Source organism: Gordionus sp. m RMFG-2023, chromosome 4 (genome assembly GCF_954871325.1).
Source record: "Gordionus sp. m RMFG-2023 chromosome 4, tfGorSpeb1-WG-v2, whole genome shotgun sequence".
Classification (NCBI taxonomy): domain Eukaryota; kingdom Metazoa; phylum Nematomorpha; class Gordioida; order Chordodea; family Parachordodidae; genus Gordionus; species Gordionus sp. m RMFG-2023.
Genome location: NC_088778.1, coordinates 12,148,830 through 12,211,046, shown reverse-complemented (window position 1 = coordinate 12,211,046; position 62,217 = coordinate 12,148,830). Strand labels below are relative to the sequence as shown.

Here is a 62,217-nt window from a genome sequence, read left to right as displayed (position 1 = left end):
GAAGAGTTGGGTCGATTCTTCAGGAAAAAATTTTATGCGTGAGCTCAACAAAGAGTTTAGAAGATTTTTGGATGGACTATACGGCAATTTCGAGACATATATAGAAGATATAGATGGAGATTTTGAAATTTTCACGACCACCGTAGAAACCAAGCAAAGGGAAAAGGACGAAGCCTTCGTGGAAGAGTTAAGATTGTTCTGGAACAAAGAGAAAAAGAAACTGAACGAGGAATGGGAAGAGCAAAATGCAATGTCCTTGAAAAATCTAGAAGAAGAAAGTGATAGAATGGAAGACGTTGTTGTAGCCAAAAGAATTGAAGCCCTACGACACGCGTTCGAAAAAAGATGGAAAAAAAGCGTTGAGAATGTTTTAAATAACTGGATAGAAGAGAAAGCCGATTTTGAAAATAAAGGTAAACAGATTGGTCGAATATTTGAATTCCAATTTCAGGCTTTTAAATGGTTATATAGGCTATTCAAAAAATTTAATTTAAGGATTGTTTAAAACGTGAGGTATTCATAAAATTTTATATTTTAAAAAATTTTCACCATTAAAGTTAAAGAAAATTTGAAAATGGACGTTTTAAAGAAAGCCGGAAACTTGGGAAAAGGCAAAAATGCTTTACTCAAAGAATGGCAAAAGGATGTGATGAATTTCAACAAAGAGTTCCAACAAAAAATAGATAATTTAAAGATCATGATAAATAATGATTTCACACACATGAAGGCTGGCATGGAAAAAGATATTGATAAAAAAATCCAGGCTCCTGATAAGGGAATTAAATTGGGTAGAACATTGATGAAACGTTTAGATAAAAGATTGGATCCATCGCTAGAGAATAGAATATCTAATATTATTAGTGATGCGGCCATAGGAAGTTGGGAAAATAAAACCTGGTTATTCGATGAAATTACCATTAAAAACCGCGAATTTATCCGTAAAAAAGAACGAAGCAAAAAAGAAGAAAAAGATTCGCTAATCGATCCTCAGTCCAGAGAGAATTTCAAGGTATACGTCGAAGACGCTCGAAGGATGATATCAAACGAACGAGAAAAACTAGACAAAGAGATTGAGTCCAACATAGAAGGCGCATATAAAAGTCTCATTTCTGAATCTTATAATTACCCGAAAAAAGAGAAAAATAGAAGTTACCAAACACCTGTATATACTAAGGACGCATATGAGATGGACCCATTCGAAATGTTGACTACCTTGTCTTCAGTAAATAATAGCGAGTGTGTATTATCCCATAAAAAAATTAAGGGGAAGCCGTCGTTAAATCCTTCGTCCCCTGATTGGTCAAATGAGAAAGAAATAAATTTAAAAGAACAAGAGAGAAAAGATTCTAAGGATCTAATTATTCCCTTGACTAAAAGCGTTTCTTTTATCATAGGCGACATAGCGGAGTCAGAAACAGAAACTTTAAATAAGAAAGATGATAGCATCGATCAAGCTAACCCTACCATCATTATAAGCGGTACACCAGAACCAAGTTTATCAGCTTATAAAATTCCTATACCTGATAGTTCGCAACGTATTCTATAAAAAAAATCTTCTAAGTGACCTAAAGAGAAAATGTGATTGTTCAACTTCCAATATAACTGTTAAAAAACTAAAATTAAAAATAAATGATTTGCATTATTTATTTTAAAATATAAATGATTTCTAATTATACATTATGGTTTATTATTTATATATTTCTGTTTCAAAAATAAAAGTTGATTTTTGGATTCATTCAAAAACACAATTTTTAGAAAATTAAAGAAAATATACATACATTTAAAATAATTTTTATAATTCACAAACATAAAAGATATAATATAATTATTCATTTACAATATATTTATCATTAACACAGACATATTTTATATATAATAATTACTACAATAGTTGTCAATATTTACAAAAAGACTTTTTATTACTATAATAATTTGATCTAGCTATGACTTAATAAAATGGAAAGAAAAATAAAGTTTATTATTCAATTTGATGAAGGAGGAAAAAACGAAATCCAAATTCTCAAATTAGAAGCATGTAAAAAAAATAATAAGAAAATTAACGACAAAAATATCAAGCATTCTTGTACAAAACTTGTGCGCTCAAATGTTTAATGATAAAATCAAAAATGGCACCATTGAATCAAGTAGAATCCATAAAATTCCCGGTAATATCAATTATATTTCCTGCTCGAATCTCAATTTCGTTCCCAATCGGCTCTTGTTCGATGTTTTTAGCCCCAAGTCGTGTATTATAGAATTTTTTGACATATAATTTTTTCTCAACAATATTAAGTTTGTTCGAGGTATCACCCGCTTCTTCTTCTATGTCAGTATCGTCAATACTACCTTCATTTTCATCATCTAAACAACTGGTTTCGTTTTTAATACCTAATTTGTTGTCATCGTCGGTAGGATCATTAAGCTCCATATTGGTTAGAGTTTGGAAGTTCTTTTGATTAGATGAACGAGTGTTATAATTAGTACCATTACCATTATTATTATACGAGTCAGAGCCGGAATTATTGCTACATTCCAAGTTATTATGAAGGTTGTACGTGAAAGGGGAAACGAAACTAGAATATGTAGATGATGAGATAGAGGAAGGGGAGAAAAAAATATTTTCGGTTCCTTCTCTTTGGTAAAAAAGTACGTAGGCAGCCTTGCTCTTTTTTTTGTACATGATAATAATAAATAATATATTTTATTAAAATTCATTGAACTAAATCGAGTGGTGCTGATCACTAAAGATGCCAACGCCACTGATTTTAATAATGACTAAATTAGAAAAGATTTTTGTGTTTAGTTGGCAATCATCATAACGTCAATTAAAAATGTCATTTTTATTTTAACTTACCATAACAACGCTCTCTTTGACTTTTGAAACACTACTGTCGTCAAAATTATACCATTCCTTGTCAAAATAATTTTTTGCGTAGGCGGTGTCTTTATTAACAAAAAAATTAGAATTTTATGAACTAAATTATAATAAAGGATGGCTTTTTGTTAAAAAAGGTCAACCTTTGACACAAATTTTGCAGTTAAAAAAATATTCTTAATTTGTTTATCATAATCAGGCTTATTCTATTAAGTAATGAATTAAAAAAATATATTACAATGTCCATAGCCAAGTTCGCCATAGTGATTCGATACGCCTATAAGGTTGTATATAGAATGCTTACGATGTTCCGGATCTTTAACGTATGAGGACAAATCTAAATTGCTATATACAAAAAGTTTTTAGTTGCCCATAATTTTTAAAAAATTATTTTAATTTAAGTGTTTTTATTAAAATCTGATCATACACTATCCATTCCATTCGTAAAGGAAAAGTGATACTGATTCACCCTTATAAAAAATAGCTTGTAATACAAGAGTTGATAGAGAATAAGCCTTATAAAAGGATCGATTATTCGCTTCGTTTAGAATAAATAATCATTCAAATAATTTGTTTTATTAAAAAAATTTAACCATTTGTCATTTCTATTGATAAATTATCAATTTAATAGGTAATAAGAATAATAAAGTATACATAAACTGTTAGCGAAAGACTTTTTTCAGTTGAAATTAATTTGCAGTTAAAAAATCATGTCATAAAGAAAAAACATTAAGAAAAACTCTTTGTCTTAAAAATTGCTGTGGCATTATAAAATATGAATTTTAAGTTCTAATTAATCGCATCTTCATTATATATTATATTTTTTCTGATTAAAATTACAGGTACAATAAAAAATATTCTCTCAATATATTTTATACGAGTTATTTTATAATATTTGTAAAAAACGAATTATTCGAATAATATAAATCGAATACATATGGTAAATTAATCGATTCACTAATCAATCGAATATGAAGAATTTATTATTTGATTGGTATGTGAATAGGCCTAATAGAGTGTATATAAGTATGAAATAAATGGGGGAGTGGGGGGGGGGGGTGTTACTTGATAGGAAAATCGATGGCTATATTGATTTTTTCCCTGAAAAAGCGGTTGTAATAAAAGCGCTTAAGGTGGATAAGTAAAATAGGAGGTAGCTTCCAGAGATCAAATTTTTTTGTAGCCTGTTGGTGTTTTTTGCAATGAGGACAGTACCTATTTTAATTTAAAGTGTGTAAATAATATTATATGGTATAAGTATTAATAATCGGTTGATTTGTTTATCTTTATTATCGATTATCATCAAGACAAAATTAACAATGCTTCCAACCAACCTCTGCATATAATTAATCCAATTAACAACTAAATGAGACTCATTTTTACAAATATTACTAAAATGGGTTTTCACATTATTACCAGCTATCCTGCTCGGAAAGTCGTTCAACAGAAACGAAAGAGTCTAAACACTCGCTCAGTTCCCAGGATTTTTTAGTATGAGGATCTGGATAGGGGTAACAGGTTTTTATGGAATAGGGGGTGTTAAATAAGTTGTCTAGAATTACGACGTCCATGGCAGTTTCAATGTCAACAAATTTAGCTTTTGCCTAGCATTCATACAAAAAATTATAAGTTGTTTTATAAATAAATCTAATAAGCTTCTAAAAAAGGACAGTGTCTATATTTTTGTATTATCTGATAAAAGGAAGGGGCGAAATTAGTAAATATTAATATTGTGCCTTATTAAATTAGTTAATTTAAAAAAATGATATAATAGAATATAATTATAAATTTGTCTTACCAGAGGGTGCCAATCGAGTATTATAAACGAACTTGGTTCTACCTTAGTCCCCAATTTGATATTAACCTGAGTATCCATTTTGGCCAAGTCTGAACTTTCGACTAAAGTAAAATCAACGTTGCCATATATGTCACCAACCTTAATGGTAAACATGTTGGGAGGCATATGGAGGTCAGAAATGGGAACTATATTTTTCCAACAAAAAAATTAATATTTGTATACACAATTTTTAAGAATATAATGAGCTATTAATTCTTTAATCCATTATTATTAAAAAGAAAAACCTTTAAACCAACAAGATCAACAAACCAATTGAAGGGAGAGGGGGATTTTCAACAACAAATAATCCACATAAATTAGAAGAGAATATAATAAAGAATTAAGACAAAATATCTAAGTTGTTATTTTGGTAATCAATTGAGGAACCCTGTAACAAGTAATCAACGGCAGATAATTTAGAGCATTCCAGATTCTAACTAATCGATAGTAATTTTTTTTTGGTATGTTGGTAAAATTAAGGGACACGCGATTTCCATTATCAAAATGGCGACTTTTATATTAATTAATTCAAACCAAAAATAGTAACTTTTACAAATAACTAAGAACATAAAATTTCATTGGTAATTATTAATAATAAACTATTGTTTAAGGGGTCTTGCTTCCACCATTCGTAATCTCGTCTAGGTTTTGAAACATATCTCCTATAATTTTATATGTTAAAAAAAATAAATTTGCATAAGCTATAAAAAAAATTATAAATACTTTTTTAACAATTACTTACCAAATCAAAAAAATAATTATTTATTTTAATCATTAAACTTTAAATTATTTGATAAATTAAAGATCGGCTCAACCTATTAAGATCTTGAAACCGGATATCTGGGTATAAAGTAAAAAAAAATAATTATTTTTTAGTAATGCACCAATGTCAAGGATATCGAGACACCGATATTGGTATTTTGACCAAAATATGAGATTGGCCAATATTTTCATATAATTAATCCAATTTTTAAATATATTTACATTAAAACTGCTGATTCCAATGTAAAATTTTTTTTATAAAATAAACAACGAGGTTACCTTAATTGCACGTGTAATATTGCACACTCAAAAATTATATTATTAATTAATTAAAAATAGCAAATTTATACAATATCTCAATTGATATTAGTACTGTAAACTAATGATCTGCATCGTACCTAATTTTTCAAGCCCTACCGGGCCAGCCCGAATATTTTTAATGTATAAATTAATTTTTATAATTACTCAAAATAAATGATATATGTTATATGGCGTCTAGTTTCTATAACTAAAATCGAATATTTTTATTTTACATAAAAAATTCAACATAAAATTAATAAATTTAGATATATTTAAAAAAATTTCTAAGGCCCAACACGACCCGAATTATTTTAAAAATATTAAACCCGACCCAGCTCGAACCAGATTTTTTTTTTAAATAGATCCGACCAGAACGCAAATCTCTACTGTAAACGTTACTTCAAAAAAGAAAAGTGTTATTCGTTAAGTTTGAAAAACGTAACAAGTTACTTACGATTTAAAAAAGTAACGCGTTACTTACAAAATATTTATAAATTTATTATTTTATTTCCTAATAAAAAAAATTATACAGAAATAATATACTATAAGAACTTCTTGTAATCATTTTTATTTATTTTTAACAGCATTTGATTTTCAAAATTTTCATCAGATAAACAAAAATATTTAATGCTCAACACAGCTCTGTACTACAAGCTCAACTACAGCAGGAGGGTTGTATTGTATTTGAGAATTATCTTGAAAAAAACTTATTAGATCTGTTGCCAGATATAGACGTTGATAAATAAATTATATTCGATAAAAAATGGAATATCATATTATTTATTATAATATATTATATTGATTTTTTTGGAGAATATGAAATAATAAAATAAAACTTTATGATGATTACGGATTTGTTATAGGGCCATTGTTATTAGAATATTAAGACCATCTTTACAAGAATCTTCATTCAGATCCTCGTCAAATTTTTTGTATCCTTATCAGATTTTAATCTGAAATCATATTTTTATGTTCATCAAAACTTGAAAAAAAAGTTAATCAAATTTTAATTAATTGTAAAAATTTTAATCTTGTATAGAAAATATTACTTATTATTTCCCTTAAAGTTTTTAATAATATAATGATTAAATAATATTTAATAATTTTTTTTATGATATTTATATAATAAATGTTTATATTTTTTAAGGTAAAATGTCTTTATTTTATTTTTATTTATAAAAATATTGATTATGACATTTAAATCAAGTTTTTTTAACTTCTTTTTTATTAATTTTAAATTGTGATTAGACGTTGCTGTTTCATCAAACTTAAATAAGTGTTAAGACGTGTTAGTCATGAAAACATCGTTCTGCAGAACAAGCAGTTATGGGAATTGTTAATAGCATTTTAATCAATATTATATGCTTTGAACCAGGGTTGTGCAATTGACCGGTCAAATACGTTTCGGTCAATTAACCGATATTTGACCGGTCAAATTCGAATATATGTTTTTTTAAGTTAATATTAACTTTATTTTGAATAATATTAATTTTTTAAATTTATTGTCATTCAATAACTAACGTGTAGCTATCTGTAGCAGAGTCTTGTTCTGATTCATATTCAATATTATCATTTTTTAAATATTTTTTAATCAATTTTCCTGATGTCTTAGATCTTCAATTAATTTCTATTTTCATAAGAATATTAACCCAAATCGATCTATTTCTTTCTAAAGAAGTAGAACTAGGAATTGTTAGTCTCTTAATGGACAGGGTGGGCAAAGTTTAATCTATTAACTTGAGGTCGGAATTGATTGTTTCTGGAAATTACTACTTTCCACATAATTTGCTATATTAAACATTCTGTTTTTGCTTCTGAAATTAATTATATCCCTTAAAATATTTTGGTCATCACTACCTTGTAAAATATATCACATACTTCACTAATTTAGTGAGTTCTCTTGATATTGTGGACCCAAAAAATAAGCAAACATTGTGATCACATGTATTTTCATCGTTTTCCCCTTTTTTAAATATATTTAATTTATTTTTCCTTTAAATTTTTTAGAGTATTTAACCGTATTTGACCAGGTCAATTGACTGAATTTGACTGGTCAATTGACCGACTTGCCAACCCTGCTGTGAACTCTCAAGAACATGAATTTTAAAAAAATATAAGTGTATCGCCGCTAAGGGCGATATATTTTACGAGCATATTTCTTTATTTTAAAACCAAAAAGTAAATTTCAAATCGTGAATATTATAATAATGAATACAATTTTCTATGTAAAATTATTCCATAATAAATATAACTCTACCCATTTTTTAAATCAAATTAATTAAATATTAACAAAATACTAGGTTGATCTTTCAGATGAGTTTAGATTTATTAAAACACAAGCCTACTCTTAACATGTCAAGCATTTTTATATTCCAAAAAATGTTACAACATAATATAAATGTGTTGGGCATAGTACACAATAAAAAAAAATTTTTAAATCATGTTAATTTTGTGCCAGGACTTGTCGGCCACTATAATCCCATAAATATTCGGGCATTTGGTTAAATATCATTGTCCAAATATAAACAGTGTTTTGAATGACCATCATCGTCGATACATATACGTAATGACCCATACAGTGATACGAAGCCTATCTTGAATCCTTCCAAACAGGAAATTACGCTCGTGAAATTATAATCGGATAACTTTACGCCGGTAATAATTAAAAATTCTAGGCTAATAGAGCGACTTTTTATCCGCGTTAAATGTAAAGGACATTATATTACATCATGAACAGTGATAATATAGTAATTGACATAACGATATTTTCATATCATTCCAAAAAATCCGATCCTGGTCATGCTTATACTAATTGAGGAATATAATGTTGTTAAATGGCTCGATTTTTAAAAACGACTAGCCTAATATTTTAGTTAAAAAAATATTACGAAAGCTGGAGATTTTGCTCATAGATGGCAGAAAGATTTTGACAATTAACGAAATCTCGAGGGTTGCGATATTATTCTAGCTATATCATAAAATTGGCTAAATCGAGTAGTTTAACAAGGAACAAATATCCTAGAATACAGATTAATATGAATTATCGGTAATAATTTTATTATTTAATAAATAGTAATATAAAGAAACTAACATTGGAACCATGTCCAAAAAATATTGATAAACTTGTATTTAACGGGTGTAAAACCGTGGAAAAAAAAATCATAATTCTTATAAAAGGATACAAAAAGAATTGTCACTGGTAGAAGATTGAGCAATGCGTGGTATCGTTCAGTAATTCCATTTAAATTACGTAAGATTATAAGTTTGCAACATGCCGGTCATCAAGGCAGAGATAAAATGAATTGGGCTCGTGAATATATGTGGTGGCCCGGTATGAATATAGAAATTGAAATGATCACTAAAAAATGTGTTCTGTGTAATACCTGTGCCTTCATGCCCTAAAAAGAGTTGGGTAATGTGTGGCCAAAGTCAAGTCGACCGTGGAAACATGTCCTCATAAATTTTTTGATTTGGACAAAAAATCGCATTTTTTTGTCATGAATTCATATTCCAAGTGGATTGAGAAGAAGTCCTTGGTTTAACGACTAAATTGTTTTTAAAATATTACAAAAATTGGGGGGCCAAATTTAGGATTCCTAAAACCAAAGTTGTTAAAGTAGCGCGCTACGCGCTAACTTTTTTGTTAGCTATAGCTAATAGCGACTACTTTTTTTGCAATTATTTAATTTTTTAGTGCGCTACTTTTTTTGAAAGTAGTTAAGTAGCCGCTACTTAACTACTTTTAAAAAATATAATGTAGGTAAGTATAAACATGAAAATTTAAATATAATATCATAACTAATTATGATTTATTATTTAATTTTGAAATTGAAATATTTTTTCCATTTGTAATTTATATTTTCATTTGTATTATAAATCTAAATCACGTGTTAATAATTTAAAATGTCATCGCCTATGGATATCCAAATCGTTGAAAGTTATTCAGACAATGATATTAATGAAATGGAAGATACCAGGGAAGAAAATGTTCTTAATAGCTATAATACAATTTCCCATTCCCTAGATTTGAAATTTTTTTAAAATAAATATATAATCCAAAACTGGCTTCAAATTTATTTGTTTAAAATGTAAAAAAATAATATTTCCTCAAATCAATCCAGTAGCTATAACCTCAAGAAACACCTAAAGGTAAATTGTCATTTTTACATTATAATAATATTTATTTTATAAGACTGTTCATGAGTTTTAAGGAAATGGAGAAACATCTAAATTATTTTGGTATAGGCGACTCTACATCCAAAAAGACTAATTCAATTCAAACCAAATTAATTAATAATGCAAATGACAATATTTCTCAGAAATTGGCTGATAAAGTTATTGTTGATTTTATCATTTATACAGTTCAGCCAATGTCCTTGGTTGATAATCCATCATTTACCATGATGATTAAAACTCTATCGCCTGGTAACAATTTTATTTCGCCAGACACTAATGAATAAAATAGCAGATAACTTTAAAATGATAAAAGATGCTCTAATAGTATAGTTATCAGAGATATCATATATATGCACCAAGGTAGATAGTTGGACACATAACAGAATGTAAAAACTTATTTATATTTATAAATTTATCTCATTAAATATTTTTGAGCTTATTTGAGGTCATTGGCTAGACCCTAGGACATTAAAAAGAAGATCTGTGGCATTTGTCCTCAAAATGATAATAGGATGCCAGACATACGATGTACTTGCAAATAAAATTATTGATAATCTATCTTATATTAAAAATATGTATATAAGATTAAATACGCCCTTACCCTTAAGTGCTAGTGTCGAGAGTTTATTTAGTAAGGCAAAACTTATACTTTCTGATAGTCACTCTAGACTTGGGGATGATAATATTGAAATGATTTTATTATTAAAATGCAACAAATTACCATAAATATTTATTTTTATTACATAAATTTTTTTATAAACAAAACTAACTATAATTTTTATATATTTACTATACAATAACATTATAAGCAAAAAATAAAAAATTTGTAAATTTTTTTTTATAAAAAGAGTAGCTAATAGCGAGCTACTTTTTTTGACAAATAGCGATAGCGGTAGCACGCTACTTTTAAAAGTAGCGTTTAACAACTCTGCCTAAAACTAGTGTCTGATGAAGATCGGCCTTTATAAGTGAATATTTTAAACATTTTTGTATTGCAATTAAAACATCCAAAAGTTATATATACTTATTTCACATATATGAATCATTTTCACCATAGAATCAGAGGGAGCAATTAATATATGATTTATCATAACAATTTGTTTTAAGTTTCAAAGATATTAAAAATTATTATTATATTTTGAATTGGAAACTTTGGAGATCGAAATATTTTTTATATTTTTTTAGAATTCTGTTTTACATTTCTCAAATTTCTCAAAAAGGGGATAAAAAAATAAACAAAAACAAGCGGCCTTTTTTAATGTATGATTGTTTTAAAATAAAAAATGGTAGTGCAAGTTTCTGGTTAAGCTATTTTAATTATTTTATATATTAAAAAATTTATAAAAGAATCGGGAGCGTAAATTAATAGGCGGCCCATTTTGGCGTAAACTAAAGTAAAAATTCAGAAAATCTGGCAACCATGCCCATAACTCCGGGTCTAGATGAGCTAAATTTCTGAAAGTTCGATAAATATACCCCCTATTTAACCATATACAAAATTTTATTCATTTTCAAGAATGGTAAATCAATTTTATATGGAATGACCCAGTAGTCTGGATATTAAAGTGATAATAAGAAACAATAATAACAATGAATCTTATTTTCTATACATTCGTTTTTTTAAAAAATAAATTTAAATAAATAGAAAAATATCAAAAAATGGGTATAGAAACTTCATTCTGTCCATCAAAATTTTGCGAATATTATTTTCGTTAGACTTGTCACTCGGGACCATGATGATAAAGGGTGGTAAGAAAAAACTGGTAGGAAGAATTTTAGCATTAGTATCCGATTCGTTGCCCTTCAATTCCATGCTGTTTCGAGTAAAATATATACATATGTTAAATATACTATTTTGATCTCAAAATAAAAAAAACAAGAATATTTTGAGCAAAGGCGGTATATATATTTAAAGTACGGTTATCTCGCGATATTATTATGCATGTTGTATTATATTGCTATGGAGAGCAGCAACACGCTATAAATCAAAAATATCCGACTCTTTAGCAAACCTATATGATAAGAGAGCAACTGCTACTGATATAAATTTAAGCTTAAAGAATACAATTCGGGGTTCAAATATTTGAAATTGCTTTGTTGGACATTTCAAGCAGAAGCCATTTTTCGGATCACCCCTCAAACCCAGCGTTTGGGAGCAAAGTGGGTTCAGACTATAGTTGGGATGGCTAAATGTCGGCTAATTCGGCTCAATCTTCAGGCACCTGAGAGAAAATACATTAATATTCATTTTAATTTATATTAGTTTCTTTCAAATTTGAGCTGCTATCTTTTTTAGAAAAATCCCGAGGCCAAAATGATAGTTTTTGGCTAAAAACTTGGTTTAGCCGTAAAATTTGATCTGGCTAAAAATATAGTATTTACCCAACTATAGTTCGGACACATTTTGGAAATCGGTGACTATTATTTGAGTTTATAAAATTCCAACAAAAGAATCAAATTCTTGAACCCAAATCTGATTCAAAATCTCTGACAGATCATTAACATAAAAGAATCAAAAACATCATCATTTCTATCACAAACCTTTTATCGATTTGTTGATAAACAGGCAAACATATTAAACTTTTATCTTGAAAATCCGTCGGAAATTCGTATCTATGTTATTTTATTTTTATAATTGTTTATTAGTTGTTATTGAATAATAAATATTCATTAATAACTTTTAAATAATATATTTTATTTTAATAATATCTATTAAAAAATTTATTATTACTTAGATTTTTTAAGATATAATATGGAAATGGTAAATATAGTGAAACCTTCATAATATATTTTGGGAAACATAGAGGTGGTCATTGATTAAAAAAATTAATATGTTTGGCAGTCAGCCATTGACCTATCATTAATGGGATAATTAATAAACATGACTATATCATCGTTGGAATTGATGAGTGTTACACTGTCCGATAAATTGAATACTTTGTGAAACCGATTCAGGGTAATTTTGGCAACGAGAATCTAAATATATATTTTTTTACCATATGTAGTAAAAACTCCGTTATAAATATTTTAATTGATTTTTTATATAATAATTAATAATAAAAAAATGATATATCATCAAAAATTAAATTTGTTAATTTTGATAGTAGTGATCAACATTTGGCCACTCAAAGGCGGTCACGTTTTGGTCGATATTTAGAAGAGTTTTATTTCATACAATAATAATTTTTTTCCTATTTAAAGTGTTAAATAACAAAATATATAGAATTATAATATAAAATCGATACTTGATTTGCAGGTATCTTAGTATGTTCGGTTATAACAGCGCAAAGGTCTGATATAGTCCCATCTTTGGGAACATTAATGCGGCACTAAATAATAAAATTATGATATATATATCGTATCAGGTCAATTCAGCGAAACTTTTATCGCGAAACACTTTATCGCGAATGTCATTTATCGCGAAAAGTTTTTATAGAGAAGGTAAAATCGCGAAACCAATTCTGCGAATTTATCTCCACTAAACATTTATAGCGAAGACAATTTCGAGAAGCCATTGTCGCGAATTTATTTCCGCGAAACCTTAACCGCGAATTTATTAGAGCGAATACATTTTAGCGAAACATTTTACGCGAACACTTTACAGCAAATTTTTTTTCGCGAATATGTTTGCGCAAAGTCATTATCGCGAAACAATAAATATATTGTGAATGCATTTATTTAAAAGAAAACAACATATTATTTATTATTTGATGTTTTTTAATAAAAAATGATATGCATTGTAATATTATTTTTGTTACAATTTATTAGTGATTTTCACGCCCAAGATTTTAAGTAAAAAATATTTCTTGATGTTCAAAAAGATTTTTGAACCTATAAAAATTTTAAATCTTCTTTGTAAATATATCTTTTTTGAGGAATTCTTTTGTGAAATTTATAATAAATATACAATTTTTAGGTGAAATCTTTTATAGTTTATTGTAAACTTGCTAAATTAAAATTTCATGAATATCTACCATTGAAAAGTGACAATGGTCATAATCGTTATTTTATAACTTTTTTGAATTTTTTTGACGATGGGCTAAAATAAGTATTGCTAACATGTTTAAATAAAATTTCAGTGAAGATGTACCATAAGTTACAATATCATAATCGTTGTTTATTTTGAATTCTTTTGTTGTAAATGGGTAAAAGTATAGATTATAAACATGTAAATTAAAATTTCATGAAGATGTACCATTGAAAAGTGACAATTGTCATAATCGTTATTTTTAAAGTTTTTTGAATTTTTTGACCAAAATGGGTTAGAATAAATATTGCTAGCATGTTTATATAGAACTTCAGTGAAGATGTACCCTAGATAAGTGACAATTATCATAATCATTATTTTTAAACTTTTTTTGACGTAAATGGGCCGAAATAGGTATTGATAACATATTTAAATAAAACTTCAGTAAAGATGTACCTTAGATAAGTGACAATTGTCAAAATCGTTATTTTTAAAGTTTTTTGTATTTTTTTGACGCAAATGGGTAAAAATATAGATTGTAAACATGTTAAATTAAAATTTCATGAAGATGTACCATAGAAAATTGACAATAGTCATAATTGTTATTTTATAACTTTTTGAATTTTTTTGACGTAAATGGGCTAAAATACGTATTGCAAACATGTTACAAATAAAATTTCAGTGAAGATGTAACCTAGATAAGTGACAATTGTCATAATCATTATTTTTAAACTTTTTTTGACGTAAGTGGGTAAAAATATAGATTGTAAAAATGTTAAATTAAAATTTCATGAGGATGCATCATAGAAATGTGACAATTTTCATAATCGTTATTTTTAAAATTATTTGAATTTTTTAGACGCAAATGGGCAAAAATATAAATTGCTTACATGTTAAAAAAAACTTCAGTGAAGATGTATCATAGATAAGTTACAATTGTCATAATCGTTGTTAATAAGGTTTTTTTGAATATTTTTGTTGCAAATGGGTTAAAATATCGATTGTAAACATGCTAAATTAAAATTTCATGAAGATATACCATTGAAAAGTGACAATTTTTATAATCGTAATTTTTAAAGTTCTTTGATGTAAATGGGTTAAAATATAAATTGTGATCCATTTTAACCATAATAAAATCTTAACATTAAATTTATAGGATGTTGATTGTATCATATTACTAAATAATATTCATATGGTTTTTAAGTTCTTTCTATAAAAATCAGAGTTGTTAAAAGATACTTTTTAAATGGATCTAGATACAGATACAGCGTCTAAAAAGTTATCAAGATACAGATACAATTTTTAAATGTATCTGTATACAGATACATTTTTTTATGCTCTTATAGGTTTGCATAAACCTAAATTAATATTATATTGTGAAAATTCATGAAATGAGCTAAAAATTTATTGACGCGATATAACATTTATCAGAATATAACTAAAATTATAATTTTAATATAATATATGAAAATATATGATTAAATAATTATTAGATTTCAGTAATAAAATATTTTCAAAATTTTGATCATTTAGGCATCCTCGTTTATCTGTGAAGACATTTTTAGCAACACTAAATAGTCTTTCCACAGGGGCGCTTGAAGGAATTGTAGTGTTATATTTAATAAATAACAATTTTATATCAGTTCTTTAAAAATGCTAAAATCTCTACATTTATTTTTGAAAAAGTTATTTAAAATTTGTTGATTATCAAAATTTAAATCATTATTAGAAATTATATCTGCTGTAGGGTACTGAAAAAAATCTGAAATTAAATTATTTGTTTTTTTTGGCAGGTTATTTGCTTGCAGTCAGTTGATGACTTTGATAATTCACCAGCTAATCTTTGTATCAATTGTTTTCTTTTATAATGGCTGCATGCCATCTATAATAAAAGCAATAATTAAATCATCTAAAGTGCCTTGAGTTAAAGTCAAAGGTCTTTTAGCAAAAATATTATTGGAGGATGAGCCTTGCCAATATTTTCTTTAGTATTTTATTTTCCTTCCCCTTTTTTATTTTTGTTAACAAGGTTGGATATTTTCTCTTAAAATTTTAATTAGAATTTTAAATATATAATATCTATACCCTTTGCTTCACGATATTGCACGTTGAAGTCATACTGACGGATATTTTTGTATTTTTAGGTAGACACGGCAAACCTTTTACCATCAGAGAATTAATTGTTTTCTTTGTTTTGAGATATTATTTTAAAATATGCTCAATTTGGCCATGGTAAAGCAATAGAACTTGTTGCTTCCTCTTCTTCATCGATATAGATCTAAATAAATATATAAACTTAAAAATTTAGTTATAAAATAAAATTTACCATTTCCATATTGTAATATTAAAATTTGTATGGTTTATTGATAAACTCGGACATAATATTTAAATTAATGAATATTTATATATATTTTTTATATATAAGTTTTAATATTTTATGTATATATAATTCTTTATTATAGTATTAATAAATATTAATATATAATATATATATATTTATTTATTTCATAAGCTCATATGAAATAAAATAAATTTTACAGTCAAATATTTTTATTTACAATAAAAAAAGGGGTATATAAAATGTATCTTAAAAAGTATCTAAAAACAGATACAGATACCTCTAAAAAAATATCTAGATACAGATACCTTTCTAAAAAATCTATCTTGATACAGATACAGATACTACATTTTTATATCTAGATACAGTATCTAGATACTTGTATCTAGATACTTTAACAACTCTGATAAAAATCCTACCCTGAATTCAGACTCAGGACTATTTTACCACGAGTATACAAAAATATTTGCTAACTGTGCAAGGTTATACATTTTTATAATGTAGAATTAAAATCAATTAATTAAAGGTATAAGATTGTGAATCCATATCTTAAAAGTTAAGAATTTAACATAGGTTACAACTATCTTTAATAATCACTTTGCATATTTATATCAAATTTTAAGCTGGATAAAAGGAACAACGATTATGAGAATGAAAATATCGATTTGTTTTTTTGTTTGGACTGAGATTTTATTTTAACATTAACAATTTATATTTTGTCCAATTGCGTCAAACAATTCAAAAACTTTAAAAATAACGGTTGACTATTGTCACTTATCTAGGGTACATCTTCACTGAAATATTATTTTAACACGTTAGCAATTAATATTTCAGCCCATTTGCTTCAAAAAAATTTAAAAACTTTTAAAAACAACGATTATGACAATTGTCACTTTTATATGGTGCATCTTCATGAAATTTTAATTTGACATTTTTACAATCTATATTTTTACCCTTTTGTATCAAAAAATTTCAAAAAACTTTAAAAACAACGATTATGACAATTGTCACTTATCTATGGTACATATTCATTGATATTTTATTTTAACATGTCAGCATTTTCTATTTTTGCCCATTTGCTTCAAAAAATTCAAAAACTTTAAAAATAACGATTATGACAATTGTCACTTATCTAGGGTACATCTTCACTGAAGTTTTATTTAAACATGTTATCAATATTTATTTTGGCCCATATACGTCAAAAAAAGTTTAAAAATAACGATTATTATAATTGTCACTTTTCTGTGGTACATCTTCATGAAATTTTAATTTAACAAGTTTACAATCTATATTTTTACCCATTTGCATCAAAAAAATTCAAAAAACTTTAAAAATAAGGATTATGACAATTGTCACTTATCTAGGGTACATCTTCACTGAAGTTTTATTAATACATGTTAACAATACTTATTTTAACCGATTTACGTCAAAAAAATTTAAAAAACTTTAAAAATAACGATTATGATAATTGTCACTTTTATATGGTGCATCTTAATTAAAATTTTAATTTAACATGTTAAAAATACATATTTTACCGTAAATAAAATCTAATATGTTTAAAAATACCGATTATGATAATTGTCATTTTTCCAAGGAACATCTTCAATAACGAATATAAAAATTGTCAGATTAAATTATTATCCTTAAAAAGATCATATACATAAATAAGTTAAATAAAAATATTTTTAAAAAATACTATTTAGAAAACCCACCTATTTCCATATACTTAAAAAATAGATAATTTTACATAAATGATAAAAAACTATAAAAGATTTCACCTAAAAGATTGTTTATTTATAATAAAATTCACAAAAGAATTCCTCAAGAAAGTTTTAAAATTTTTATCAAAATATGTTTAAAAATCTTTTTGAACTTCAAAAAATATTTTTTGCTTAAAATTTTGGGCGTGTGAAAATCACTAATAAATTGTAACAAAAATAATATTACAATAGTAGCATATCATTTTTTTTATTAAAAAAATAATCAATAAAAGAAATCCATTTTTCATTTCATAATATAATAATATAAATAAAAAATATATATCATATAATATGTTTATTTGTTGATAAATAAAATATTAACATTAAATATAAATAACACTTTTTTTATAAATTTATAAAATATATTTGAATAACATAATAAAATTAAGCATCCTGTAATTCTTTATAAATTGTAATCAAATTATCAGCAACAACTTACAAGAAAAATAGTTTCAACTTAAATGAATGAAAAAAGTGACAAAATAAACCTGCGCCGGTGGCCTTTCAGAATCGTAGAGTACTAATTTGATTTTGATTGCCCTTTCTTTCTTATAGGGTAACGGGACTGATAAAGTGGAAAAGGGGTCGAAGGTAACCGATACCTTGTTGCACACGGGACAAATCAGAGTCGATTTAAGCTGCCCGTAGAAAGTATCTACGACTATGGAGTCGTTTCGCATTTTAAAATGTTTCCACGCCTCCCTAGCGACATCCTTGTAACATCATAAATATTGTTGTAATTCGATTCATAAATAAATTTAATTTTAAAAAAGAAGAGTAAATTTAACGAAGAGAGAAAATGATAGAAAATAAAGATAAGTGTTGATAAGACATTTAATATATATGATTAAAACTATAAATTATTTAATAAATTTTAAAATGTTTGCAACACAACACTTTTTGGAATAACCTTTAACTATATGAACGGATGATTGTATAGAAAAAAGTGTTAAGATATATAGTATCAGCGTCATTAGTTTTTTAAAATATTTGACAATAATTATCCTATGTACAAAATATTTTTTAAATGGCACATATGGCGGAGTGATTATATGTATAGGACGCAGCAACAGGTTGGTTCAATCCCAGCTTGGAATAGATTTTTCTTCTGAAATCAACTCAACACTCTCGATTAGGTTTATTAGAATTAAAGGTTTCAGTGATGAAAGTTAAAGTTACTATTATATTAAAAATGGGCGATATTGCATTTAATAAAAATTTGAGTATTATTTAGTATATTGCTATATATGTTGAACGAAGCCATATTTAATCCATTACCCAGAAAAAAAAATCGAAAAAACATGTTGGCTCGACCTAGACACTCCAAAACGGGAGGTAAAATGATAAGGTTTGGAAAATATAGGTGTAAAATAAAAAACTCAGGGCAAAAAAATTTTTTTTTAAAAAGAGGATGTAAATCTGGATAGGGTTAATAAAAATCGATTTTTGGATTATCACAATTTTTTTTTATTTTGAATATTTCTTTTATTTTTCTTTTACATATATAAATCTACAACAGATGTGTTACCCATGCTCATGTTATAAGAATCGGTTGATATAGTATTAATATCGGTTTGGGTATCGGCTCGAAAAATGGCATCGGCTACACTAACAATATAAGCATTTATATATCTTCCTAATTTTCTGTAAAATAATAAGGCTATTAAATAATAATAAATTTTTTAAAAATATGCTTTGGGAGAAAATACCCCCACCTCCCACCCTCTTGAGAAAAAGTCACCAACCAAACATGCATTCATTTTGTTACCCCAAAATACTGTTTTCCTGTTAAATTATTCAATAAATCATTGTTAAATTTGGAATATTCTGATTAGTAAAAACTACTTACGTTATAAATTTTATAATTGCAAATATAAAAAAATTTGAATAAATTTTCAGTATATTTCGGATTATTTTAATTAAAATTTTATATTAACTACTAAATTTAAATTTATATTGCATGAATTTATCTTAGTTCAAAATATAAATATTGATTATAGATTGAAATAATTATGTATTTTTAAACAATATTAAATAAAATAAAATGTAAATATTTTTTAATATTCATTAATAATATCTCAGTAATTTAATCTTAAATTTTTATAGCTTATTGTATCAAAACAATAATTTCAGGATTAAAAAATTTTATAAAATTATTTTTAATAAAAAAATTTAGCAATTAAAACTTATATACAAAACATAGTAAAGAGGTTATAAAATAAAATGTCTTTTACTTAGAAAGAAAAACTGATAATTGTTTTAAAATATAAATAATAAAAATGATTGATTTTAAAAAATACTGATATTTTAAGATCATTATCGCGATTTAAATTAATTTGTTTTCGATATGCTAACAATTCTCAACTTATAAAATAAAAAATCTATTATTAATTTCAAAAATAAAAGAAAGTATAATAAAAAAATACTTCATCTTTTCTCCCTTCAGCCTCCTTTAAATCTATGTAAGGTTTTTTCTTGATTCTGTTTAAATCCTCATGCAAACCGTCCAATAAAAATATGAGTAATTCTTGAGAATCATGCTGCTGGAAACCAGAAAATGTGGGCGCAAACTCTCCGACTATGTCCTTTTAATTTTAAATAATTGATTATGCATCTCCATGGTAATACAAATAAATAAATTGAGTTACTATTGAAAACATCACCTAAAAAAACAAATAAGCTAATTTTTTGGAAGAACAAACTAAGTTATTAAGTAGTGCTGTAAATGTTACTTTAAAAAAACGCGCTAATTATGTTTGATACTCGTGCCTTGTGAAAAATGGAACGTGTTACTCCTTACTTAAATATTATATATATTTTTTATTTCTATAGATAATAAACACAAAATTATAAAAAAATAATCTATTATAAGAAAAGTCCTTTTGATAATAATCTTTAATTTATTTTTGACAATTGACTTTCAAAATTTTGATCAAATAAACAAGAGCGTTTAGTAGTACCCATTACAGCTTTCAATAAGTTAAATACATGTTCAATTGGTGCAGAGGATAGGAGAGTTGTATTATATTTAATAAATAAAAATTAAAACATTTAAAGAATGATCTTAATTTTCAAAAAAATATTAGATCATTTTTACAAAATCTTTATTCTCAGATCCTCATCCATTTTATATATCTTTGTCAGAAGTCTGAATTCATATTTTTACTATCATGTTTTTTCGATTTGAAGTGCTAGACATCGAGGTTGAAAAAATTGGAATTAGGGTACAATCTACATTTACAAAGTGTAGACTTAGTGCCCTTAATTTTCTTTATTGGTGTAAAAAATGTTCATACTGGAGCCAAGGTGGAGACAAATCATCTTCATCTGTAGAAGTACTATTGACATTCTTATAAAATAAATCATAATATACGATAATATAAATTAACATGCCTTGATTGATTCAATATTGATTAACAATCTTGATTGTATAAAATTCAACAACAAAAATGTAATAAATAAATAAAAATGAAGAACTTTTGATATGTATTAAAAACTCGGCTTAAATTATTAATAATTCCCGTATTTTTAAGAAAATTTTTTAAGTAACGAATAACATTTTGCCTTACCACTAATTAAAAAAAATAAACGCGTTACTCCTTATCTTCTAAAACAAGTAACGAATGACGTTACTTTCCTTTAAAAAGGTAATGCCTTTACTTTTATTGACGCTACTTTACAGCACTATTTTTAAGAGTAAATGGTATATAAACTTTAAAAGTCCTGAGGGAAAAGGAAATGTGTTTGTTAGTCCATATACTTTCCATGAGTTTTGCATACGCTTTAGCAATCTGGCCCTTCATTCCTAGAGGATTGTTAGCGTTGATGTCTTGCAAAAACTTTTTACTAACGAAATACTCGGTAAGGGGTGGTACATTGCTTAAACACTATTTTAATTTTTTTATTATAAGAACCAGAATCATTTTTTAAAAAAATATTTAGAACCTAAACCTTCGAATTTCGAACTCTAATTAATACAGGAAAACTAATTTGGATTTGTTTGGGACTCAAAATTTTGGTCAAATTAGGGAGTTGCCCAAATTTATCAAGAGCCCAAGTTTAAATAAAATAAATATATGGTGAATTCCATGACAATTCAACAGAAAAAACACGATTTGCAACCCACTACTACAGATTTGGGCATGTCAAAAAAATATGGTATTTTGGGAAAAATGCACTCAATTAAATTTTAAATATCTTTGGATATTATTGAGCCAGAACGTCATTCAAATTTCTTTATAGCATAAAGGTAGACTTTAAAGTTAAATAATGTTAAATACTTTTAAATGTAAAAACTGAAAATGGTCATAAAATAAAATCGGCATTTTTTTCTATCAATTTTTTTTTATGTATAGATATAAAATAAATAAGCAAATTTCAAATTGGACCAAGCTCAAGTTTAAGAAATATGAGATTTGTCTATTGCAAATATTCTTAATAAATATTTGATATTAATCACTATTGTAATATAAGTCAAAAGTTATCAAATATTTCATGTTTAATATTTAAAAGAATAGTTATTTATGATCTAGAAAAGTATTTTTTTTTGGAAGGGGGGCTTTAATTTGATGAATTATTCTACTAAAAAATACATGTCATTTTTTTATTATAATTTCTTAAAGACAAAATCTAATTTTAATATATTGTGAATTCAATAATTTACATAATATGCAAATTATTTAACATTATTTAATTTTCCAAAGTATAAAACATTTGTATTCTGGGAATGAGTTTGGCCAACAAGATATTTTTTATATTCACCTTTTACATATGCGTAATTAATCTAGTGATATTTGTTCTTTAGAAATATAATGAATCTAAGATGTTTAATATTTGATTCTTATATGGGCGCTGAAGAGATAGCCATTTCAGCTAACCTTTTGGTAATGTTTGCCTTGGACTATTATAAAAAAATGTCATTTTTGATTCCAAAATCAAATTCATGGGGGCTAAGATTATAAATTTTATATATTGAGTACTACACCATTAGAAAAAAAAATTGTTGATAAATTTTAAATTTTGATTTTAAGAAAACAAGTCATTTTAGTTTAGAAAAAAAAATTGGTCTTAAATCTGCAAATTTACTTTTATATCAATATGAGTTTCCTTAAGATTAGAATATAATTTTTTGTGATAAAATAGTGAATATTTTCTAAATTCTTTTAACCTTTATTGAATAAAACTATTTTTACCAGGCAACTTACGACTCTTTCAATAGACGTTAAGGAATTTTCCAAAAATATCTATAATATAGTCTCCAAGAACACTTCCAGTTTATAATATTTGGATTGGATAAAACATCCTTTTCATTGACCATTTTTTTTGCTATCCTTGTCATGGACTAAGTCGTAAAAAATTCTTCTTGTTTTAGGGTCCAAGAATTTGGATAAACCGTCAATATCTGATTTTACTTTCGAGAATATGTTGTTTCAATTTTTTTTTTTTAAATGTCAAATTTTTTTTATTATTGTGTAAATGGTATTTATAAAATATTATAAAATGTAAATCGTATATAATTAATATAATAAATTATATGTTGGGAGGGAGGAGGTCAAAAAAGGGAGCCGTGGATGGCGATACAATTAGATCTGCATATATCAATAGATACACGCTGACGAAGATAGAAGCCTTCCTGTGGGTCACCAGTGATGGTGCGAATTTTTTTATCAAGGGATTTGAAGAAGGTTAGGGCATGATTAAAAAACCGATTGTGTCGGATACAATTGGTATGAGATTGCAATTGGTTATTGCTTAATGATTTCAAATTCATTGTTAATATTTAAATTATCTTCTGAAAAACGGTAGAATATAGGTTACCGACCATTCATTATCATAAAAGAATGTTACATACCCTTATATCATTGTTGATATCTCGCCTATTCGATTTTGAATACTTTGTGGTGTGGTTTGAACAGCACTGGAATATTTTTTAGTAATTACTTGTGATAAGCTAGCAGGATAAACTGCAAGAATTTTTGAGTTCCAGGATTGGAAATAGCTTTTGAAACCGATCCTTTAAAAATTCTTTCTCCTCTTGGCATTCATCGTGGGATGAATAAGAAAAATGAATATTTTTTATATTTACCTCAGCGCGCAAGATTTTATTTGATTTTCATAAGGTCGTTGTAAACTGGCCTGTGCAACCATGAGTTTCACAATCCCCTCTATTTCATCGCAAGCACTTTTCCCAGGCAGTAGAAAAGAAATGTCATTCTGTTGGGATAGCGAAGTCTACCTGATGTTAACACAAATTTATGAAATTTTTCCTGTTTTTATATTGGGCCATCGGACCCATCGGAATAATAATAAATGTATTTAGGCTCTGATAAAAAGTGATTTTTTAGAAAGTTTATTAATTTTTTTTGAAATAAATGAAATAAGTAGGTATATTATAAACCATCGACTCGGATATGGCTACATAACTTATGTAGGATGACTTGACCTAGAAGTGGCCCAGTAGTAACTCTGTCATCTTGAAGTATGAAAGAGTAATTTTAAAAATCACATAATACCAAATAATGATCTTGTTCTAAATTGTTTCTAAGATTCTGGTGGAATTTGTTTTGCTGTTCACTAAATAAAAGGATGGCGCATCAAAGATTTGGCAAATTCCGTCATCCAGGGAATTACTTTGCTTAATCCCTTTTCATAAATGATATTTTATATTAAATGGATTTTTACATATCATGTTCACATTTAAATAGTATTATTAATTTTAAAATTGATAAATTTCTTTAAAAATTGACAACTGGAATTGATAAATTTATTAGGAGAATGAATCGAAAAATCGATAATTAATTTTAATCAGAATTCGCTATTTATTTAAAATTACATGCGCTATCTAGAGGAAATTTTATTTTTTTGCCAAAATGCGATTTTATTCAACAAATATTATATTATGGAATATAAAAAAAGGTAAATTGACTTATATTTTCAAAAATTAAGTTTTAAGATATTTAAAATTATTAACGCCATGTATCGGTATTTTTATTTTAAGCATTTTTCCTACTTAACTTTTTTACCACTCTGAAAATGAACAGATCTTGGTACCCTTTACAATATCTGAAATATGGGGAAAATTTATAATAAAAAATTAATTACAAATACGTGAAGAGTTTACTTAGGGTTATAAAATGAGCTATGATAGATATATTTATAGTGCATCTTATATTAAATTTATTCCAATTTTAAAAATCATTTTTTTCAAAAAATGATCAAGCAGAGTTACTTTGAGAGCCTATATCTCCGGTTCTAGTAGAGTTAAGGGGTTAATATTTTGGATTCGTCAATTACAACACTTCATTAACTTATATACCAAATTTTAGCAAAATCTGAGATGGTAGGATGGAATGCCCCTATTTCTTAATTTTTATTCAAATTTAATCGTTACTAATTTATTCTGGTTAATCATTCAAGGAAGTACATTTAGACCTTCACAACGTATATGTTTATCTAAATTGTGCAGAATATGAAGTAAATTTAAGCATCCGCCACTATCTAATTTAATCTTTTATTTAAATACATAATATATTTAAAAGATTTTCGCTTAAATATATTATAATTAATAATTTATCAAATATTTAATTTTTTTTTTTATTTCACATAACACCTAATTAAAAATATTATAATTTATAAATTTTAATTATATAATTAAAAATAAAATTCTATAATTGAGTCCCCAAAAAGGAACCATAATTGTGTCTAAAAATTTCTATTTGAATTTTTTGTCGAATAAAAAGGAATTCTCTTGGTTCATTTGTGAAAAGTCGTATTTTATTAGCAAGATTTTTTAAAAACAAAAATGTTGAAGGCGAAAAATGCCCGTTAGTAGAAGTCACAACTGGAGTGAATAAAAAGTTTTTAAAATTTTTGTATTTGTTTATCTTTTTAATTTCAGCCTGTGTTATTAAATTGAAATTTATGTTTGAAGGGAATGATGAAACACACGTGTAGTCCCATATGAGTGATTTGCCGAGGGCCCAAGGTATGGTTGTCATACCATCAGGTCTTAAACCATCTACTTGAGATAAATTTGATGGTTCGAGATTGTTAGGAATGTGTGCAGCTGTTAAGCTTCTATTTATTATATGGTTTACAACTGAGTGGCGTTGATGTCGCCCTTGACTAAAAATGCAATTTAAGCCATGTCTACCCTTTGAATCAACGGGTGATTTGCATTTGACGCAAGCATGAGGCTGTACTATATCGCAAGACATAGACCAATGGTTACTCTCAGTTGTTCATCTGATAAGAGATTACCAAGGTTGCGACTAGGGAGTGATTCTAACCATTCATGACCACCAAGTCTGTCAGATAATTGAAGGAGTTGAATGCAATCTAAAGGTGGATTGACTGATATATCTGTCTGGTATTTAGAGATAAAAGGTGTGAAAAAATTTTTGTGTGATGATTGATGGTAATACGGTGTTAATGGGTGTGTTTGCCTTCCATTTGTCAATATGAATTTTTAAAATTGATGAACGATCAAAATGCCATCTAAGCTCGGCCCAACTTAAAATTTTGCACATTTATTAATTAGTTCTATATCAATATATAAAAAAATTGAGAAAAAAAACTGCCGACTTGATTTTATAATCATTTCCGGTTTTTACATTAGATTTTTTAAAACAATATAAGCCTACTATTAAGCTATACAAAGAAATTTAAATGACACTTCTAGCTCAATTATATCCAAAATTAAAGGGAGAACATTTTGCCCAAAATGCCCCATTTTTTGACCTTTAGAAACCAGTATCTCAGCCGCGGTTGAGTTGGAGGCTAAAATTTTATTTTTTCTTAGTTATAATATATTCAAACAAAAATATTTACTAGATCAATATTAATTTCTTTTAAATGGTATCTGATTAATAATATAATCTTCAAAGAAATAAGTATTAGCACTAATCCAATCTAATTTAACAAGGGTGCAGTCTAATTTCTGATTATATTGTTAAATTATCTGTTCTCGTTGAATGTAAATATTATTTATATAAGACAATAAAATATAGCAAATTAATATTAAAATATTAAGTACCTGAAGAGCAGAATTCATAAAACACGTATTTCCTAAATTGACAAGGCCTGATAATCCAGGTATAATTTTTGGAAATCTAGGCAGACTTTATATTGTTCAATAAAATAAGATATGATAAAACTTTATTTTAGAAATTGTTTAATTTTTAATTATCTATTCTTTCTTTTTCAGAAAATTGATAGATTTTAAAAAAGTATATATAATAAAGTACAAATTATTAATTATAATAGATATATATGAAATTATTGGTTTGATACTTTTGCTGATGTTCTTTATCAGAATATGCTTTAAATTGATAAGTACATTCCTCGTTTAATGGATGTTTTACAGTTAGAGGCCATACCTCTGCTCCTTTACGGTAAGTTTCCATAATTATATACTATATATTTTGTATATAATGGGTTTAAAATTTTTTTTGCTATATTTAACTAAAAAAACATAATCTTAAAGAAATCTCTAGGGATGTTTTATCGGATCGGGCCGAAATTCCAACTTTTTTAAATATCGGTTATCAGCCAATATTATAAAATTTCCCGATCCTATCCGATATAAAATGGCGTCTTTAACAAAGATAAAATGTTATAAAATTTAAAAAAAAAGTCATATCTAAAATCATTTATTAAATAAAATCGAAATCCATTTTTATGTATAATTTTTTAATAATAATAATTAATTAATAAACATCCTGCCATATTGTTATTTTTTTGATCATTCTGTTTATAAAAGTGTGCGATAATCTCTTCAGAATCTGTTTTTAATGAAGCTGGTGATACTGACAGTTACCATCGCCGCAGGCTGACCTCTGATAAATTGGAAATTTTGGTATTTCTAAAAAGAAATCTTCGATATATTAATGTTAAATATTATTTAAAATATATATTACAAATTTCATAATATATTTGTTTATTACTAATTATATATAGATTCTATAAAAGTGATTTAACAATAAAAATATTTTATATAGTTTTAGAATGGCAATTGAATTGAATATAAACTATAACTGATCATTATAATATATTTAAATGACGTATGTTATGGTATAATAAAATTATAGATGTTATACTACTAAAAAAGTATATTAAAAATTAAAACCATTGGAATCTTTACAGACAAAATTATATATAACGGGTCGGGAATCGGCCGATATAAGTTTAATATCTGAAATATCGGATCGGATCGGCCTCCATATCAGTACACCCCTAGAAATCTCTATAAATATAATAGTACTAACGAATTGAAGTGTTTGTGTTTTACTGCAATAATCAAATAAGGCATTTCAAATGGTAATTTGCATTAGAGATTTGTAAAGTTCAGCAATTAAAAATCTTTGCAAAAGTTGTCTGGCCTGTTGTAATTTTTTTAAATTATCTTCGACTTGGCCCATTAAAATTTTACGAAAAATCGGGCCTGGAAAATTTTTGAAAATTCCCCATGGCCTAAATTTTTGCAAATCTTCCATCATTCAATTTTTTTTTTTCAATATCTAATTTTTTTTAAGGCTCTCATATTTCTTCTCTATGGCTATCTATTTCCTTCTACAACAGTTTTATAAATCAATTATGTTTGCTCTCTGTATTGAGTATATTTGTAATTGAATCATATCATAAATAACTTGTCTTTGAATTAATGATATTATTTATAGATTAATTATTTTACAGTTCAGTTGTTTGTATGATATCTATATTGTGTATTTGTAATTGTATATTATAAATAACTTGTCTTTATAAATTTACTATGATTATTTATAGATTTAGTATCTTAAAGCTCTTAAAATACAAATACATAAGCATATTGTAATTTCTTTTCAAATAATGTTAATAAAAATTAGCTTGAAATATAAAAAAATGTATTAAAATTTTAATGCCTAGGCTGGCCTTTTAAAATTTCACAAAAAAATCAGAGATATGTGAGGCTCTGTGTAATATTTTATATATAAATAGTCATATCTGGCCCCAATTTATGAAGAAATTGCCTGGCCTAGTTTGTTAAATTTTTTCCCAACAAGCCCGTTTTAAAAATATTTTTTTAATTTTCAAGTCCAGCTTGAATGCTGGATCACACTTCACTGATCTCTGATAAATATGCAAAATAATTTATTTTATTTTTTAATGTTCTTTTTTATAAATTAAAAAAATACCACTTCAATTTAATCAATAAAGCGTTTTATAGAAAAACAAATGCTTCTACTGTATTTATATGCACTATTGAAATAATTTATTTTGTAAAAAGAAATGCACTGTCAAAATTGGCAATACTCATCAACTTTGAGCATAATTTCTAGAATTTATTATCAATAAATATTGTATATATCAAAGATCTGCAAAGTTCAGCCCATCCAAAAGCCTGTTTTGCAAAAAATTTTAAAAAATATATAGGGCCCAGCCAGAGTGGTCCAAAAATTTAATAGGTATGTTACACAATTCATATATAAAAAAAAATTTGGGCTGGGACACACAATAAAGGGCCTTACAAATCCCTGATTTATCATAAAATTTTAATAAATCAATTGAGAATTAAAATTTTGAAATAGGGCCATTCTGTGTCAAATCGATCAAAAATGGCACATTTTTGGCTGATTCCCTTTAAAATTGTTAAAAATTTTCTGGAATTGTTTAGAATGGTATGGGAAAGCCTTTTATTTTACCTAGTTCCTAGTTCCCAAGATACAGAGCTTCAAAGGTGGGAAAAATAGTGAATTTCAAATCTGTAAAATTTTAAAAATGATTATATCTTAAAAACTATTTATAGTAAAAATAAATATAATATATCAATCTAGGTAAATCTCCAAAGGTCTATCATAAGAAAAAAAAATTGGTTACAAATCCTTTTATAAATATATTTACAATGTGAATCCTTAGCAATGCTATTGGCTCTGCCAAAATATGTAGTAAAAATTGACATTTTAATTTTTGGATGCTATACGTAACTAAAAATTATGGTTAAAATTTTGTTGCTAATTGGCCACAAATTTTTGTGCCATTCCAGTCAAATTAATCAAAAAGCCTATTTTTGGCCTACCCTTTATAAAGTGTTAAAAATTGCTGGAATTATTAAGATTGGTAAAAAAAATACAAAAGCCATTTATTTTAGTTTGCTTGCACACCTGATTGCTGAGATACAGAGCCTCAAAGGTATGAAAAAATAAAAAATTTTAATTGTTTATATTTCAAAAACTTTTTATTAAATAAAAGTGAATATATTGCATAGTGAAAATTATGACGTTATGGTTCAAGATGAAGTACAAGGATTTTACTAGAATAAAGCACAAGTAACCATTCATCCTTTTGTAATTAATTACAAGACACTTAATAATTTAAATCATTTAAGTTACATTATCGGAATCTATCATTCATAATACAATTTCCATTATTTATTCCAAAAATATTTAGTCTGCTACTTAACAGTTAACAGAAAAATTTATAGGCCACCCAAAAAAAATATGATAGACCTTTCGAGATATTCTTTTACCTACAATTTGATATATTTTATTTATTTTTACTATAAATATTTTAAGATTCTAGTCACAATTTTATGCACCTTTGATACCCTGTATCTCGAGAACCAGGTGTGCTAGTGCGCTAAAATATGGCTTTCTCATTTTTTTACCTACTAAATAATTCCAGAAAATTTTAACAATTTTAAAAGGTGTCAGCCAAATCATGATAAATTTGACATGGAATGACCTTATTTTGAATTTCAAGCTAATACTTTAATTAATACTAATTGAAAGTAAATTACAATATGCTTATTACATTGCATTCTAAATACCTAACTAAAATACTAAATCTATAAATAATATACTATATTCAATCAGTTATTTTAGATATGATCCCATTATAAATCTACAATACAGATATCAAACAATTGATTTATAAAATGGTTGTTGTAGAAATAGATAGTCATAGTGCAAAGATATATGGGCTTTAATTGATATTGGGGAAAGATAAGATAATAAAAATGTGATGGCCAAAAAATTAGTTCAAAAAAATTTAATAGACTGAGAAGACTTTGCATAAAATTTTAAATGGTTAGGCTGAACAGATTCTTTAAAAAAATGATAATTGGTTAGGCAAAAAAAAATCAACAAGAGTGGTCAGGCAACTTGTACAAAAATTTTTAACTTTCTGCAATAGGTTGAGTTTTACAGATCTATTGTTTTTATATTAAAAACAATGATAATCTATCAAAAATGTGTGATTAAAAAAAGTAGTTACATGATCTGATGTAATTCCAGCATCATACATAGTTTGCTTTATATTAGGTAAAGGTATATAGGTTTTTATGACATTACATTTATTTGACATCCATAACCTAACTTCTGTTTCATTTGGTAACTCAAAAAAAGTTTTTAGATCTTGTTCCATTTTACCTAATATTTTAATTATATCATTTCAGGTAAAATTTAATCTAACAGTACTTATCAAATCATTTTTATTATATGAATTGGTAGCAAGTATATCAATATTAGGAAATTTAAACATTTTTAGTTTTAATGGATATATGTCTAGAAAAAGATTATGCTTTGATTCTATTCCTTTATGTTTGTTTAAGTCAACAACTTCTCTACTGATAGCATGTGAGTCATTTAATATTCCAAAGTGATCTCTCATTTTTTCCCAATCTTCTTGATTAATAATTTTAAAATCTACATCTTCAATCAAACCTGGTTTCAGTATATGATTGGTATCTTAAATTAAATTGATATACAATTTTATTTTAAGTAATATTTATGTTCACATATTTTAAAATTATTTACCATCTGTTAATAGGGATGAATTATCAATTGGGCCAAGAACTTGTTCAAATAAATTTTTATTTTCATCTAAAAAACTGTACAGTTTTGCTAACCATTCAGTTGATATCAGGTACCTAGTTTAATTACTATAAGCAAGCTTTCATATAAAATACCATATTTCTCCGTCTTTTTTTAGAGATTTTTGAAAGAATGATTTGCAATCTATTCGATTTTCTTTTATTTTAGTTGACCTAGCCATCAAGAGAAAAGGATAGATAATTTCGTGGGCAAAATATATATAATAAATAGTAAAGCAAATATAATTAATGACTCATATAATGGAATAAGAAAGAAAACAAATATCATTAACTTTTGTTAATAATTGAAACTGTATTTAGGATAATATTTATTTAAAATCTAGAATAGCCATTATAAATATCAAGTATATAATTTGAATTTTTCATTAAATATATTTTAAAAAGTAAACGTTTTACTCTTAAAATTTGAGAAAAGGTTTATTTTATATTTTTCACTAGGTTGCTTCCAAAACCTATTTTAAAGATTCGAAATGTTTCAAAACTTTAATAAATATTGTCATTTTAATCAAATCGTATGTTAAATATTTGAAAATTTAATTTTCTGGAAATATGTTTTGCTCACAGGGTTAGGGACGTCGCTAGCCTTTAAAATCTCAAAGGGCTCTACTAAAAAATTTTTAGGGCGAAGTCCCCTATACTCCTTATTTGCGGGTCTTCGGCCCGCTTTTGCTTGGTCTTTGACTGGGTTTATATTAATATATTATACTTTTTTAAAATTTGTTAACAACTATGACCAATTATTCTGAATTTCATATTTTGTCATTTATTATACTATGTATACAAAATGAAATAGCTTATAAATAATAAAAACAATACAAAACAAGACATTACTAAACATAATATTTTTTAATACAAAATCTATTTATATATAGGATAAAATATTTTTGAGTGCTGATATTAAAAAATTTTGCTTCTAAAGAATTACAAGTGATAAAAAGGTTAATTAATTCATACATATGCCTCAATTGATAATGGTTTTTAAAAACCATATAAAGCAATATAATTTTAGCAGCTTACAATGACAAAAGGTCATGAAACTAATATAACTCTCTGTTACTATTTTAGACAATATTTTATAGAATGGATTAATAATGAAAAATTTGTAGGCCTAACTAAATCAACAATTCATGAAGAAGAGAATATAAACGACCAATCCAAATCATAAAACTATATGGTTGTTTTAGCTTCCTCTTTCTTAGATGTCATGTTGGAAGCTAGATAGGTAATCGAGAAAATTATTGTGAGATATTAAATTTATAAAAGATTATCTTCCATTATTAATGACATATAAACGACTACATAGTTGACCATGATTGCTTATCTAAAATATGCAATCATATGCTCTCAGCAGCTATAGTAATAATCTTGAATTACATAGCCACACAAATATTAGATGCTGGTTAATTTGAAATCTTAGCCAGGACACTCTCGATGTTAACTCACATCAGAATTTATTATGTTAGATAAATTGATAAAACAAAATTACTAAAAATGATTGAAATTATGCAAATATATTGAAGCCTTGAGTCATAGGCGTAACGAGGATTTTCCTAAGAGGGGGGAGGGATTAATAAATATCCTATTTTGTACGGGCCTTCTGCCCTCTTTTCCCCGGCCTTTGGCCGTATTTTCTTAGCCTATATAGTTTTTAAATATTTTCATAAGATAGGAGGTTAATTATAATAGAAAAAAAATGAGCCTGCAACAAATATGAAATATATTTTTATTAGTTTATATAAAATATAATAAATAACTTATATACATTAATACAAAAGCATGGTAATCTAATATATATAATCTCCATAATCAAAACATGATCGTTTTTGTATCTTCCTAATGTATTTAAAATTTAAGGAGACTATATAGTGTAATGTTATTTTTTTGCTCTTATGAGAGTCGAACCACAAACCATCCGTTTCAAAGGCATATGTTTTAAGCATGCACCAACTTGAATATAATAAATATTTTATATTAATTAATAACTGATATTTTATAAATTTTGCCGTTTATTACTATACTAGCTGACGGGGTTGAAGGGTAGTTATTTAGTTTGTGTGTATGGTACTAAATATACTTTATTAATAAATTTTATATAAATATTAAAATTTAGGAGAAAATAAGTTAAAATTGTTGCAATGTATACCATGAGCATGTATTAGAAATATCAAAATTTAAATTTGTAATGGAAATCATATTGGATAAAATTTAAAATAGAGAAGTTTAAGATTTTTGAATTTTAAATATGTTTTATACATTGGCCTGGAATTTTTTTGCAGGCATAGCCAGGCCTGATCAAAAAACCATGTCCAATTCAACTTTTATAAAATTTTGCCATTTATTTTTATTGTAATTTAATAAAAATGTCTTAAATTTAATATTATATTTATAATAAAATTTAGATTTGTGATAGAAATCATATTGGGTAAAATATAAAATAGAAATGCTTGAAAATTTTTTAATTTTAAATATGGCTAGACATTGGCCTGAAAATATTTTTTTGTAGAAATCGCCAGGCCTGATTAAAAAATTAAGCCCATGCAACTTTCATATTCTGATTTTATTTTAAATGAGTTATGAGTTTTATGTATATTTCAGTTCCCAACTAACAAAATTATTATGGTCTTTGGCGGGCTTGAGAAAATTTTCCCAACAATATGGTTTTCAGAGATTTACCTATCTCCAGGCTTGAGGAAAAATTACAAAATCATTATGGGTTGGCCAGGTTTGAGGAAAAAAATTTCAGGCCAATGTTTGGTCCATATTTAAAATTTAAAAATTTTCAAGCATATCTATTTTAAATACCCAATATGATTTCTATCACAAATTTAAATTATATTCTAAATATAAAATTAAATTTAAGATGTTGTTATTAAATTACAAAAGAAATAAATGGATTATAAAATTAAATTTAAGAAATTGTTATTAAATTACAATAGAAATAAATGGCAAAATTTTATGAAAGTTGCATGGGACTTGGTTTTTTGATCAGGCCTGGCTATGTCTGGAAAAAAAATTTCAGGCCAATGTCTACCCCATATTTAAAATTAAAAAATTTCCAAGCATCTCAATTTTAATTTTTATTCAATATGATCTATCACAAATTTAAATTTTGATATTTCTAATACCTTTAATGCTCACGGGTTACATTTCAACAATTTTTTCTTTTTCTTCTAAATTTTAATATAAAGCATATTTAGTACCATATACACAAACTAATTGTTTCCAAGTCAATTCAGCGAAACTTTTATCGAAACACTTTTTCACGAAACTTTTATCGCGAATGTCGTTTATCGCGAATTTTATTATAGCTAAACTCTTATCGCGAAACCTTTAGCGAAAATTTTATAGTGAAGTCAATATTGCGAAACATAAATCGCGAAGACAATATAGCGAAAACTATTTCGCGAAATAAGCAGCCTATTATTATTTTTTTTATTTTTATTAAAATAATTTATTTTATTTAATATTTTATTTATCAACAAATAAACATATTATATGATATATATTTTTTATTTATATTATTGTATTATGAAATGAAATGAAAAATAGATTTCTTTTATTTGATATTTTTTTAATAAAAAAAATGATATGCTACTATTATAATATTATTTTTGTTACAATTTATTAGTGATTTTCACGCCCAAAATTTTAAGCAAAAAATATTAAGTTCAAAAAGATTTTTAAACATATTTTGATAAAAATTTTATAACTTTTTTGAGGAATTCTTTTGTGAATTTTATTATAAATAAACAATATTTTAGGTGAAATATTTTATAGATTATTTTATCATTTATGTAAAATTATCTATTTTTTAAGTATATGAAAAGAGGTGGGTTTTCTAAATAATATTTTTTAAAAATATTTTTATTTAACTTATTTATGTATATGATCTTTTTAAGGATAATAATTTAATCTGGCAATTTTTATATTCGTTATTGAAGATGTTCCTTGGAAAAATGACAATTATCATAATCGGTATTTTTAAACACATTAGATTTTATTTACGGTAAAATTTATTAAGATGCACCATATAAAAGTGACAATTATCATAATCGTTATTTTTAAAGTTTTTTAAATTTTTTTGACGTAAATCGGTTAAAATAAGTATTGTTAACATGTATTAATAAAACTTCAGTGAAGATGTACCCTAGATAAGTGACAATTGTCATAATCCTTATTTTTAAAGTTTTTTGAATTTTTTTATGTAAATGGGTAAAAATATAGATTGTAAACTTGTTAAATTAAAATTTCATGAAGATATACCACAGAAAAGTAACAATTGTAATAATCGTTATTTTTAAACCCTTTTTGACGTATATGGGCCAAAATAAGTATTGATAACATGTTTAAATAAAACTTCAGTGAAGATGTTGAGATGATAATGACAATTGTCAATCATTTTTTAAGTTTTTTGAATTTTTTTGAAGCAAATGGGCAAAAAATAAATTGCTATCATGTTTAAATAAAACTTCAGTGAAGATGTACCCTTCATAAGTGACAATTGTCATAATCGTTATTTTTAAAGTTTTTTGAATTTTTTTGAAGCAAATGGGCAAAAATAGAAAATGCTAACATGTTAAAATAAAATATCAATGAAGATGTACCATAGATAAGTGACAATTGTCATAATCGTTGTTTTTAAAGTTTTTTGAAATTTTTTGATACAAAAGGGTAAAAATATAGATTGTAAAAATGTCAAATTAAAATTTCATGAAGATGTACCATATAAAAGTGACAATTGTCATAATCGTTGTTTTTAAAAGTTTTTAAATTTTTTTGAAGCAAATGGGCTGAAATATTAATTGCTAACATGTTAAAATAATATTTCAGTGAAGATGTACCCTAGATAAGTGACAATGGTCAACCGTTATTTTTAAAGTTTTTGAATTGTTTGACGCAATTGGACAAAATATAAATTGTTAATGTTAAAATAAAATCTCAGTCCAAACAAAAAAACAAATCGATATTTTCATTCTCATAATCGTTGTTCCCTTTATCCAGCTTAAAATTTGATATAAATATGCAAAGTGATTATTAAAGATAGTTGTAACCTATGTTAAATTCTTAACTTTTAAGATATGGATTCACAATCTTATACCTTTAATTAATTGATTTTAATTCTACATTATAAAAATGTATAACCTTGCATCAGTTAGCAAATATTTTTGTATACTCGTGGTAAAATAATCCTGAGTCTGAATTCAGGGTAGGATTTTTATATAAGGAACTTAAAAACCATATGAATATTATTTACATATATGATACAATTAACATCCTATAAATTTAATGTTAAGATTTTATTATGGTTAAAATGGATTAAAATCTATATTTTAACCCATTTACATCAAAGAACTTTAAAAGAAACGATTATAAAAATTGTCACTTTTCAATGGTATATCTTCATGAAATTTTAATTTAGCATGTTTATAATCTATATTTTTACCCATTTGCAACAAAAAAATTCAAAAAACCTTATTAACAACGATTATGACAATTGTAACTTATCTATGGTACATCTTCACTGAAAATTTATTTTAGCTGTAAGCAATTTATATTTTTGCCCATTTGCGTCTAAAAAATTCAAATAATTTTAAAAATAACGATTATGATTATTTGTCACCTTTCTATGGTGCATCCTCATGAAATTTTAATTTAACATGTTTACAATCTATTTTTTTACCCATTTGCGTTAAAAAAATTCAAAAAACTTCAAAAATAACGATTATGACAATTGTCACTTATCTAGGGTACATCTTCACTGAACTTTTATTTAAACATGTTTGCAATGCTTATTTTAGCCCATTTACGTCAAAAAAATTTAAAAAGTTAAAAAATAACGATTAAACTATTCTCACTTTTCTATGGTACATCTTCATGATAATTTAATTTAACATGTTTACAATCTATATTTATACACATTTGCGTCAAAAAAATTCAAAAAACTTTATAATAACGATTGTGACAATTGTGACTTATCTAGGATACATTTTCACTGAAATTTTATTTTAACATATTAGCAATATATATTTTAGCCCATTTCCGTCAAAAAAAGTTATAAAATAACGATTATGACATTTGTCAATTTTTTATGGTACATCTTCATGAAATTCTAATTTGTTTATAATCTATATTTTTATCCATTTGCGCTAAAAAAATACAAAAAACTTTAAAAATAACGATTTTGACAATTGTCACTTATCTAGGGTACAACTTCACTGAAGTTTTATTTTAATATGTTATCAATACTTATTTTGGCCCATTTACATCAAAAAAACTTTAAAAATAACGATTATGACAATTGTCACTTTTCAATCGTACATCTTAATGAAATTTTAATTTAGCATGTTTACCATTTATAACCCATTTACAACAAAAGAATTCAAAATAAACAACGATTATGACAATTGTAATTTATCTATGGAACATCTTCACTGAAATTTTATTTAAACATGTTAGCAATACTTACTTTTGCCCATTTACGTCAAAAAAATAAAAAAGTTATAAAATAACGATTATGACAATTGTCACTTTTCTATGGTACATCTTCATGAAATTTTAATTTAACTTGTTTACAATCTATATTTCTACACATTTACGTTAAAAAAATTTAAAAAAGTTTAAAAATATTGATTATGATAATTATCACTTATCTAGGGTGCATCTTCACTGAAGTTTTATTTAAATATATTAGCAATACTTATTTTAACGCAATTTGATCAAAAAACTTTAAAAATAACGATTATGACAATTGTCACATCTCAATGGTAGATCTTCATGAAATTTTAATTTACCATGTTTACAATCTATATTTTTACCCATTTGCAACAAAAAAATTCAAAAAACTTTATAAACAACGATTATGATAATTGTAACTTATATCTATGGACATCTTCACTGAAATATTATTTTAACATGTAATAACTTATATTTTTGCCCATTTACGCCAAAAAATTGTAAAAAAACTTTAAAAATAATGATTATGACAATTGTCGTTTTTATATGGTACATCCAAATTGAAATTATAATTTAACATGTTAAAAATACATATTTTTGCCCATTAACGTTAAAAAAATCTAATATGTTTAAAAATACCGATTATGATAATTGCCATATTTCCAAGGAACATCTTCTTTGAATTTATAATTTAACATCTTTACAATATATATCATATTTTTATCCTTTTGAGTCAATAAATTTCAAAAATCTTTAGAAATAACGAATATGACAATTGTCACATTAAATCATTTTCCTTAAAAAGATCATATAAAATAACATAAATAAGTTGAATATAAATATTTTAAAAAAATTATTTAGAAAACCCACCTCTTTTAATATATTTAAGAAATAATAATTTTACAAAAATGATAAAAAAAATTATAAAAGATTTCACCTAAAAATTTTATATTTATAATAAATTTCACAAAAGAATTTCTCAAAAAAGATATATTTACAAAGAAGATTTAAAATTTTTATCATAATAAGTTCAAAAATCTTTTTTAACTTCAAAAAATTTTTTTTGCTTAAAATTTTGGGCGTGTGAAAATCATTAATAAATTGTAACAAAAATAATATTACAATAGTAGCAAATCATTTTTTATTAAAAAACATCAAATAATAAATAATATGTTGTTTTCTTTTAAATAAATGCATTCGCAATATATTTATTGTTTCGTGGTAATGCGCTCGCGATAATGACTTCAAACATATTCGCGATAAAAAATTTGCTATAAAGTGTTCGCGTAAAATGTTTCGCTAAAATGTATTCGCTCTAATAAATTCGCGCTTAAGGTTTCGCGGAAATAAATTCGCGACAATGGCTTGGCAAAATTGTCTTCGCTATAAATGTTTCGCGTCCGCTATAAAAACATTTTGCTATAAACGACATTCGCGATAAAAGTTATCGCGAAAAAGTGTTTCGCGATAAAAGTTTCGCGGAATTGATCTGATACGGTTATTAGCTAGTAATTAATAAGCAAGTATAAGAAATTTAAGCAGACATATAGTTGATATTCCTCTATTATATAGAATTGGTTAAAAAAATATTAGGTAAATTTCCCTTTTACAGCAGAGTTGTTAAACGCTATTTTTAAAAGTAGCGCGCTACCGCTATAGCTATTTGTCAAAAAAAGTAGCTTTAGCTACTTTTAAGCTACTTTCTACTTTTTATAAAAAAAAATTTAGAAAAAAATGAAACAAATTTTTTTTATTTTTTTTTTGCTTATAATGTAAATGTATAATAAATAATATATAAAAATCAACATTTATAAATATAAAAATATAGTTAGTTTAGATTATAAAAAAATAAGCAATATAAATAAATATTTATTTTAATTTGTTGCATTTTAATAATAATATCATTTCAATATTATCATCCCCAAGTCTAGAGCGACGATCAGAAAGTATAAGCTTTGCTTTACTAAATAATCTCTCGACACTAGCACTTGAGGGCAAGGGGGTATTTAATTTTATATATAAATTTTTAATATATGAAAAATTATTGAAAAAAAAGATCAATTGGATTTTCTATTAAATCATCTTTAATTTCAAAAAAATTATTTGAGGATGTCTTCGTGGTAGATACTCGGCAATCTATGTTTGTTGGAGTAAGATTATTCAGCTTCGCCATTAGCCTATCGCAACCAAGGACAATGGCTGAACTGTGTCAATAATAAAATCAACAATTACTTTATCAGCCAATTTTTGTGAAATATTGGCATGTTTATTATCAGTTAATTTGGTTTGGATAGTATTTGTCTTTTTGAATGAAGATTCTCCTATACCAAAATTTTTTATATGTTTCTCTATTTCCTTATAGCAAGTCTAATAAAATAAATAATATTATAATGTAAAAATAACAATTTACCTTTAGGTGTTTCTTCAGGTTATAGCTACTCGATTGATTTGATGATATATTTTTTTTACATTTTAAGCACAGGAATTTGAATCCAGTTTTTGTTTTAATATTTATTTTAAAAAATTTTTTAAATCTAGGGAATGGGAAATCGTTATTAGAGCTATTAAGTACATTTTCTTCCATTGAATCTTCCATGTCTTAATCACTTTCAAGGATTTGGATATCCATGGGCGATGCCATTTTAGATTATTAACACAGATTGAAAATATAAATTAAAAATGAAAATATATTTAAATTTCAAAATTAAATAATAAATTATAAAAATTATAATTAATTATGATATTATATTTAAATTTTCATGTTTATACTTACATTCACTATATTTTTTAAAAGTAGCGCGCTAAAAAATTAAATAATTAAAAAAAAGTAGCGGCTATTAGCTATAGCTACCAAAAAAGATAGTGCGCTACTTTAACAACTCTGTTTTACAGACACATTTGACAGTTATAGAATATATTACAGTAATTTTTACTAATCAATGTTTTTGATAATAAATAAAAACCCAATTTGCATTCAATTATATAACGCCATCTATTTATTTTAAATAAAAAAATTATATTAATAATTAGTCTTCATATTATTAATCCCAAAATTTATGTACCTAATTAGATGTTGACGCTACTGAAATATTGAATTATTTTTTACATTTTCTTATGTCCTTATCAATATTTTATAGTCTTCTATATAATTCACTATTGTAAAAATTATTTGTCATGCGATAATTGATAAAATTAGATATACTGTAGACATATAATATACCACTGTTTGTATTGTGCATTAATTTTTTTTATTTTATTTAATTTTTAATTTAATTTTATAAATAGTTTTATAATTATAATTATATTTTACTTTTAAGATAAATAAATTGTAGTTACTCTATTATAAAAAAAATTATATTTAATATTTAATATTTAATATTTAATATTTTATAATATTTAATATATTATATTATTTAATAATATATGGATCTATTATGAATTATTTTATGGATGTATTATTAGTAATTATAATAAATTAACTTTTGTCTTAAGACTTATCTTTGACTTAAATTTCATTTCTTAAAAGACATTTTTGGTTTCACTTTTTTTTATATAAATAATTTTATTAAATAAGTATGAATTATGATGAATAGTTTAATTTAAAAAAATATTAACTTCTATATTCATTCTTTCAAATATATTGTTTAAGATATATGCATACATTTTTTGGGGTAGGAGTGGGGAGAGGACTAATGAGGATTTTTTTATTAGCTAATAATGATTTTCACAAAAAGTGATAAATTTCTGAAGGAGGGGATTTTCCCTTGCCCCCTTCCTTGACTACGCTTATACCTTGAGTTATTTATACGGCAAAGATGCCATATTCGAAATGAAACATTTTGTAACTATAAAATAAGAACCAGAGTAATATGATGAAAGCAATTAAAATTTCATATATTATTGTAGCACCACCTCTAGTTAGTATATTATATCTTAAAAAAATAGTAGTTTGTAGTAATATCAAAAATATACTCATTTTGAAAATTTTAACTCAAAACTGTTTTTCAAAGAAGAAAAAAAGAGCTATATTAAAAACATTTAAAAAGAGAAGAGAAGATATATTACATCTATTGTGGGATGAATAATAAGATGTTTATTTTTTAATAATATTTTTAAATAAATAGATAGCGTTAACGAATGCAAATTGTTATTTATATTTATTATCAAAAGCATTTATTAGTAAAATTTATTAAAATATTAACGCAATGTTTCAAAAAGTGGCATTTTACCTAATATTTTATAATCAATTGTATATAATAGAGGATTATAAACTATATGTCTACTTACATTTTATAAAAAATTATTTAGAACTTGAAAATATTTTTAGGAGGCATGGTAGTTAAATTTAAAAATGAATAATATAGGTGATTAGTGATTTTGGACTCGGCTAATTATAATATTAAATTTGTTAATTTTCAATTAATAAATGATTATATTAAATTAATTAAGGTTATTAATAATTTAAATAATAAATGTCTATTAAGCATCAACTTTTGATGCTAAATTGATATTTAATGAGTAAAATTGATATTTTTTCAACATAGAATTGGATTGCAAGCTGACATATTGAAAATATAATTTATATGTATCAAACTAATCTAATAATTAAAATAGTATTCATTTAATAAAAATTTAGATAGTCTTATTAATTTTAAAATAATGAAATTGCATCTATTTATTATTTAATAGAATTATAAAAGAAATGATTCAGAGGGCAATCCAAAAAATTTATTTTTAGTTCAAGGAGATATTAAGGAGCCATTTAAAATAAAATTTTTTTGCTTCAGCTATTCAAATTTTTCTGTGGGCTCGAGCTCCCATACCTCCCCCCATAGTGACACCATTGCATAGTAGTCAATGTCAATAGTATAAAAAGTCAGATTTGGATCGATTTTAAAAACTGCATTATTATAATTTTATACAAAATATTATAATGCACGATTGGATTTTTGCTCATAGATGGCGGAAAGGTTTGGATCTCTATTTGCCAAATCTTGAGGCTTACATAATATTATTTTTTAAAATCAACCCAAATCGGAAATTATAACAACACTAGTTATCAGGCCAACCACATTGAATAGAAGACTAGAATTTGGAAAAAAGTTCATCGTGTTGAAAAATATATAAATATTTTTTGATTAGGTTGCTTTCCCTATGTTTTTTAAAATAAATTTTTTAAAGTGTTCATGCCAGAGTTTATTATTTACATTAAATATTAAAGGTATAAATTTATATCAAGAATAGACACAAAATATAATAAGCTTTTTAAAATAATGTATAAAAAATTTTTAATTTGTTAGGATTATAAATAGTGGATAGAAGAATTAAAGAATAAATTATTATTAAAATTTTATGTTCATTTATTGTAAACTTAAGATTAGACACCTCCCACCCTTAAATTAATTAAATCTGAAGCTCTCAGATATTGGTTTTAGCTTCTAAACTCTTTTTATCTCAACCATCTTTCAAATCGTCTATGTCTAGATTTTTGTTCTGCCACAAGTAAGGTTTGCACTTATATTGGAGTCGTTAAATATCATAAGAAAAAGATTCGACCCACATTGTGATGATATAGCTCTGTGAATGTTAAACTACATGATAGATGTATACGATTTCCGCAATTGTAGTTGCATCTGTATTATTTATTATTTTTGAGAATATTTTTGTATTGCAATCGATGTTGATATACTCCCCTGTACTGACTTATATGAATGAAATGATGTTGATTTATTATTGGATAAAATAAAACAGGATAGAAAGAAATTTACAAACTAGACATGTTTTTCGAATAAATATTTAAAATTTATTTTATAAATATCAAAATAATCAATTAATGTCTCTCAAAATTATTATTTATATATTAAAAACGTTAAAATACTTTTTAAAAAATTGCGGGAGAAATTAATTGCGGTAGATTTTTGCGGGAGATTTCCAATTGCGTTAGTTTTGCAAGAGAGAAATGTCTGCGTGTAAACTAAAAAATTGCGGGAGTCTCCCGCTGATGGAGGGAGACATGGCAACCCTGACTCTATATGCTAAAGGGGCGACGATCAGAGTTAAAATGAAAAATATAGGAAAACCTAGAGCAAAAATGAAAATTAGAGAATTAAGATATAAATAAAACCCTATAGAATGAAAATGGAGCTATAATAAAAAATTTAAAAAATGTAGAAATTTATAAAATAAAATCGGCGCAAATCGACAATAAATCAATAGAAATTAACAAAAATGAAATAGGTTATTATCGATCAAATAATATTTAATTTATTTCTGGGTGGGATGATAAATTCAAAATGAAAAAAAAACATAAATAAATATATAAATGAAAATAGATTGAAATATATGAAATGCTCGATTTGATATATAATCCAAAGGAAAATAAAGGAAGAAAAAGGTACATTAAAAAATACTAATAAATAAAACGTATGTTTTAAAAACGGTCAAAATAAAAAAAATTAAAAAAGATAAAAACATTAATAATTAAGAAAATTAGAAGTATATATGAGTACTGTACAAATGGGGAAATTTCAGGCGTTACTATTAAATTTAAAAAAACCTAATTTAAAAATAATAAAGGTAAAATAAATAAATAGTAAAACGTTAAATTGAGCTGATCTACATATGTATTTGGAATTATTCTTATTCGAATTAATTTTAATCATATCCTAGACAGAAAGATAATATCATATGGTATACTTATAATACAAGACAATGATATAAAAAATTCAATTCATTTTAATACAAATTCTTATCAAATCCGACAAATAATAATTAAAAATTTTAAAAATTATAAAGAAGAAATGTAATGTATTTAATAGAATGGAATGTTCTATTCTAATAATTATTATAACTTTTGTAGAACAATAATTTTATTATAAATATTACCTAACAAATGTAGTTCAATATATTTATTACTCCATATGCTAAAGACAGGCCATATTCCCATATAATAAAATGGTCAAATTTATAAGGTTTTAATTTTATATGGGCCATTCCACGTCAAATCGATCAAAAAAGGCACTTTTTCGGCAGACCCATTTTAAAATTGTTAAAAATTTCTGAAATTATTTAGATAGGTAAAAGAATAAGAAAGCCGTTTATTTTAGTTCGCTAGCACACCTGATTCTCGAGATATAGGGGCTCAAAAAAACAAAAAAGAGCCACATTAGGATCTTTAAAATTTTTAAAATGCTTATATCTCAAAAACTATTTATAGTAAAAAAAATTATAGTATATCATAGGTAAAGAAATTCTCTAATGGGATAACAAAGAATAATAAATATTGGCGCCATTATAGGTTTTTACATCCGGTTTACCTAAATTGTTTTACCTGTATTTTTAAGCAAAATAGTGAGTTTGTTTTCGAATTTTTTTGTTTGCTATTGATTTAGACACCTTTTATAAATATATATACGATGTCAAAACCTTGGCGACGCTATCGACATTTCCGAAATATACATTTTTACCAAAAATTGAAAATAAAAGTAGATGGCGCTAATGGTTGAAAAATATTATTCTTAAGGAAAATAAAAATATTAATACGTTTATAAGAATTGTGACAAAATTTTTAAGTTCTACCCTACCCCCCCCCCCCTCACACTATCCTTAAAATGTTTTACATTTTTGATCTCTACTTTGCTACTATAGCGAGCGAATGACTTATTAGCTCGATAATATATAACAGCTGCAGTAAAGACGAATATTTTATTGGCATATATTCGATTATATTTTACAAAATAAATTGTTTAAAACGATCTCTCTTTCTGCAAAATAATTTTAACCTGTCCGTTCAGGATTAATTTTATCGTCTGTCTACCAATAACAATCTGGATTTGGAGAGTGCAAAAACATGTATTCTAGGTGTAGATCAATTAAAATTTTATTCTATATCACAGATGGACGTACCAAATATTAAAATGTTGCAACCCATTTAATCTACAGAGACATGCTTATTATCGCGAGAATCTAAGAAAGATTCTACCCTGGATGACCCAAAAAAATTTACCATTCAATTAAGATATGTTAATATGCTCTACATGCCGACAAAAATTAGCAAACATTCCTTATACTTCAAATGACAATGTAGATATTGATTCTGCCCTCATATAATTAATCAAGAGGCTATTGATAACATTAATATATCCCTACAATTAAATGGGGAATCTCTCATTAAAAGAAAAGGCTTATGTGAATAGAAATATTCGAAGAAAAAAATATCTAGAGTAAAAAAAAGTTTTAAGGACTAAAATTATACCATTATCTATCATCATATAATGAAAAATTCGATGAAATTGTAGGTACCTTAAAAATTAAAAAAATTATATGAAACATTATTATTGAAAATTTGTTACATTATTAAGTGTCTAATGGGCATATGCCCACTCTGCTCCTCATTTAATTAGAATATTATATATTAAATCAAAATTTTTTAGTATAAAAAGTGAAAATATCTGGGTATTGATAATTAGGCAGCAAAATTTTAACCATAATCTGTAATTTTATAAAGCGCCATCTATTTTTTTATCAATTTTTGGAGTCGATAGCGTTTCCAAGATTTTGATATTGTATATATATTTAGCAAAGGTGTCTAAATAAAAAGCAATAAAAAAAAATTCGAAAACAAACTTACTATTTTGCTTAAAAATACAAAGCAATTTAGGTAAACCGGATATTAAAAGTCTATAATGGCGCCAATATTTATTATTCTTTGTTAGCCCATTAGAGATCTTCTTTACCTACAAAATGATATATTATAATTTTTAAATAGTTTTTGAGATATAAGCATTTTAAAATTTTACAGATTCCAAAGTTGCTCTTTTTTGTACCTTTGAGCCACTATATCTCGAGAACCAGGTGTGCTATCGAGCTAAAATAAACGACTTTCTCACTCTTTTACCTATCTAAATAATTCCAGAATTTAACAATTTTAAAAGGGGTTGGCCGAATTGTGATCGATTTGACGTGGAATGGCCCATTATAAATTTTGGCATTAGAGTATATTAAGAAGCATTAGTATTGTTGAAGCTTTTATTATCAAAAATAGACTTGTGTTGTCTTGAAATGCAAATATTTGCAAAGGTGCTCAAATCTATTTTTTATATTACTTCCTAGATGTGAGGAATTGTAAGTCTTTATACTAATAATATCCATCAGGGGGTCGCTAGCCTTTACAATCTCAGGGGGCTTAACTAAAAAAAAATTTTTTTTTTTGGGGGGGGGGGGGGTTTAAATTTTAACTCTGAACAATTATTCTGACTTTCATATTTTGTCCTTTATTATATTATGCATACAAAATAAACTAGCATATAAATAATTAAAACAATACAAGACATTTCTAAAAATAATATTTTTTAATACAAAATCTATTTATTACAGTATTAAATATTTTCGTAAATACCACATAATGCAATAATATAATTCTTAGCAACTTACATTGACAAAAGGTTATCAAACTAATATAACTCTCTGTTACTATTTTAGACAATGGCTTATAGAATGGACTAATGAGGAAAAATTTATAGGCTTAAACCAAATCAACAATTCTTGAAGTAGAATAAACGACCAATCCAAATCATAAAACTATATGGTGGTTAGAGCTTCCTTTTAGATGACATGATGGAAGCTAGATAAGTAATCGAGAAAATTATTGTGAGATATTAAATTTCTAAAAGATTATCTTCCATTTTAAATGATATATAAACGACTACACATTGAATTATTGTTTATCTAAATATGCTATCTGCTCTCAGCTCAGCAGCTGTAGTAATAATCTTAAATTACATAGCAACACAAATAATAGATGCTGGTTAATTTGCAGTAATAGCCATGACACTCACGATGTAAACTAATATCAGAATTTATTATGTTGGATAATTAATAAAATAAAAACATTAAAAATCTTTGGAAGAAATAATTATGCAAATATATTGAAGCCTGGAGTTATTTAAACGGCAAGGATGCTTAATTATAGATGAAATATTTTCTAACTATAAAAAAGACCAGAATGATATGATGAAACAATTAAGATTTTATATATTATCGCACCACCTCTAGTAGGTATATTATATCTTAAAATAATAGTAGTTTGTAATAATATCAAATATACTTGTATTAAAAATTTAACTCAAAACTGTTTTTCGATAAAGAAAAAAATAGCTTTCCTAAAAATACGTAAAAAAGAGAAGATAAGATATCAAATTTATTACATCTATTCTAGGATGAATAATAAAATGTTTAATTTTAAAATTATTTATAACTAAATAGATGGCGTTAAATACTAATTGTTACTATATTTATTATCAAAAGCATTTATTAGTAAAATTCATTATAATATTAACTGTAATATATTATATAACTGTCAAATACGTCTATAAAAGTGGCATTTTATCTAATATTTTATAAACCTATATGTCTAATTACTTATTTTTATAAAGAAATCTCTTATACTTATTTGGAACTTGAGGAATAGGTATGATAATAAAATTTAAAAATAAATATACAGTTGATTAGTCATTTTGAACTCGGCTAATTACAATATTAAATTTTTTAGTTATCAATTAATGATTATATTTATTTAATAAGGGTTATATAATAATTTAATAATAATAGTCAATTAAGCTTCAACTATTAATGCTAAATTAATACTTAGTGAGTGATATTGATATTCTATTTTTAACACAGAATTTGATTGCAAGCTGACATAGTGAAAATATAATTTATATGTTATAATCTAATCTAATATTTAAATTAGTATTCATTTAATAAATATTTAGACAGTCTTATTAATTTTTAAATAAAAAAATTAAATCTATATATTACTTAATAGAATTATAAAAGAAATTGCAGGGGGCAATCAAAAAAATTTATTTTTAGTTCAAGGGGTTAAGATTCCATTTAAAAAAATTTTTTGCTTCAGGGGGCTATTCAAATTTTTCAGAGGGCTAGAGCCCCTGCGCCTTCCCCCTCTAGTGACGCCACTAATATCCGTATGATATGGCTTTACAAATTGATCGTGAATTCTTATTAGTTTATCAATATCATTATTTTACAATATATGTATTCATGTTGATAATATATAAAAATTTATTTCCCTATAGAAAAGATTGAATCCGTACCAGAGTTAAACCAGGCCGTTCCTTTTTTTACTTCAGCCTTATAGATAAGCGCAAAATCATATTTATAGGTGACCATGGAGATAATTTGGACAGGGATATTCAAAGGCATCATTCTAAAGAATATAAATCCCGAACTATAAAAAATTAAAGCTTTGAGCCATCAATAACGAAACTAGTCATTAGAAAATATATTAATGCACTTTCAAATAATATATTCAAAAATTGATTATGATTTTTGTATATTCTTTATAAAATAAATTAATTTTTTTTCAATTTTATAAATAAACAATATTTCAACAAGTGAAATTTTAATAAATAATATTCATAATTAAAATCATATACGATAGTGCTGCTTTAATAAAAATCAGAGACCTGCAGAAGGGCCATTTACACGTTGCGGTGTAGCGTTGTAGAATAACTGCGGTTCACAAATTCGCACATTTGACGTTTTGCAAAATTTATATTTTAAAGGTATTTATATTTAAAGTCAAATATATAGATTTGTATCTTTAGGAACCAATATAGCCACCCTAAAAGATTTGGAAATCAAGATTTAAACAATTAGTATGTAATATAAATAAAAAAAATATTAGTATAATCTTTTTTTGAACTGGAAGGTAATTATCATGACATAAATTTATTAAGTGGGAAAGAGCTAACTTTAAACGAGAACTTTAAGATTTAACCTGATTAATGATATTCTACAGAAGGTTAAACTATTTCTATGTAATTTTTATATTATATAAATTTTAGAAAAATTGTCATCATGAAATGAGAAGAAAAAAAGGATATATATAGGTGTCAACAAACTTTATACAATAATATCTAAAAGGCTAACTATCATATATTTAAGGATTAACTAATTACATAACCTAAAATATAATTGATCATTCTCAAATTGGTTTCCTGTCTAATCTAACCGTAATCAGATTTAAAGTAGATTCACATCTGCCAGATTTTCAGTAATTTATACTTAAGGATTCTTAGGTCCCCAAGGCTACCATAGGTTTATATTTTTTGACTCTCTATTAAAATTAAACAATCAGTCAAAAATATCCGGGTTGTATAAAGTAAAGTGGTTCAAAAGATAACGAGTAACTTTTTTGAATAAAGGTTACTCAAAACATTACTCGTTACTTAAAATTTTTTCTTAAAAATATGGAATATTTTTTATAAATTATATAAATATTAAGCCAAGTTTTTATTTCATATCAATTACCAAAATTTATTATTTTTATTTTATGTTACATTTCTGTGCTTAATTTTTTACAGTCAAGATTGTTGTTAATTTATATTCTCCAATATTGTAATTTATTTATAAAGGATATATGTTAATAATACTTATTTCTTCAGATGAAGATGATTTAACTCTGCCCTAACCCCATTATGAAACATTTTTTACACCAATTAAGAAAATCAAGGGCACTAACATTTGTAAGTGTAGGTTGTGCCCTAACCTCGATTTCTAACAGCTCAAATCTAAAAAAAACATATAAAGATAAAAACATGAATTCAGAATGTATTCTTATATAAATATTATAAAAATGGATGAGGATATAATTATTTTTGTGAAGGTGATCTAATAAGTTTTCCTAAAAATAAAGATGATTTTTCAGATTTTTTTATATAAATGTGCTCGAAACCATATATGGAAATAATAAAATTTTAATGAATAATGTTATGAAAAGAATTGGAAAACATTATCACAAACTTTCAAACTACCAATCGGATCTTGTAAAGGAACTATTAAACAGTTGAATTTCTATCTTCACAAAAAAGGCCAACATTGAAGGCATTATTTTTAAGAAGTAAAATGGAAAGCATTTAGTAGCAAATGATTACTTCACTTAAGGAAATATATTTAAAAACTTGCCTTAGAATTTCCTGTTTGCGATCTACAAGCAATATTTTAATTTACTTTTTTATTTCAAAAATTATCAAGGTCTTGACTACTTTTCAAGACTTATTTCAAAATAAAAAATTGTGGTAAAACAGTAAGTATTTATTGATAAACATTTTATTATAGAGCATGATGATATTAGATTAGTAAATATAGAGATTAAAAAACATAAGGAAATATCAAGTACAAATTATTTGACAAACTTAGCAATAAACATTCTACAATACAACAAGCACAAATTATGATCCCACTTTAAATGACTTAAAACCATGTTCTAAATTTTTTGGGAGAAAATTTCCGAAGTTTTTCATGCTAGCCAAAAAATAAACTTTGTGTTGGGGCAACTAGCACACTTAGTGAAAAAGTTTTCTCTACCGCTGGGTTGACGTTGAATTCAAGGAGATTATCCTTATGTCCGGCAAATTTAAATAAAATAGTTTTTATATGATATCTATAAAATTAGAATCGAGCTTTTTTAATTCGTTTTATTTTCGAAAAAGATGTAAATATAGATATTCTTTAATGTATTTTATGTTTTCTTAAAAAAATTCAATTATAAATTTAAAATTTACATATTTATTAAAAAATATGTAAGTGTGCTAATTTTGACGGCGGCTAAAACGCGGTGCGCCAATGGCTGCCGATTAGATTTATAAAACTTACACCAACCACCGATAGTTTCATCGGTGCACAGGTCTAGTCATGGCCCAGATTTTATAAAAGCATATATTATATGAAAAAATTTCAAGCTCAAAATATTTATTTTATTCTCTACTATAATGTTAAGCATTCATTTTAAATATTTAGTGATAACTTTAATAATGATTATCTATTTCAATCTATTTATTACAAAATATATTTCCCCTTTTCTTATTTTTTGAAAACATCTCTTAGCTATAAGCTATAAAATTCATTTATAATAAATTGTTTCAATCATGCAAAAACGAAAGAATATGATGAAAATATACTATTAATATTTTCTTGAATTTGATTGATGCCTACTGCAAGCCATTTTGACCGACCTTGCAGGACCATATAAGGTGGTATTAATCCAAATTATAAATATTTTATTTTTTTTCTTTTTTCGCTTTCATCTTTTTGGATGGTAAATGCAATTTCTTTTCCCAATTTAAGTTATTCATGCAATCCTTTTTATTTAATTTATATTTGGCAATGTTGCCCTATACTTTATGGATCAATCGAGGTTTTGTGGCCTATCTACTTTTTAACTAAAAAAAAAATTTCCGACATATATTCAGGCAACCTCATTATATGCCAAATACCATCTTCGTCTATTTACTATGTTGCTTTTATGACCTTTAAATCTTCCTAGTAATTTATATTTCGTGTCTAATCCCTTTTAGTTACCCCAGTCATATTTTTATAATAATTATCACTATTCTGTAGGTAACCCTATTCAAAAATGTTGATTATTTTAAATGGATTGAGTAACTTACTATTTGTAACTATACAAATTGTATAAAATGGAACATTTTTTATATTTGTAAATCATATTTGTTTTTGAATAGGCTATAAGGTCTCTTGTCTGATTCTTTGCATGACCATGTTTATGAAGTATAAGTAATAATTGGATTAGTATCCCCAAAATTTGTGTGATATTCTTTTGACAAAGAGCATTCCGGAAAAATTTATCCATACTTGGTTCATTTCTTTTTCAATTGTGCCAAGAATCTGAAGTGGAACCCAAATGTCTGCAGAGTTCATTTGCCAGAAGTGTTATACATTTGTATTCATTCAATTTTTCTATTTTATCATTTTAGTTAATTCCGAGTTAGTATGTGATAGAAAATCTATTGCTGTTATAAAGCAGGGGACTGACAGTTGGACATTCATAAATTCCCTCAAAGTAAGCCTGAAAATCTAATTATGCATTAGACCATAGTAATATGATTCTTATACATATCCTGTATCATTATATCTTTCTAAAATATATTTGCTCTGAAAAGAAGTCCATTATATAAGTTTACCTGATAGCAAAAGAACTAAAAATTTGGGTCTAGTACCAGACATAAACCTGTATGCAATATATCTCTAATTTTACAAAATTATTCTTTTCAATAAATTTTGAACATAAATAATGCACTTTAAATTTTTTTATCTTGTGCATGGTCCAAAAAAATTTTTGGTTTACAAGTTTAGTCAAAGTTTTGAAAATGTTTAAAAACTGATAATTAAGCAATTATGTTGTTTTCTTTCATAGCAAATTATTATGGGCCAGGTTGGACAATTTTTACAAAATATGTTTACAGACTGGGCCCGGCAAAAAAAGCACAATAAAAAAATTTGTGTGGGCTGACTTATACCAAAAACAATGGAAATTAATATTTAAATAATTAAAATATCACCATATGAATCAAGATCTGTGTCAACATTATATATTTTTTTATTAAAAAAATATTATAAATTGACTATATATTTATAATTTGTTAAAATATATTAATAAAAAATAAACAATAACTAATAATTTCTAAGGTTACATTTATTAAATGTGTTCTTTTAGTTAACTGGTAAAATGAAAATTGTTTAGAAAATATTGTGAATTTTTGATTAACAAAATTCAAAGACGAGAGATTAATTGGAATAATTAAAATTTATTTTGATTTAGAAATTATAATCAGAGTAATAAAAACATGCATTCACATTAGGCTCCATTGTGTTTAAACCAAGTCATAAATAAATTAACAACATATATACTTGATTTAATGATAATTTAAAAGAAATATACAAAGTAATCTAATTAATGAAGTACATAAATGCCAAAATTCATGTAACGAAATTATTATTATACAATAGTATAAAATGAACATCAATTTAGATATTCTAAACTAATAAATTAAAATTATGCAATGCATATTAAATTCAGCTTTACAGAGTAATTCTTAATGAATATATTTTTTGAAAGAATCACATGTTGGTTTTAGGTTTCAAAAATTCTGATATTGAAGTACAATATTTTAAAATCTCACACCTAGCAGATTTAAAATTATTCAAACCAGAACCTTAAAGGGTAATATATACAATATAGTATGTGGGTGTAGTTAACAATGTAGTAAAACATTTCTTGCTTTGGCGTGTGTGAGTATGTGTGATTTAAGGTTGGTGGATTGAGCAAATTTTTTATCGCATTCATCGAATGGGCATACGTAAGGACGATCACCAGTGTGTATACGAACATGGGTACGAAGATTGAAGTCTAAAGAGAACCTTTTGCCGCAGCCTTCAAAGGTGCACTATTAGAGAGAAGGAAAGTTAAAAGAAAGTATTTATAAATTACTCAAATTAAGATAGTTTTAATATTAAAAATGTTTTAATATAGTAATTAATAATTCCATTCTATAAATTTCTATTAAATGAATCTTACAATTGTAAAATAATAAATTATAAATATTATGTTTAAAAAATAATAATAATGGGATTGTATAGAAATAAGTAATAGTTTTACATTAGATATAATAGTTTTTACATTAAATATAATAGTTTTTACATTAAATATAATAAGCAATATTCATAAATAATATCAATTTGATAAGACTATAAAAATAAAATTAAATATTACTTGAAATGGTTTTTCTCCAGTGTGAACTAATTGATGTCTTTTTAATTTGGAACTTTCAACAAAAGCTTTCCCACACTCAGCACAGACATGAACTCTTGGACCATGTGTGTGTAAATGTTTACGCATAGAAGAATTGTCCTTAAACATTTTATTGCAACCCTATTTAAATAACAATAATATTTCAATAAAAATATATATTACTTTATGTGGGCATGCTATTGTCTTGGGAATATCATCTATAGATAATTTTCTGGATTTACCTCTAAATTTTAAATATATTATTAATATAATGTTTAAATTAACTTAGCAAATTCTGCTAGCTGTTTAGGATCACTTAAATCCAACCCTGATATTTTTTTTCCAGACATATACTCAGCAAACTCTGTGTCTATGTCATTTTCATCTAATTTTTTCTCATCTAATCCTTAATGAAACTGTTTAAATGTAAAAATATAATAAATATTACCATTTGACCACATTGATACAGTAAATTCACCATCAAGAGTTTTAATTTGAACTTGTCGTTGTTCCCATTTTTTAGGAGATTTGTGTTGAAAATTAACGCCTAATTCATTAATATCATCAAGTATATTAAACTCATTTTTTATTTTGTCCAATTTTTTAAATTTTCTTGGTCTTTTATTATATAATAGATTAAAGTGCTCATGATTAGGAATATTAGTAAGAGACATAGTCACATTTTCATATGCTAAACTTTCTGAAATATCGCCCACTATTTCTTCACGAGGTTGTAGCATAATTTCTTCATTAACATCAGAAAGACTTTTAAATGATATAATACTGGATGATATATTATCAAATGATGAATTCATTGGAACTTCAACTGGTAAACTATCGATCTCCACCTCCTGTAACTCCGGATGAATATCAACATCAGAACTAACTATGGACGCCATTTTTTTCCATTAATTTTAGGATAGATGTGATACCAGCAAATGTTATTTATAATTATTGATTAGTAGTGCTACATAGCAGCGTAAATGTAAATCTATAAGAGTTTCTTTAATTTAGAGATTTATTTCCATTTTTTTATTTTTTTAAATTAAAAAAGAAAAGTGTATAAAATCTTTTCTTATAATTTCCACAATTAATATATAAAAAATGAAAGATAGAATAAACATAATTTGAATATAACAAAATAAAAATAAGAAAATTATTAAGGCAACAAAAATAATATTCTTATTGTAATAAAAATAAAAGGTTTAACATTTTATAAGGGCAAAATATAGAATCTTTAATATTTAGATAATAATTTAACTCAGTCAGTTTTTTTTTTATAGATTTTAGTAAAAGGTCCAAACCATTCTGCCATCTATAAGCAAAATTTCCAGAATTACATAATATTATTTTGACTAAAATATACAGCAATAATATACGAAATGGTGTCAATACCCCTTTTAAACTCTTTCAAATCATGGGGACATTTATTACTTTCACTAAAGTAATCAATATATTCCCCCATTACATTTAGTGCGAGATCCACATGGAGCTTCAATTAGAAACAAAATCGTTTAATTAGCTTTTCTTCACAAATATGAGGCTATTCTGGTCAATTATTTTATTTATGAATATATTATATCAGATATGATATAATATATTCATATAAAACAGTATAATTTAATATAGTATTTGTAAGTACTAGATATTTTAAAATTAGCATCTATTAACTTATTTTGCATATTGTTTATTAAGGCATTAATGAATTGATTTTTATTGATACCAGCAGCGTCTAGATGAGTGGGATGGGTAGGAACAGTTTACATCCTATTTTTTGAAGGGGGGTAGGGGGTAGACTGCTTTAGTGGGGGTAAGATATATTTTTTGGGGGGCTATCTATTAAATTTTTAGATGAAATAGAACAAAATTTATTGCTGTAAAATTTAATACTTTTATCATTATTATAATACAATTCATCGACCAAATCTATATATTGCAAACAATCATACACATTGTTTTCCAAATAAAACTTTCTGCTATCCTTTTAAATGTAATTTAAAAGGTTTAGTTATTTCAGCAAGCTCATTGCCATAATAATTAATTCATTGTAAATAATGGGGGTTTTAATTGAATTTATTTATTCTAAAATATAAATATATTCACATAATATAGATAGTTGGTAGTAGAGATAGATTAATTTAAGTTATCCTTTATAAATTCTCTGAAAAGATTATCAAAAAATTAAAAAGGTAAAAATAATAATCGGGAATTTTTTAGAGGGGGGTAGGCAAAGATTTTAGAAGGGGTTTGCATCCAGGGAAAATCCTGTCATATAGACGCTGGATACCAGAGTCTCTTCTATTTCCTTCAATATTAATAATTTAAATTTATTTATTTCCCTAGCTTTTGAGCTCTTTTTATATGTTTTCCTTCAGAAATACTAAATAATTCCTCATTTAAAAATTATAAACCAGATTATTAAGAAATTGGGGTAAGCAGCGTGAAGGGGGTGTGGGCAAAGCAAAATATGCCGAAGCCAGAAATATTTAAATATTTTTTAAATATATTATTGCTTTATATTAACTTGTATTTTATTATACATTCTTATTTTTTATTAAATATATTTTTAATTATATTTATTTATCACATTCATCTACTAAATTATTCTATGAATTAATTCCGATTTCAAATTTTCCATGATATAATATTTATCTATCATTTCTAAATTTTCCGTTAATGATTCCACATTTTTGGCTTTTAAATATAGATATAAGGAAATTTTTTACACAATATTGATGATGATGACATTCAGGATCCTAGTCTTACAAAAAATCAAAAATGTAAAGAAGATCATTCTTAAAATATTTTATTTTACTTACTTTCGTTTTTAAAATCTCATCTCTAATTAATGCTAATAATGGAGCTACAAATAAAGAAGATTAATGATATATACTTATATGGAAGTCAGGATAGAGTCATTAAAAGATTAGCTAAACTAAATAATAGATGGTGATCAATTTTATTTCATTGGTAAACTTATTTATGTGGTGTTATATTATTGATAATATTTTATAAATTTCACAATTTATAGAAAACTAGAGCACATATCCATAAGATTTTTAAATAAATATACTATATTAGCTTTAGAAGGAGCATTACTTCTTAAAAAGGTATTAAAATGTATGATAAGTGTTTATTCAATAATAATAGATTTATATTCTACCCCCTAATTATCATTATCCACAAACTATTTGTGATAATAGAAATTAAAAATTTTAAAATCGCTATACAAGATGGTTGTGGCTTGCAAACTCTATTCGAGATAATAGAGCATATCGCAAAGATACGTGTCTTATTTTGCCCAAAATATGCTGAAAATTTTTTTAATTATCCTTAACACTCTTTTAAAACTCTATTCAATAGGTACAAAGATGCAGGGGAAATATTTGACAAGACAACCATCAAAAAGTAAATTATCATAAGTTATAAACTCGTGATTTCCATAAAAGAATTAATTCAAAACTTGGATATGATTCCCATCTTATCACATATTGATCACAAGAAAATAGATGTAAAATAAAAATAACCATTGAGGTAATCCTGTATAAGATTGCAGGGCTATAATCACGTAGTCATTTTGATCCAGTAATTAAATTTCGATAATAATAATCAAGATATTTTTTTGTTCCTGTAAAATTTAAAGATCAGGGGATACTGCATTAATGGAGAGGCTTAATAGCAGCAATATCGCGTTGAGAAATATATATATACATTTAAATTTTCAATTAATTCATTTAAGCAAAGGTTTTATACATTTATAATGCAAACAAGAGAATTGACACAAAATATAGTAATATATTTTTGTTTTTATAAAATTACATTTTTATTTTATACAAAATAAAAAAACTGGAAAATCAAATGGAGAAATATAATATTATTGTCCAAAATAAAATTCAGGGGGAGATAGTTCTAAGGACATCCAAAATGTTCAAGGGTTTGAATGGTACACTATGCCAGTATCAGGTTAATATGTTGGTAATATATTTGATAAATATTTTTATTTAGGCATATATCAAAGAAATTCAAAGAAATTTTTGTAATGCTCCCCCAATTACTACACATGACAGATATACCTTTTCCCTTTTAGTTTTAGGCGAATGTTGCCCTAGTCCTTCATTTTATCTACCTTTTAAAAATATAATATTGATAATTATTTTAAGCTTTCTGATATGATTAAGAACATTCATTATGATAAAAATTCAGCTTCCATCAAATTGAAAAATTTTACAATAAAATAAAATTACTGAACAGAGGATGCTGAAGATTTATAGAAGGATATATGTAATAAAGCCATTTTAAAAAAAGGAACAAAATTATTTTATCATAAATTAAAAAATGATTTAAAAGGAGCCTTATTTTTTAAATAAATAAACTTATTATCGAAAGGGGAATGACTAAAATACGCCTCCCCGAAAACTACGCACCTCCTATCAAAGAAGCTTAATTATATTAATATAGAATCGTATTTAGCTTTATAAGATGAGTTAAAAAATGTTTTTTTTATTTAAAAAAAAGTGGTAACATGGTAAAATTTAAAAAATATTTTTTTTTACATGACTAAACTACGCGCCCCCTATCAAAGAAGCTTAATTTATAAAAAATGAACCCAGAATTATATTTAGCTTATTAAAAGGAATCAAAAATTGTTAATATTATATTTTAAAACTTTTTATAACATGGGCTATTGAAAAACACATTTTTTTTGACTAAATTAAGCGTCCTTATCAAAGAGGCTTAATTCATAAAAAATTAAAGCATACTCATATTAAGATCATTAAAAGGAATCAAAAAATGTTAATATTAAGTTTATAAATTATTTATAACTTAAAAACACTTACTTCATTTTTTGACTAAACTACGCACCCCCAGTAAATATACAATTACTAAATTTTATAAAAGAAATCCTAATAAAGTTATAATCCCTCTTAATTTTTTTATCAAAGTTTTAAGTTATTCCTAAAATTTAGTTAAATAATTCTTTATTTTTTTTCCTTATTGGAATTTCCGTATTCTTCTAAATTTATCACCATTTAATTCAGGTTTATCTGCACTATATACACTTATTCTATTGTTTTACCAGAACAATTATAGTAATGTTATATCAATTTTTCTATAATTTTACCACTATTTCTTTTCTAATATCCCTATATCATATAGAAAAAATATATTTATAATTAATGTTTCAATGTAAATATATTCATCAAAATTAATTGTTAAGTTTCATTCCTATCAATAGACATACCATAATTTGACTTATTATACCACAATATTTATCTCTTTTACTCTTACTTTTTCCATCAATCATCATTACATCTTCTATTGTTGTGCCGCACACCCCAGAGTTTGAAGTTGAACTTGTAGTCTTTTGTTTTTTGTCATAAGACACCATTTTTATATTTGTAAATTTTATTCTGTACATTAATAATATCAAAATTAAATTAAAAGTATTTAAAATTAACTAATCATAATTAAAAAATAAATGTATGAAAAATAAAATGTCTTGAATTTCTTTTTTTAATTATCACTTCATATATTGTCATATATAACAAATATAAAAATTGAAGGTTACATATTTAGATCATTTAATTGATGAATTCGAAATTCACTAGACAGAAGATAAGATAGTTGCAGTAAAAAATTGGCCAAATGTGAAAGAATTAAGTTCGGTTCTTGGGATGGTTAATTACTATGAGTCATATATATATATAATTTGTATTCTGTTTGGACGCCTTTACACTGACTAATGAGAAAAATGCTAGTTGATTTTGGTGGCTCAAGTAAATAAAATATTTAATAAAGTTAAAAATATATTATAAGAGGGTACAATTTCTTTACTCAGCCAATGTTCCTGTCGTGATTTCAGGATAGTCTAGGAGCCTTGTTTGCTTTACTGGCCAGGTAAACCAATTGCATATGCTTCAAGAACACTTTCGATGGCTGAAAAGAATTAGGCTACTATTGATTGGTAGGCGTTAGCTGTAATGTTCGCAATCGATAAATTTCAACAATATATTTACGGAAGGCATTTTATATTGGTTAAACCATTGCAATATATCGTAGGTGATAGTGAAAAAGAGATATAATAAAAATAAATGTTTTAATATGATGGGCGACGAAGCTATTGAATAACGACTACGAAATAAGTCATTGACCCGGAAATCAAACAAATGTGCAGACGATTTATCCCGATTGGGGGTAGAGAAGCAAAATTAAATGAGCTTACAAAAAAAATTTCAAGATCAAATCAGAGAATTAAAAATTAATTTAATATTTCGTTAAATGCTGCAAGCGTTGCCAGGAAGAAAGACAAGGAAAAAAAGTGCCATTATATAATTGGAACATTCCTACTCGACCTTGGGAACGTAAAAAAATTATCAATAAGTAGGTGGCGATTTTGATCTGACTAGGGTCAGTCTAAAATTATAATAGTAATATTCAGAATAAAAATTATGTAGGGGAGAAGTGGATGGCCATGTTTGCCAACTGTAGAGAACTGCAAAGTAATTTTTTCGCAACCCGAGCCCGACCCGAGCCCGAATTTAAAATTTTTTTTGTCCGAGCCCGACCCGAGCCCGAGCACACATTTTTTAATCCAACCCGACCCGACCCGAGCCCGACCCGAATAAAATTTTGCAATTTAAGTTTTAATATTATAATAACCAAAAAAAATTTATGTGTATTTATTCAGTTCAGCCACCTTAAATAAAAGTTTATTTGACGGCCATAATCTATTCAAGATATATATTAAGTTGCATTTTTAAAATTTGTAAAAAATATTATAAAACGATTAATATACAAGCGAATTTAAAAATTATAACGATTATATAATAAGCATCATTAATGCGAATATAGGTATGATGTAAAAGTTAATAAATATATAAAAAATATAATGAACATATTATATTATATATTGACCTCATCAATATCATTATCAAAATTATCACAAAGTGAATAATTATGATATATAAATAAAGAGGCGTCCAGCCAGTTTATCTGGCTTTAAACGAGTCCTTCTCTCCTCAAAGGCCCTACCAGCAGCTGAAAACGCCCTTTCACTGCTAGCCGACGAAGCAGGGATAGCCAGGAATTTAAGAGCTAAAATACTTAAATTTGGAAACTCATAATGGTTTGTTTTCCACCATTTTAAAATATTATCGTCATCAACACATAATTTCGGATCTAGATATTTTTTTAGCTCGTCAACTTCGGCGCTAGCATCAGAATACGCATTGTCAGCCTCCCATAGAGAGAAGTCCAAAAACGTATCTACCAC

The 62,217-nt window shown here is 25.5% G+C and overlaps 2 protein-coding genes across 4 annotated transcripts; both read right to left on the bottom strand.

Annotated features, from left to right (window-relative positions):
• Positions 1 to 1,880: 1,880 nt before the first annotated feature.
• Positions 1,881 to 32,063, bottom strand: LOC135928122 (ubiquitin carboxyl-terminal hydrolase 15-like). 3 transcript variants are annotated; one of them, XM_065464479.1, is made up of 20 exons: positions 31,958 to 32,063; positions 31,806 to 31,918; positions 31,467 to 31,736; positions 31,264 to 31,418; positions 27,307 to 27,428; positions 27,050 to 27,134; positions 21,729 to 21,902; positions 20,442 to 20,600; positions 18,504 to 18,728; positions 13,196 to 13,279; positions 12,805 to 12,926; positions 12,492 to 12,563; positions 11,624 to 11,764; positions 5,313 to 5,374; positions 4,674 to 4,858; positions 4,292 to 4,479; positions 3,941 to 4,090; positions 3,114 to 3,220; positions 2,855 to 2,943; positions 1,882 to 2,665 (listed from the first exon to the last, which is right to left on the bottom strand). In XM_065464479.1, the coding sequence occupies exons 1-20, from the start codon at positions 32,041 to 32,043 to the stop codon at positions 2,141 to 2,143; spliced, it is 3,114 nt and encodes a 1,037-aa protein (XP_065320551.1). In that variant the 5' UTR covers positions 32,044 to 32,063; the 3' UTR covers positions 1,882 to 2,140. The 3 variants fall into 3 exon arrangements, with proteins under 3 accessions (XP_065320554.1, XP_065320551.1, XP_065320552.1); XM_065464480.1 differs by having other exon boundaries at positions 1,883 to 2,665; positions 12,832 to 12,926; XM_065464482.1 differs by lacking the exon at positions 21,729 to 21,902 and having other exon boundaries at positions 1,881 to 2,665.
• A 21,786-nt stretch (positions 32,064 to 53,849) lies between these two features.
• On the bottom strand, positions 53,850 to 55,878 carry LOC135928075 (transcriptional repressor protein YY1-like). Its single transcript, XM_065464410.1, has 5 exons — positions 55,393 to 55,878; positions 55,230 to 55,350; positions 55,128 to 55,188; positions 54,927 to 55,085; positions 53,850 to 54,600 (listed from the first exon to the last, which is right to left on the bottom strand). The coding sequence occupies exons 1-5, from the start codon at positions 55,841 to 55,843 to the stop codon at positions 54,409 to 54,411; spliced, it is 984 nt and encodes a 327-aa protein (XP_065320482.1). The 5' UTR covers positions 55,844 to 55,878; the 3' UTR covers positions 53,850 to 54,408.
• Between the last annotated feature and the right edge of the window lie 6,339 nt (positions 55,879 to 62,217).

Coding starts and splice junctions, on each gene's coding strand:
- LOC135928122 (XM_065464479.1), bottom strand. CDS start 32,043: ATGGCTAGGTCAACTAAAATAAAAGAAAATCGAATAGATTGCAAATCA. Junction 20,601..21,728: donor TTTCCCTCAGGACTTTTAAA/GTTTATATACCA, acceptor TAAAATTAAAAG/GACATAGTCGGAGAGTTTGC. Junction 4,091..4,291: donor CTTTCCGAGCAGGATAGCTG/GTAATAATGTGA, acceptor AAATTAAAATAG/GTACTGTCCTCATTGCAAAA.
- LOC135928075 (XM_065464410.1), bottom strand. CDS start 55,843: ATGGCGTCCATAGTTAGTTCTGATGTTGATATTCATCCGGAGTTACAG. Junction 55,189..55,229: donor CAGCTAGCAGAATTTGCTAA/GTTAATTTAAAC, acceptor TTTAAAATTTAG/AGGTAAATCCAGAAAATTAT. Junction 55,086..55,127: donor CAATAGCATGCCCACATAAA/GTAATATATATT, acceptor TTATTTAAATAG/GGTTGCAATAAAATGTTTAA.